The sequence below is a fragment of the Theropithecus gelada genome, chromosome 18 (assembly GCF_003255815.1).
Source record: "Theropithecus gelada isolate Dixy chromosome 18, Tgel_1.0, whole genome shotgun sequence".
In the NCBI taxonomy this organism is placed as follows: Eukaryota; Metazoa; Chordata; class Mammalia; order Primates; family Cercopithecidae; genus Theropithecus; species Theropithecus gelada.
This window is the reverse complement of record NC_037686.1, coordinates 44,480,828-44,550,954: the sequence shown is the minus strand read 5'-3', so window position 1 is coordinate 44,550,954 and position 70,127 is coordinate 44,480,828. Positions and strand designations below refer to the sequence as shown.

General features: G+C 44.9%; 3 protein-coding genes, 1 long non-coding RNA gene, 3 other non-coding genes and 2 pseudogenes across 15 annotated transcripts in view; 2 read left to right on the top strand and 7 right to left on the bottom strand.

The window, feature by feature from the left end:
• Window positions 1-779, bottom strand: part of DYM (dymeclin) — a 405,816-nt gene extending 405,037 nt beyond the window's left edge. The window contains exon 1 of one of the 2 annotated variants that reach the window (XM_025365065.1): window positions 223-779. The gene's annotated coding sequence lies outside the window, so the exon portion shown is untranslated. The remainder of the gene's footprint in view (window positions 1-222) is intronic. The other variant, XM_025365067.1, reaches the window with a different exon arrangement.
• A 16,195-nt stretch (window positions 780-16,974) lies between these two features.
• On the top strand, window positions 16,975-17,444 carry LOC112611324 (annotated as a pseudogene).
• An 11,362-nt stretch (window positions 17,445-28,806) lies between these two features.
• Window positions 28,807-37,368, bottom strand: C18H18orf32 (chromosome 18 C18orf32 homolog). 4 transcript variants are annotated; one of them, XM_025365553.1, is made up of 3 exons: window positions 37,137-37,368; window positions 31,216-31,403; window positions 28,807-30,047 (listed from the first exon to the last, which is right to left on the bottom strand). In XM_025365553.1, exons 2-3 carry the CDS (start codon window positions 31,378-31,380, stop codon window positions 29,982-29,984), a joined length of 231 nt encoding a protein of 76 aa, XP_025221338.1. In that variant the 5' UTR covers window positions 31,381-31,403; window positions 37,137-37,368; the 3' UTR covers window positions 28,807-29,981. The 4 variants fall into 4 exon arrangements, with proteins under 4 accessions (XP_025221338.1, XP_025221337.1, XP_025221340.1 ...); XM_025365552.1 differs by having other exon boundaries at window positions 37,301-37,362; XM_025365555.1 differs by having other exon boundaries at window positions 29,286-30,047; window positions 31,216-31,397; window positions 37,301-37,321.
• Window positions 37,369-38,577: 1,209 nt separating this feature from the next.
• Window positions 38,578-43,021, bottom strand: RPL17 (ribosomal protein L17). Of its 5 annotated transcripts, XM_025365550.1 has the most exons (8): window positions 42,795-42,819; window positions 42,095-42,181; window positions 41,881-41,933; window positions 41,752-41,792; window positions 40,853-40,987; window positions 40,510-40,608; window positions 39,439-39,630; window positions 38,581-38,661 (listed from the first exon to the last, which is right to left on the bottom strand). In XM_025365550.1, exons 3-8 carry the CDS (start codon window positions 41,918-41,920, stop codon window positions 38,614-38,616), a joined length of 555 nt encoding a protein of 184 aa, XP_025221335.1. In that variant the 5' UTR covers window positions 41,921-41,933; window positions 42,095-42,181; window positions 42,795-42,819; the 3' UTR covers window positions 38,581-38,613. The 5 variants fall into 5 exon arrangements, with proteins under 5 accessions (XP_025221336.1, XP_025221335.1, XP_025221334.1 ...); XM_025365549.1 differs by lacking the exon at window positions 42,095-42,181 and having other exon boundaries at window positions 42,595-43,021; XM_025365548.1 differs by lacking the exon at window positions 42,095-42,181 and having other exon boundaries at window positions 42,612-43,021.
• Window positions 39,325-39,388, bottom strand: LOC112611746. Its single transcript, XR_003116726.1, has one exon. It is a non-coding gene; the product is annotated as a small nucleolar RNA SNORD58 (small nucleolar RNA).
• LOC112611745 lies at window positions 41,630-41,694 on the bottom strand. The gene has a single exon (XR_003116725.1). It is a non-coding gene; the product is annotated as a small nucleolar RNA SNORD58 (small nucleolar RNA).
• On the bottom strand, window positions 42,013-42,078 carry LOC112611747. The gene has a single exon (XR_003116727.1). It is a non-coding gene; the product is annotated as a small nucleolar RNA SNORD58 (small nucleolar RNA).
• Window positions 43,022-45,200: 2,179 nt separating the features above from the next.
• Window positions 45,201-47,594, bottom strand: LOC112611323 (annotated as a pseudogene).
• A 2,139-nt stretch (window positions 47,595-49,733) lies between these two features.
• Window positions 49,734-52,176, top strand: LOC112611271. Its single transcript, XR_003116625.1, has 2 exons — window positions 49,734-49,768; window positions 50,050-52,176. It is a non-coding gene; the product is annotated as an uncharacterized LOC112611271 (long non-coding RNA).
• Window positions 52,177-70,127: the final 17,951 nt, after the last annotated feature.

Genomic DNA, 70,127 nt, shown 5'->3' with positions numbered 1-70,127 from the left:
GGACAGAGTTCCGTCCGCTGTCACCACAGCCCCCCCGGGGTGGCCCAGGCGCCCGCGGGCAGGGAAGGGAGGGTCCCTTCGCCGCCGCCCCGCTGCGCTGCCCCTCGCCTCCGGGCGCTGGCCGGGGAGGGGAGGGTGGCCCCTGACCCGCTGTGACAGGAGGCCGGGAGCAGCCGGGCTTTCAGGCCGGGCCGCGCTGAGGGGGGCGGCGCTACAGCCCACCTGTCTCAGCCGGCTGGGGGATACGCTCCAGCTCCACGGACCCACTGACTGACGGGCGGGTGGCAGAGGGGTCGGGAGAAGTCGCGGTCGCCGCCGCAGCCTCAGGTGGCGCACGCCGGCTCAGGCCTCCATGTCTCCACGTCCTGCGGGTAAGGATCCGGCTCCGGCTTGGCCTGCAGCTCGGCCCCGGCTCGGCTCCAGCCCGGGCCGCGTCGGTGCGGAGGCCGGGAGGCGGCGAGGGAAGAGGGAAGCGACCGAGAACGCGGCTAGGGACCGAACCCCCAGGCGCGCGCGCCAGCCAGGCGGTCACGTGGCACGCGGCGCGCGCGGACTTCTGGAAACTGTAGTCCTTTGGGTGTTACTCGTGCCTCCGCCCTCCTAGAGCCTCCTGGGCTACCAAGGCCACGTGGCGAAATCGAGAAGCACAAAAATGGCCGGGCGCGGTGGCTGACGCCTGTAATCCCTGCACTTTGGGAGGCCGAGGTGGACGGATCATGAGGTCAGGAGATCGAGACCATCCCGGCCAACATGGTGAAACCCCGTCTCTACTAAAAATACAAAAATTAGCTGGCTAGGCAGGAGAATCGTTTGAACCCTAGAGGCAGAGGTTGCAGTGAGTCGAGATCGCGCCACTGCACTCCAGCCTTGCGACAGAGCTCGACTCTTATCAAACAAAAAAAAAAAAAAAAAGAGAGAGAAGTGCAAAAACCTTACCTGCCAGGTGCTAGAGTCCTCTCTTATGCTACACCGCTTGTTTCGTCGGCTTAACTTTATTAAGGCCCCTGTTAATTGCAGCTGAATAACCATCCCAAAGTCAAGCAATTTCGTGTGGAATTCTGGAGAGTTGAGAAATAGGAAAATAATTTTTGATGGAGGCAGCTGGCAAGGCTAGCCCTGCCTGCAATGTTGTGGGAAAGGACAGGTCCCACAGAAAAGACTAGCAATATGAGGCAATGCCAAAACTATGGAATTTGAAGTCAAATGAGCTGAGGTTTCCACATTGATGTCTTAGATCAATTACTTCACCTCTCCCAGCCAGTTTCCTTATCTAAAATATATACATGATGATGATTCTGCCCTTACAGGAATGTTGACATTACTGTAGTAATAACAATTCACATTATGGATTGTTTTCTATTTGTCATTTCGCAAAATGACCCTATGGAACAGATAGCACCGTTATTCCCATTACATAGTCAATATGTGCCAGTATACTCTGTAAAGTACTATACAAATACTAGGTATTCTTTTCTAGCATAGACTGCCAGTAAATTCACTGAGCTTGCAGAATTATGACAGGAAAACATATTAAAACCCAAAGTAGACTGGGCTCTGTGGCTCATGCCTATAATGCAAACACTTTGGGAGGCGGAGGTGGGAGGATCACCTGAGTCCAGGAGTTCGGAAGGACCAGCCTAAGCAACATAGCGATACACTGTCTCTACAAAAAATACAAAAATTAGCTGGAAGTGGTGGGCACACCCTCGGTCCCAGCTACTCAGGAGGCTGACATGGGAAAATCGCTTGAGCCCGGAAGGTTGAGGCTGCAGTGAGCCATGATCTCCCCATTGCGCTCTAGCCTGGGCAACAGAAGAGACACTGTCTCAAAAAAAAAAAAAAAAAAAAAACCCAAACTACCTAACTAGAAAGCCATGACACTACTATGCAGCCATTGTAAAGAATGCTATGAATGCATATTTATTTGAAAACATTTTCATGATACATTGAGCGGAAACATATATAGTATCAAATTTTCATAAGTGAATTATATTAGGTTGGTGCAAAAATAATTGTGGTTTTTGCCACTTAAAATATAATATTTATAATATATAATATTTATATTAATATATTAAGTGATGTATTAACATAACCTGTAACATAATGTTTACTATAATATTTATAATACCTATGTATATGTGCTGGTAGAAAAAAGACAAATAATATTAACAATATTGCAACTTTGGGTAATAAGATCATGTGTGATTAAAATTAGTTTTTCCTTATGTTTTCTAATTTTTCTACAAGGAATATGAAGTACATGTACAATTTTATTTTAAAATTACTGCAAAAAGTGACTCGGGGCTGGGCATGGTGACTGATGCCTGTGATCCCAACACTTTGGGAGGCCGAAGCAGGCAGATCACCTGAGGTCAGGAGTTTCAGACGCGCCTGCCCATCATGGTAAAACCCAGTCTCTACTCAAAATACAAAAATTAGCCAGGTGTGGTGGCATGCGCCTGTAGCCCCAACTAGTCAGGAGGCTGATGCAGGAGAATCACTTGAACCCAGGTGGTGGAGTTTGCCATGAGCCGAGATCGTGCCCCTGCACTCCAGCCTGGGCAACAGCCAGACTCTTGTCTCAAAAAAATAAAAAATGAAAAAAGAGACTCAGGCATAGAAACCAAACTCAAAATAGTTTTTAATATTGCCTGGCACACAGTCTACTTTCCCCAGACTGACTCAGCAACAGTTATGAGCATCTCCTCAGAAATGGCTTTATAGACCAAGAAGCAAAATATTTTATTTTAAGGGGATCCTATTAGTGAAATTTTACATCCTCTCCCTTTGGTCATTTTTGGATGACTTGAAATAAACAGTCTTGCCTGTGTTCCTAGACAGATGTTATAATGTTGCTAGGCAAATGTCATAAATCAGAGGATAAGATTAGGAATATTTTTTACTACATAGGAAGCATGAGTTAGAGTAGCAATCCTTATGCAACTTTTTTGTACATGTAATGTGCAAATTATTATCCTTGGACACCAACTTTCAAAACTGCCTTCAGAAGAATGATGGCCAGGTGTGGTGGCTCACGCCTGTGATCCCAGCACTTTGGGAGGCCAAGGTGGGCAGATCACCTAAGTTCTGGAGTTCAAGACTAGCCTGGCCAACATGGTGAAACCCCATCTGTACTAAAAATACAAAAAAAAAAAAAAATTAGCCGGGCGTGGTGGTGCAGGCCTGCAGTCCCAACTACTCAGGAGGTTGAGGCAGGAGAATTGCTTGAACCTGGAAGGCAGAGGTTGCAGTGAGCCAAGATTGCCCCACTGCACTCCAGCCTGGGCAACAGAGTGAGGCTCCATCTCAAAAAAAAAAAAAAAAAAAAAAAAAGGTATCATGATAACTTTGATTGACTCGACAGCAACTTCAGTGTCTAGTTAGTGCAGGAACAGCAATAGAAAAGCTATGAAATCCTTCCACTAAATCCAATAGGATATCCTGGACTACATCCTGGAATTGGAAAAGGCAATAGTGGAAAGCCTGATGAGACTTGAATGAAGTTCAGAGTTTAGTTAAAAGTATTGTACCAATGCTGATTGCCTAGTTTTGACAAATGTGCTATGGTTATATAAAATATTAACATTAAGGAAAGCTGGGTGATGGATATACAGTAACTCTCTACACCTTGCAACTGTTCTTATTATTAAATATTACATTATTCCACCTGGTGGACAGAATAATTTTTTTTTTTTTCTTTGAGACAGAATGTCACTCTTTTTGCCCAGGCAATGACTGGATCTTGGCTCACCGCAACCTCCGCCTCCCGGGTTCAAGCGATTCTCCTGCCTCAGCCTCCCCGAGTAGTTGGGATTACAGGCATGCACCACCACACCCGGCTAAGTTTCTATTTTTAGTGGAGATGGGGTTTCTCACTGTTGGTCAGGCTAGTCTGGAACCTCCGACCTCAGGTGATCCGCCCGCCTTGGCCTCCCAAAGTGCTGGGATTACAGGCACGAACCACCATGCCCAGCGGAATAATTTTTTTTTTTAATTTCAGACGGAGTTTCACTCTTGTTGCCACGGCTGGAGTGCAGTGGCATAATCTCAGCTCACTACAACCTCCACCTTCCAGGTTCAAGCAGTTCTCCTGCCTCAGCCTCCCGAGTAGCTGGGACTAAAGGTGGAGGCCACCACACCCAGCTAATTTTTGTATTTTTAGTAGAGACAGAGTTTCACCATGTTGGCCAGGCTGGTCTTGAACTCCTGACCTCAGGTGATCCGCCCGCCTCAGCCTCCCAAAGTGCTGGGATTACAGGTGTGAGCCACTGCGCCCAGCCTGGACAGAATAATTTCATATCCCCCAAAAGATATCCACATCCTAATCCCCAGAACCTGTGAATACGTTAGGTTACTTGACAAAGAGAAATTAAGGCTGCAGATGGCATTAAGATTGTTAATCAACATAAGGAGAGTATCCAGGATTATCAGAGTACACCCCACATATTCACAATAATGAAAAGTACAAGAGAGAGGCAGAAGAAGAATCACAGGGAGAGGTGGCTATGGAAGAAGACCAGAGTGAGCAATGTGAGGACAAGGCATTACTGGCTTTGAAAATGGGAAGAGGCTAGGAATATGGACAGCGGCCTCTACCAACTGGGAAAGGTAGGGAAAGAGGTTGTCCTCCAAAGCTCCTAGGAGGGAACACAGCCTTGCCTATGCCATTATTTTAACCCAATGAGACTGTATCTGACTTTGGACCTACAGAACAGATAAGAAATGTATGTTATTTTAAGCCACTAAGTTTCTGGTAATATGTTATAGCAGCAAAAGAAAATAAATACACTCAAAAATTAAAAAATAAATAAATAAACAAGCAAAACTAGACTGGGCGTGGTGGCTCATGCCTGCAATCCCAGTGCTTTGGGAGGACGAGATAGGAGGATCTCTTGAGACTGGGATTTCGAGATCAGCCGGGGCAACATAGTGAGACTCCATCTCTATAAATAAGTAAATATTTAAAAAGTGTGATTAAAAAGAAAACTTCTGTTTGAGACCAGCCTGACCAACATGGAGAAACCCTGTCTCTACTAAAAATACAAAATTAGCAGGGCGTGGTGGCACAAGCCTGTAATCCCTGCTACTCAGGAGGCTGAGGCAGGAGAATCACTTGAACCCGGGAGGCGGATGTTTCGGTGAGCCGAGATCGCGCCACTGCACTCCAGCCTGGGCAACAAGAGCAAAACTCCATCTCAAACAAACAAAAAACTTCCAAATGGCTGCCTGTGTTTCCAACACATATTCAATATGGGACTGTACAATTATTCATGCTCCATAGAAAGTAACAACAAAACAGAAAATGTACCCCCCAAAAAATTTTTTGAGACAGGGTCTTGCTCTGTATTCAGGCTGGAGTGCAGTGGCTTACTCACAGCTCATGGCAGCCTCAACCACCCGGGCTCAAGCAATCCTCCCACCTCAACCTCCTGAGTAGCTAAGACCACAGGTATGTACCACCATGCCCAGCTAATTTCCTTATTATTTGTAGAGACTAGGTCTCACTGTGTTGCAAAGGTTGTTCTCAAACTCCTGGGCCCAAGCAATCCACTCACCTCAGCCTCCCAAAGTGCTGGGATTACAAGTGTGAGCCACCATGCCCGGCCCACAAAAAAATTATACTTCACTTTGAAAGGCATGCAATTCTATTTTTTTATTATTATTTTTTTTTTTTGCAGATGTCTAACCTTCCCAGTTCATTTTGGTTAGACTATTATAAAAATCAACTGTACTCCAGAAATAGGTTGAGTTACACAGAAAAGCCACTGAAGCAGTGAAATATCCAGTGACATACTGGAGACATTTGAGTGTCAGAAATGGTAGTCCTGTGTAACCTCCTCATCCTCCTCACTACTCAGAGGACTTTCAGCAAGATACTGCCAATCTACACAATGAGGACTGATGCTTCTGATTAAGAGTGTCCATTTGAATCATCATTAATTTGTTCAACATTTATTTAGGAACTCTGTGTGCACTGTGCTGCAGACCTGGTCCTGACCTCATGAAGCTTAAGGTCTGGTGGAGGAGGCAGGCATTACACAAGTGAAAAATCAGGTTAAATTGCCATGAAAGAAAATAACTTAGTAAACTTTTTTTTTTTTTTGAGATGGAGTCTAGCTCTGTCGCCCAGGCTGGAGTGCGTGGGGCAACCTCAGTTCACTGCAGCCTCCACCTCCCGGGTTCAAGTGATTCTCCTGTCTCAGCCTTCTGAGTAGCTGAGACTACAGGTGCGTGCTGCCACGCCTGGCTAATTTTTTTTATTTTTTATTTTTTATTTTTTTACAGTCCAGAGGTCTTTTATTATTTTTTTAACACCTATTATGCCATGAATCCGTAGGTAAGAGGTTCCAGCAGCTCAGGCTCCTTCCTTTTGGTTCTCACAAAGTGCGCCTCTCTGGGTGGAGCAGGCTGGTGCTTCAGTTGAACCCAGGTACCTTCTCTTTGGCTTCTTTCTTTTTCTGATCATTTTCCTTTACACGTTTCAGGAAGCTATGTCGGCTTTTGGAGTGCTTAATGCGCTCAATATGCACATTAATTCTCTTGGCAAGAAACTTGCACTTGTTTATTTACAACAATGCCAACAGCATGCTGGGGAACATTGTAGACTCTTCCAGTTTTGCCATGATAACACTTGTGGGGCATTCCTTTTTGAACAGTACCCGTTCCCTTAATGTCTACAATATCACCTTTCTTATAGATTCGCATATACGTGGCCAAAGGAACAATGCCATGTTTTCTAAAAGGCCTAGAGAACACATATTGGGTGCCTCTCCTCTTTCCCTTTGTGTTTGTCATTTCTGGAAGATGTGGTTCCAGCCAAAAGGAAGCTAACTTTTGTATTTCTAGTAGAGACTGGGTTTCACCATGTTGGCCAGGCTGGTCTCAAACTCCTGACCTCAGGTGATCCGCCTGCCTTGGCCTCCCAAAGTGCTGGGATTACAGACGTGAGCCACCGTGCCCGGCCAGTAAACATTTTTTAAATTAAATAACCAACCATTTCATCAGGTGTTATGGGTTGAATTGTGTTCCCCTCCCCCTTAAAAAAAAATCATATGTTGAAGTTCTAACTCCTAGTACCTCAGAATGTGACGTTATTTAGAGATAGGGTCTTCTCAGAGGTTGTCAAGTTAAAATGAGGTCACTTGGGTGGCCCCTAATTCAGTATGACTGGTGTTCTTATAAAAGAGGGAAATTGGCCTGGTGTGGTGGCTCACACCTGTAATCCCAGCACTTTGGAAGGCCAAGGCAGGAGGATCACTTGAGCCCAGAAGTTTGAGACCAGCCTGGGCAACATAGGGAGACCTCATCTCTACCAAAAAAAAAATTTTTTAATTGATCAGACATAGTGGCATGCATCTGTAGTCCCAGCCACTCAGGAGGCCGAAGCAGAAGGATCACTTGAGCCCAGGAGTTCGAGGCAACAGTGAGCTGTGATCGCACCACTACACTCCAGCCTGGGCAATAGAGCAAGACCATCTCAAAAAATTAAAATTAAAATTAAAAAATGAAAGGGGGAAATTTGGAGACCAAAACATACACACAGGGGGAATGCCATGTGCTGATGAAGGCAGAAATGGGGGGCATCCTCCTATAAGCCAAGGATCGCCAAAGAGTGCCGTAGGCAAGAGTCATGGAACAGATTCTCTCTTAAAGCCCTCAGAAGGGGCCAGGCGCGGTGGCTCAAGCCTGTAATCCCAGCACTTTGGGAGGCCAAGACGGGCGGATTACGAGGTCAGGAGATTGAGACCATCCTGGCTAACCCGGTGAAACCCCGTCTCTACTAAAAAATACAAAAAACTAGCCGGGCGAGGTGGCGGGCCCCTGTAGTCCCAGCTACTCGGGAGGCTGAGGCAAGAGAATGGCGTAAACTCGGGAGGCGGAGCTTGCAGTGAGCTGAGATCCGGCCACTGCACTCCAGCCTGAGCGACAGAGCGAGACTCCGTCTCAAAAACAAAAACAAAAACAAAAAACAGCCCTCTGAAGGAACCAACCCTGCTAACGCCTGGATTTTGTACTTTTAGCCTCCTGAACTATGAGACGATAAATGTCTGTTGTTGAAGGCACTGTTCGTAGTACTTTGTCACAGCAGCTCTATCAAACAGATACAGCAGGTAATCAATCTCCCCTATTGCCCATGTAGACAAAACTGTATACTTGGCTAAAACATATTACCAAAGTGCCTAAATGTTCAATAAGACGGGAATAATTAAATATGTTACAGCATACCCATCCAACAGAACACGGCAACCTTTAAAAAGAATGTTGGCGCTGGGCATGGTTGCTGACGCCTATAATCCCAGCACTTAGGAAGGCCGAGGTGGGCAGATCACTCGAGGTCAGGAGTTTGAGACCAGCCTGGCCAACATGACGAAACTCTGTCTCTACTAAAAATACAAAAATTAGCTGGGCATAGTGGCACGCGCTTGTAATCCCAGCTACTCAGGAAGCTGAGGCAGAAGAATCACCTAAACCCGGGAGGGAGAGGTTAGGGTGAGCAGAGATCATACCCCTGCAGCTTGGGCAACAGAGTAAGACTCCGTCTCAAAAAAAAAAAAAAAAAAAATTGCCGGGCGCGGTGGCTCACGCCTGTAATCCCAGCACTTTAGGAGGCCGAGGCAGGTAGATCACGAGGTCAGGAGATCGAGACTATCCTGGCTTACACGGTGAAACCCTGTCTCTACCAAAATATACAAAAAATTAGCCAGGCGGGGTGGCGGGTGCCTATAGTCCCAGCTACTCGGAAGGCTGAGGCAGGAGAATGGCGTGAACCCGGGAGGCGGAGCTTGCAGTGAGCTGAGATCGTGCCACTGCACTCCAGTCTGGGCAACAGAGCGAGACTCCATCTCAAACAATACACTTTGTTGAAAAAAAGAAAGTCAAACAGTGTATATTGTATGTTCTGTTTGTCTAAAAAAAAAAGATAAAAGGCCAGGCACAGTGGCTTATGTCTATAATCCCAGCATATTTGGGAGGCTAAGGTAGGAGAATCATGTAAGCCCAGGAGTTCAAGACCAGCCTGGACAACAATATCAGTAGCAATGTTGAGATCCCATCTCTATAAAAAAATTAAAAATTAGCCAGGCATGGTTGCATGTGCCTGTAGTCCAAGCTTCCTGGGAGGCTAAGGTGGGAGGATCACTTGAGCCCAGGATGTTGAAGGTGCAGTGAGCTATGTTCGCTCTACTGCACTCCAGCCTGGGCAACAGAGCAGGACCGGCTCAAAAATAATAAATATGAACAAATAAAGGTAAAGTTAAATCCATACAGATATATATATTTGCTTGTGCATAAGGGAAATATCTCTGGAAGATAAAGAAGAAAGAAACTTGTAATGTTGATTGGCTTCTAGGAGGGGGAACTGGGTGCCTGAGAACCAGAGTGGGAGGGAGAAGTCTGTGTGTGCACTACTGTGCCTTGTGAATTTTGTACCTAGTGACCATATCACCTATTCAAAAAGTAAGTATAATTTAAAAATTTAGGCTGGGCATGGTGGCTCACGCCTGTAATCCCAGCATTTTGGAAGGCCGAGGCAGGCAGATCACGAGGTCAGGAGTTTGAGACCACCCTGGCCAACATGGCGAATCCCCATCTCTACTAAAAATACAAAAATTAGCTGGGCATGGTGGCAGGCGCCTGTAATCCCAGCTAGTAGAGAGGCTGAGGCAAAAGAATTGTTTGAACCCGGGAGGCGGAGGTTGCAGTGAGCCGAGATCGTGCCATTACACTGCATCCTGGGTGACAAGAGTAAAACTCCATCTCAAAAAAAAAAAGAAAAAAATGTAAATGCTGAAGACTGAAAACTGAAAGAACAATGGATAGACTGTGGTTCAAAGTTAAACAATTCTAGAAAGTATTAGATGGCTTTGAACTCAGTAAGCATGTCAGGCAGCTAAAGAGTTTCCTTCTACACTGGAAACTTCAGCTTAGATGTAGTAAAAGAGAAAGAGCAGGGATTATTCATTTGATAGTTTGCTTATGTACTCAGGGTGACTTGCACATGAAAATGCATGAAATACACAAAACTGTGACATTAAAAACAGAAGGAAAAGAGGAATGTGGATGTAAAGTGGAGCCAAGTATCCTTCAAGCCCTGGTAGGCTGAGGTTTCTATAACTACAAGTTTGGAAGGTCTGGACTGCAAACAGACTTCATGTGTCTTTAGAGCTGGAGGGTGACTGACTTTTTTTGTAGAAGTTAAAGGGCCAGAAAAGACCCATACGTAACAGAAGGACCCTCTGCAAGCAGGACCAAGACAGTCCCCAGATTATTGTCTTGAGGCTGTTCCAAGAACAGCACTCAGGCTTCCACTTCCCCAAGAAAGAAGAGCAGACTTTGGAGTCAGACAGTTCTGGGTTGAATTCTAGCTCCCCAATTTCTGAGCTAAACAATTTGGGGAAAGCTACTTAACGTCTCTGAGCCTCAGGTTTCTCCTTATGAAGGTGCTGTGAGAATGAAATTAAGTAATGCATGTATGGCCGGGCGCGGTGGCTCACGCCTGTAATCCCAGCACTTTGGGAGGCCGAGGCGGGCGGGTCACAAGGTCCGGAGATCGAGACCACGGTGAAACCCCGTCTCTACTAAAAATACAAAAAATTAGCCGGGCGCGGTGGCGGGTGCCTGTAGTCCCAGCTACTCAGGAGGCTGAGACAGGAGAATGGCATGAACCTGGGAGGTGGAGCTTGCAGTGAGCTGAGATTGCGCCACTGCACTCCAGCCTGGGGGACAGAGCGAGACCCCGTCTCAAAAAAAAAAAAAAAAAGGTAATGCATGTAGCATGTCATTTTCAATGTTAGTTCATCTGTGTAATCCAGATGATGGACAGCTCACATGTCTTAGTTGTCAGCCCCTAGCCACTCCTCCAAGGAGAGATGAAGATCAACCAGAACCTGTCCTGGGAAGGGCAGTCAGGAGGGTGAGAGATCTGGAAATTACGGCCCATGTGGAAGGGCTGAAGGAACTGAGTATGAAGAACTAGACTAAAAGGAGACTTGTGATAAATGGAACCGTCCTCAGGGGGGCATGGTTAGACTTATTTTCTGTTATGCCAATGAGCCAAATTAAGACCAAGTTTTCAAAGTTACGGAATGCAGATTTCAGCTCCATAGAAAAGCTTTCTGAAAACAATATCAGCAACAATAATTATCAGTTCACATTATAGGTTGTTTTCTGTGAGCTAGGCACTGTTATCTTATTTAAGTCTCCAAACAACCCTATGAGAAAGGGTGCAGTAGAAAGTTATTTAATGACTTAGGAAACACTTCACCATAGGGGTTCTGCGAAATTAAGCTTACTGGTAGTGAAATGGTCTATCTGGAAGAGAAACGAGATCCCAATCACTGCATGTGTTCAAGCAGAGGCTGGCTGAACAGGTAGTAAAATAAAGTTACAACAGCGTAGGGAACGTTAGTGATTTGAATTCTAGTGACATGAGAGGATTCCAACAGAGATACGCAGCCAGCGAGCTGCGCAAACGGCTGAGCAAGCTTCTGAACTAGCGTCCTCTAAGGCCTCCTGTGGTGCTATGGTAATGAATTCCTTGCAAGGCCAGCTGTTAGCAGCAAGACTCAGATACTGCTGCAGAGAGTTCAAATGCTCCAAAGGCAGTGACTCCAGCGTTCCTGGGTATTGCCTGCCTGATAAGGTAAGAGGCTACACAATTCGTTCTCCAGCCCTCCTGCATGCAGGAGAGCTTAGATGCACTCTACAGAGCCCCCATTCATTCTTCCTTTTCCTGAGCCCTTAGCCTAGCCTGGGGAAAGAGGTTGAGACAGCCTGATCTCTATGGGTCCTGATGGCTTTCTGGTCATCAGAAAAGATGTCAGAGGAGCAGTACTGATGGCAGAACTTAGGGAGGGGGCACAGTGCGGCTGTCACTGTCTCCTTCCTGTCTGGGACAAATTAGGAAGAGTCACAAACTAAAAATAGTTAACATGGGGGCTAGGTGCAGTGGTTCATGCCTGCAATTCCAACACTTCCAGAGGCTGAGAAGGGAGGATCACTTGAGGTCAGGAGTTCCAGATCAGCCTGAGCAACATAGTGAGACCCCCATCTCTACCAAAAAAATAGCTAGGCGTAATGGTGCACACCTGTAGTTCTAGCTACTTGTGAGTCTGGAGCAGGAGGATTGCTTGAGCCCAGGAGATCACGGCTGCAGTGAGCCATGATCATGCCACTGCACTCCAACCTGGGCAACTGAGCAAGACCATGTCTCTAAAAAAAAAAAAAAAAAAAAAAAAACCCAGGCCTGGGTGCAGTGGCTTACACCTGTAATCCCAGCACTTTGGGAGGCCGAGGTGGGCAGATCACAAGGTCAAGAGATCAAGACCATCCTGGCCAACATGGTGAAACCCCATCTCTAATAAAAATACAAAAATTAGCTGGGCATGGTGGCATGCACCTGTAGTACCAGCTGCTTGGGAGGCTGAGGCAGGAGAATGGCTTGAACCCAGGAGGCAGAGGTTGCAGTGAGCCGAGATTGTGTCACTGCACTCCAGCCTGGCAACAGAGCGAGACTCTGTCTCAAAAAAAAAAAAAAAAAAAAAAAAAAAAAAAGCAAAAAACAAAAAAAGGTTAATGATGTATCAGAAATACTTACCTATGGCAGGCACTGCTCTAAAATTTTACAGCCAGGTGCATTGGCTCACATCTGTAATCCCAACACGTTGGGAGGCCAAGGTGGGTGGATTGTTTGAGCCCAGGAGTTTGAGACCAGCCTGGGCAACGTAGGGAGACCCCATCTGTATTTTAAAATAAATAAACACATAAAATAACAAATGAAAACAAAAAAAAAAAGTTTTAGATCTATTAAACTCACTTAATGGTCATTAGGGAAACTTCAGAATAAGTATTCTATGGTTTGAATATATGTGTCCCTTCAAAATTCATATGTTGGAACTTAACCCCCAGGGTGATGGTGTTAAGAGGTGAGACCTGGCCAGGTGCAGTGGCTCATGCCTGTAATCCCAGCACTTTGGGAGGCCAAGACGGGCAGATCACCTGAGGTCAGGAGTTTGAGACCAGCCTGACCAACATGGTGAAACCCCATCTCCACTAAAAATACAAAAAGTTAGCTGGGCGTGGTGGCTCATGCCTGTAATCCCAGCTACTTGGGAGGCCGAGGCAGAAGAATCGCTTGAACCTGGGAGACAGAGGTTATGGTGAGCCGAGATAGTGCCATTGCACTCCAGCCTGGGCAACAAGAGTGAAACTCTGTCTCAAAAAAAAAAAAAGGAGGCAAGGCCTTTGGGGAGGTGATTGAGTGGAGTGAGGGCTCCTCCCTTCTCACTAGTGGGATCAATAGCCTTATTAAGAGGGCTCAAGGCCAGCCTGACCAACATGGTGAAACCCCATCTCTACTAAATACAAAAAATTAGCCAGGCATAGTGGTGCATGCCAGTAATCCCAGCTACCTGGGAGGCTGAGGCAGGAGAATTGCTTGAATCTGGGCGGTGGAGGTTGCAGTAAATTGAGATTGCACCATTACACTCCAGACTGGACAATGAGAGCGAACTCCATCTCAAAAAAAAGGGATGGGGGGCAGGGCTTGAGAGAACTACCTAGGCCTTTTTTTCCCCTCTGCCCTTCCTCCACGTGAGGACACAGCAAGAACGCTCTCACCAGACACCAGATATGCTGGTGCCTTGATCTTGGACTTCCCAGCCTCCATAACTGTGAGAAATAGATTTCTGCTCTTTTTTTTTTTTTTTTTTTTGAGACAGAGTTTTTTGGCCAGGTTGGTCTCGAACTCCTGACCTCGTGATCTTCCTGCCTTAGCCTCCCAAAGTGCTGGGATTACAGGCATGAGCCACTGTGCCTGGCCAATTTTTGCTTTTTATAAATTACCCAATCTGTGGTATTTTGTTATAGCAGCTCAGAAGGACTAAGATGAGGTATTTATTTATTGTCCCCCATTGTACAGCCCCAACAAGTTAAATATACTTCCCAACATTGCAAAGCTAGCCATTGGAGGCTCACACACCAGCAGTCTGTCTGCACAGCCCACACTGTCACTCACTGGAAAAGGCTGTCTCAGAGCTCTTTTTGCCAACACTGCCAGTGTTGGAAGACTCACACTTGGCTTCCTCAGAGTTACCTTGTGTTTCCAGCTAACATGGACTGTAATATCAGACTGTAATACCTGGGTATATTGGTTTACTAGGGTGCCATACCAAAGTAGCACAAACAGCAGACATTTATTGTCTCATAGGCCTGGAGGCCAGAAGTCCAAAATCAAGGCATTGTCAGAGTTGGTTCCTTCTGAGGGCTGCGAGGAATAAACTGTTTCATGCCTCTCCCCTACCTTCTGCTGGTCTACTGACAATTGTTGGCATTCCTTGGCTTATAGAAGGATCACCCTTATCTCCTCCTTCATCTTCACATGGCCCTCTCCGTGTGTGTGTGTGTGTGTGTGTGTGTGTGTGTTTACATCAAAATGTCCTCTTTTTATAAGGATGCCAGTCATATTGGATTAGGGCCCATCCTCATGACTTCATTATAACCTAATTCTATCTACAGTGTACCTATTTCCAAATAAAGCCTGTTAAATAAAATTTATAGGAGGCCATTGGCTTGGACTGAGCTCCTGCACTAGGCCCAACCAAAATGGAGTCATTAATGCTAAGGTTCCATGTCACCAAATGGAAAATAAGTTGTTTATCTGACCCTCTGAGAAATGAAGAGAGTGAGGGATATAGCCAAATCCCCAAAGAAACCAGTTTTAGCCAGCATGATAAGGACGTCCCCTCTGCTTCAGCCTTAACAAGGAAGTAACTCTGAAACAACCAATCCACTTTTTGTTTTCTGTTCCCGCTTTCCTTAGCTTTTTTCTCTCCATTCAACCAAACTCCTCTGCTCAGCTCTTGGGAACACCCATTTTATTTTATAGGATGAGGTGTTGCTTGATTCTAGAATTATAAATAAAAGCAGTTAAGATATTTCAACTAAATTTGTTGTAATTTTGTCTTTTTGTTTGTTTGTTTGTTTTGAGATGGAGTCTCACTCTGTTGTCCAGGCTGGAGTGCAGTGGCGCAATCTGGGCTCACTGCAACCTCTGCCTCCCAGGTTCAATCGATTCTCACGCCTCAGCCTCCCAAGTAGATGGTATTACAGGAATGAGCTATCGCACCTGACCCTAATTTTGTCTTTTGACAGATCACATTCTGAGGCTAGTACCTCAGGGGTTAGGACTTGAATAAATGAATTTTGGAGGAACACAATTCAACCCATGACACGAGGCGCCAACACTACACTCTAGGCGAGATTTGAAGAACTAGAACTGACCTCAGTGGCCAAGAACAGATTTATTTACTGATGTCTTTGAACCCAAATAGGTAAAAATCATTTCCATTTACACTAGGTCATATCTTATAGTCTCATTAGGCAAGGTGAATCTCCCAGAAGCCAGTGGCACGAGCCTGGAAGATTTATGACCTAGGACAGGCATGTTGGCTCACACCTATAATCCCAGCACTTTGGGAGGCCAGGGTGGGAGGATCACTTGAGCCCAGGAGTTCAAGACCAGCCTGGGCAACACAGCAAGATCCTGTAGCTACAAAAAAAAAAAAAACAAAAACAAAAACAAAAAAAAAACAATACTTATGACCTACTCTGCACTGCCCATGGTTTTGCAGAGGATGGGGGTCGGATGTCGAGAGGAAAGTATTCTAAACAGCAATGACTCAAACTTCCAAGCCCTCTCCTAGGTCACCAGGTGACTTAGCTGTTTGACAAGATCACTGAAATTGCCCTTTCAAGAGCTACTAAAGTGTCAGAGGAAGAGATTCAAGTAATTTGTTGATTTAGCATTATGGTACTTTCTAATTATAGTGCGTTATTTTTTTCTGTTTAGTTCCAAAACGTTTAGCAAATGTACCCTCCAAGGCACTGTGGGAAGTGGCAAGATAAAGACAGCACTGTCTACAAGGAGCTCACCATCCTGTGAAAGACACAGCAGGTAGCCAGCTACCTGTAGTGCAAGATCACCTGGATAAGAAGTGTTGTACAGAGCTTGCAGAAACAAGGGCAAGAGAAGGGGAAGAAGGGAAAGCTTCCTAGAGGTGTGGTACTTCAATGGGGCCAACTCATCACAGGTTATTTTGCCTCCTACAGGTGGCAACGAACCCCCAATAGCACACAGCCCTCTTCTGTTAAAGACCACCAGAATATACAACTTCTTAAAAAGGAAGAGCTAAATGAGAGATTCACCAAGGATAGAGGCTTTTCCCTTCACATAATCATCAGAATGGAGAGGGGGAGGGTAAGGAAGATCTTTTACCTTTTGCAATATACAGATACTTCTGAATTATCGTTTTTTGAAAGAACATTTATTGTTCATTCCATAAATATTTAAGTATTGATTCTGAACCAGGCAGGCACTGCTATAGGTGCTGGGGATTCAACGTGTACTATTATTATAATAAAAATTACAATAGAAACACTGAGAATAGATGACAAATGATTAGGCTTTGAAACAGATTGCTTGAGTGTGTGACTGTCATTGATATTGATTTATTTTCCTTCAGATTGTTTAAAGTCTATCTTGAACATCAACAGTTAAAAAGGCACCATTAAAAAATATCCACTGAAGGTCAGGAGGGATTTTTTTTTTTTTTTTGAGACGGAGTCTCGCTCTGCCGCCCAGGCTGGAGTGCAGTGGCCAGATCTCTGCTCACTGCAAGCTCCGCCTCCCGGGTTCACGCCATTCTCCTGCCTCAGCCTCCCGAGTAGCTGGGACTACAGGCGCCCGCCACCTCGCCCGGCTAGTTTTTTGTATTTTTTAGTAGAGACGGGGTTTCACCATGTTAGCCAGGATGGTCTCGATCTCCTGACCTCGTGATCCGCCCGTCTCGGCCTCCCAAAGTGCTGGGATTACAGGCTTGAGCCACCGCGCCCGGCCAGGAGGGATTTTTATACTATCTGTATTTTTAAAAATCTTCTACAGAGAACACACAGGTAGAACCTGGGCTTCTACAAGCCCAGACAGTGGTGGAAAAGTGACGGGGCTGGAGGACACACCTAAACATGTGGAATCCCAATGCCGGGCAGCCAGGGCCAAATCCATATCCCCACAACATCGGGTACCCTGGAGGTTCCAATCCTGCCCACCCACCACCTATCCATCTACCCTTTCCCCCAGGCCCCTTTCCTCCTACCCCAGGAGCTCCCCAGGGCAATCCAGCTTGCCTCCCAGGTGGACCCCCCTCATCCTGTGCCACAGCCAGGGTATCCAACCCTCGGTTCCCTACCCTCCTCCACACCCACCGGCTGCCCCTGGAATGCCTCCTGCAAATCCCTTGGCTCCTGGCTTGGTTGGACCAGGCGTTGACAGTGGACAAAAAGATGCAGAAAAAAATGAAGCTCATAAAAAGATGCACAAGCACCACAAGCATGGCAAGCATTCCTCCTCCTCCTCTTCCTCCTCCTCTTCCAGCAGTGACTCTGGCTGAATACAGGCCCTGGACCCTTCCCTCAAGTCTCACCAGTTCTGCTCTCCCATCAAGCATCAGTCACCACGTTGTACTGGGGGAAAGTAGCCCTTATGCTCCCCCGCTTCACCCCCACCGGAGCCTCACCCTGCTGTTGAGCCCTGAGTGGCTAGGGAAAATGGGAAGAGGATTGCCATGACATGACCATCTTCTTGCTGCTTGGATAGATCACACAGCTAATGAGTTTAGCAGGGGAGCCATTTTTTGAAGATGATGAACTAAATGTTGAAGACAAGTTAAAAAAAACCTTCTACAGTACGAACATATTAATGTATTACTTGCAGAATAAAATTAAAATTTAGGAAAGATGTGTTAAGTTTTAGAGAGCTGATTATGCTGCTGTTGTTTCTTTTTATAATTGTGAAACATACCATAAATGAAAAGAAATATATAACAGATGCACAATTAATTTTTTTTTTAATTTCGATAGTTTTGGGGTTCAGGTGGTTTGGGGATACATGGATAAGTTCTTTAGTGATGATTTCTGAGATTTTAGTGCACCCATCACCTGAGTGTACCCTGCGCCCAATATATAGATTTTTATTCCTCACCCCCCTCCCAACCTTCCCCACCAAGTCCCCAAAGTCCATTATATCATTCTTAGGCCTTCACAGCCTCCTAGCTTAGCTCCCACTTAAAAGTGAGAATATACAATATTTGTTTTTCCATTCCTGAGTTACTTCACTTAGAATAACGGCCTCCACCTCCATCCACGTTGCTGCAAAAGACATTATTTCATTCCTTTTTATGGCTGAGTAGTATTCCATGGTATATATATACCACGTTTTCTTAATGTACTCATTGGTTGATGGGCACATAAGTTGGTTCCATATCTTTGCAATTGTGAAATGTGCTGCTATAAACGTGGTTGTGCATGTCAGACAAACAGTTTAAAGGATAATACCCTCTAACATTCTGAGGCTAAAAACAATTACCCAACTAAGAAATGAAATAGGAACAATATCCTAGAGGCCCCCTCTGTGTTGATCCTGTGATCTTCTCTCTCTCTTCCCAGAGATAACCACCATCTTGACTTCTCTAATAACTCTCTAGATTTTTAGAAATTATTTGGCTACCTTTCTATATATCTCTAAATAATGTATTATTTAGCTTTGTCTGTTTTTGAATTATGTAAAAACAGAATCATTCAGTATGTATTATTCTATGACTTCCTTTTTTCCTCTCAAAATTCTTTTTGAGATTCACCCATGTGGATGCATGCATGCATCTAAGAATTTACTTTTTTAATTAATTTACATTTTTATTGACTTGCTTTGGTAAGCTGATGAATGTTAAGGGTATATCTAACATATGTATGTATTTATTTGTGTAACCACCACTGACATCAAGATAGAGAACATTTTTAGCACCCTAGAAAGCTTGCTTGTTCTTTCCAATTACTATCCCACCATTCATACCTAAGCAACAAATAACCACCATTCATACCTAAAAAATAACTACCATTCATGCCTAAGCAACAATGGTTTTGAGTTCTTTCATTTTTCACTGCTGCATAGTATTCCAGTATATGCATATTTTATATATGCATACATATATATATTTTTTCCTAAGCCAGAGTCTTGCTCTGTCACCCAGGCTGGAGTGCAGTGGCACAATCATGGCTCACTGCAGCCTTGAACTCCGGGGCTCAAGTGATCTCCCACCTCAGCCTTCTGAGTAGCTAGGACTCCAGGCACATACTTCCATTCCTGGCTATATTTTGTAAATTTGGATATAAAGTGATTCCTGATTGGCTCTTGGATCTCTGAATGAGGTTAGCTAAGCAAGCTTGCCCCCATTATTTTATTAACCTAAAATGACATGAGTCTACAGTTTACACATGGTATTTTTTGAAACTCACTTAAAACATCCTAACAGAGATTTATTGCACCAGTTTATTTAATCCTTCCTACTTTAGAAGGACTTTTTGGGGGATTTTTTTTGGGGGGGGCTAACACAAACTGCTTCCAAGAATATTCTTCCACCTGTCTCCAGGTATACAGGTACACTATTTTCACTGGGATCTACACTCTAGGAAGGAGTAGCTGGATCACAGTGTGTGAGCATGTTTTTGTTTTTGTTTTTGTTTTTGAGACGAAGTCTTGCTCTGTCACCCAGACTGGAGTGCAGTGGCACTGTCTCGGCTCACTGCAATCTCTGCCTCCTTGGTTCAAGTGATTCTCCTGCCTCAGCGTCCTGAGTAGCTGGGATTACAGGCACCTGCCACCACGCCCGGCTAATTTTTGTATTTTTAGTAGAGATGTGGTTTCAACATGTGGGCCAGGCTGGTCTTGAACTCCTGACCTCAACTGATTCACCCACCTCAGCCTCCCAAAGTGCTGGGATTATAGGCATGAGCCACTGCGCCCAGCCGTGCATGTTTAACTTTACCAGATAATGCTGACAAAGCAGTTGTACCAATTTGCACTCCCACCAGCAGTACCCAATAACTGCCTCTGCTCTTCATCCTCCCAACCTTCGATGTTTAATTTTAACCATTCTGGTAGTTTCTCATTGGGATTCTAATTTGCATTTTTCTGATGAAACCTGTATCCTCATATTGATGCGCCTGTCTTGTTTCCTCTCCTATGTGAAATACACTATTTCTTTAACTGTCTTCCTCATGCCCCCTCCATCTGAAATGATTTCTAGTCATCTGATTTAGGGTCAGAAAAGACTATGCTGAGTGGCTCTCTAAATGACAAGATAACAAACTCTCCAGAGTTTAGAGTCAATAAAGCATAGGGGCATTAATAGATGGAACTATGACATTCCAATCCTCAGTGGGTTCCCAAGTAATTGAAGGACTGGAACAGTTTATCAGGAAAGGGGCCAAATTTGGTGGGCAGACTTCTATGATAGGCCCCTAGATTCCTGGACCGTGAAGCACAGGCACTTTCTCCCAAACATCAATCAAATACTCATCTAGGCCAGGCACAGTGGCTCATGCCTGTAATCCCAGCACTTTGGAAGGACAAGGCAGGTGGATCACCTGAGGTTGAGAGTTTGAGACCAGCCTAGCAAACGTGGTAAAGCCCCATCTTTACAAAAAATACAAAATTAGCAGGGCATGGTGGGGCATACCTGTAGTCCCAGCTACTCTGGAGGCTGAGGCAAGAGAATCACTTGAACCAGGAGGCAGAGGTTGCAGTGAGCCGAGATCTTACAACTGCACTCCAGCCTGGGTGACAGGGCAGGACTCTGTCTCATATAAATAATTAAATAAAATAAAAAATAAAAATACAAAAATCAGTCAGGCATGATGGTGCGTGCCTGTAGTCCCAGCTACTTGGGAGCCTGAGGCAGGAGAATCACTTGAACCTGGGAGGTGGAGGTTACAGTGAACTGAGATTGTGCCACTGCACTCAAGCCTGGGCGACAGGCTGGACAGACTCTGTCTCAGGGAAAAAAAAAAAAAAAAGAAGAAGAAGAAGAAGAATGAAAATACTCACGTGGTCGCTGCTGTGAAGCGATTCTGCAGATACTGTATAATTAAGGTCCCAAATTAGTAGACCTTGGGAGGTTATCCAGTCACGCCTAATTTAATCACTCTGCCCTTTAAAAGGAGAGAATTTTCTAGCTGGTCCCAGAAGATTAGAAGGCAGAGAGATGTACTCCAGATGAGTTGGAAGAAAGGGAACATCGATGTGGGGAGCTGACCTTGGGGGACACGTGCTAAGGAACTGCGAGCAGCTTCTGGGAGCTAAGAGCAGACCCTGGCTGACTAGGAGGAAAACAGGACTACAAGGAAATGAATTCTGCTGACATCCAGTGAGCTTGGAGGAGGACCCTGAGCCCAGATGAGAACTGTGGACCTGGACCGCATCCTGATTTTAGCCTGGTGAAACCCTGAGCAGAGAATCCAACTAGACCATACCAGGACATCTGACCCCCCAAACTGGGAGGTAATAGATTTGGGTTGCCTTAAGCCCTTACATTTGTGGCAATTTGTTATGCAGCTATAGAAAACCAATGCACCAAGGAATTCTGGAACTAGACCTGCTGAATTATCAAGTCAGGAACAGGACCCTTGTGTAAAGTATAGACCTAGAGGAATCTTTGACATTGTTGTCAATGTGTACGGCGCCTTCTGAAATTGGGCAGCGCATGCTTAGCCCAACGCTTAGCCCAACTGTACACAGCACCCTTGCAGGAAAGTTGACTCATGCCCTGTGAGAACATCTGGGCTACCGCTTTTAACCTTTTTAGCCCTTAGTAAAAATGAGAGGATTGGTTTGAACATACCCTAAGGTCCAGATCAACTCAACGTTTGGAGCATTTGGTATATTTTGTGAATCGTCTACCATATGCTGGCCCTTCACAGCTCATCTATGGTTGTTCCTTTCTCAATTTCACCCTCTCCCTTCACTTGAAAAATCTTAAATTTATTTACATCTTCAATTTAAACTTACCGATATTCAACTCTCTGCCCAAATGCCTTCTGTTGTTTTTCTTAAAACCTTTCACGTTGTCAGTTCATAAGAACAAGTTTGCCTATTGCCTTATTCTGTTTTCTGTTATTATAACAGTATCTGAAACTGGGTAGTTTATAAATCAAATTTATTTCTTAGAATTACAGAAGCTCAGAAGTCCCAGGTTGAGGGGCTACATCTGGTGAGGGCCCTCTTGTTGGTAAGGACCCTGCAGAGTCCCGAGGCAGTGCAGGACATCACATGGCCAAGTGTGCTAGCTCGGATTTTTTCCTATTTTGTCACTCAGGCTGGACTAGAGTGCCACGATCAGAGGTCATTGTAGCCTCAAACTCCTAGGCTCAAGCGATCCTCCTACTTCAGTCTCCTGAGTAGCTGGGATTACAGGAGGGTCCCACTATACCTAGATTATTTATTTATTTATTTGAGATGGAGTTTTGCTCTTGTTGGCCAGGCTGGAGTGCAATGGCGTGATCTTGGTTCACCACAACCTCCGCCTCCCTGGTTCAAGCAATTCTCCTGCCTCAGCCTCTCGAGTAGCTGGGATTACAGGCGCGTGCCACCACACCCAGCTAGTTTTGTATTTTTAGTAGAGACGGGTTTTTCCATGTTGGTCAGGCTAGTCTTGAACTCCCAACCGCAGGTGATCTGCTCGCCTTGGCCTCTCAAAGTGCTGGGATTACAGGCATGAGCCACCGTGCCTGGCGATAATTTATCCTTTATTTTTTGTAGAGACATGTTTTGTTTGTTTGTTTGTTTGTTGAGAAGGAGTCTCACTCTATCGCCAGGCTGGAATGCAATGGTGTGATCTCGACTCACTGCAACCTCCGCCTCCCCAGTTCAAGCGATTCTCCTGCCTCATCCTCCTGAGTAGCTGGGACTATAGGCGCATGCCACCACACCCAGCTAATTTTTTGTATTTTTAGTAGAGATGGGGTTTCACTGTGTTGGTCAGGATGGTCTCGATCTCCTGACCTCATGATCCGCCTGCCTCAGCCTCCCAAAGTGCTGGAATTACAGGCGTGAGCCACCGTGCCCGGCCAAGACAGGGTCTTTTAATTTTTATATATTTTATTATTATTCTTCTGAGACAGGGTTTCCCTCTGTTACCCAGGCTGAAGTGCAGTGGCATAATCATAGCTCACTGTAGCCTCAAACTCTCAGGTTCCAGTGATCCCCCTTCCTCAGCCTTTCAAGTAGCTAGGACCACAGGCATGCACCATTATGCCAGGTTAATTGTTTTATTTTTACTTTTTGTAGAGATGAGGGTCTCACTACGTTGCCCAGGCTGGTTTCAAATTCCTGGCCTCAAGCAATCCTCCTGCCTTGGCCTCCCAAAGGGCTTTAATTATAGGCGTGAGCCACGGTGCCCAGCCTTTTCTTTTCTTTTTTTTTTTTTTTTGAGACAGTGTTTCACTCTGTAGCCTAGGCTGGACTGCAATGGCACGATCTGGGCTCACTGCAACCTCCACCTCCCGGGTTCAAGCAATTCTCCCGCCTCAGCCTCTCAAGTAGCTGGGACTACAGGTGCATGCCACCACACTTGGCTAATTTTTTTTTGGTTGTTGTTGTTGTATTTTAGTAGAGATGGGGTTTCACCGTGTTGCCCAGGCTGGTCTCGAACTGCTGAGCTCAGGCAATCTTTCTGCCTCGGCCTCCCGAAGTGCTGGGATTACAGGTGTGAGCCACCATGCCTGGCACCTTTTCCTCTTCCTATAAAAGCTTCCAGTTCCACTCCTATGATAACCTGTTAATCTATTAACCCACTAATCCATGAATGAATGAATCTATTCATGAGGGCAGGGCTCTCATGACCCAATTATCTCTTGAGGGCTCTACCTCTCAATACTGCCACATTGGGGATTAAGTTTCAACATGAGTTTTGGAGGGGACATCCAAACCAAAGAACCTATAGTCTTTGCTTCTTTATTAAGGAACTGTTGCCATGTCAATAAATTTAGCTTTGAGGTTAGAACAAGCAAGTAGCTCCCTGTGGAGGAAACCATAAGAAAACTTTCCTCCATTTCCTCTTTGATTATGAGTGAACTAGGCTTAAGATCAGTCCCTGAAGCCGGGCGCGGTGGCTCAAGCCTGTAATCCCAGCACTTTGGGAGGCCGAGACGGGCGGATCACGAGGTCAGGAGATCGAGACCATCCTGGCTAACACGGTGAAACCCCGTCTCTATTAAGAAATACAAAAAACTAGCCGGGCGAGGTGGCGGGCACCTGTAGTCCCAGCTACTCGGGAGGCTGAGGCCGGAGAATGGCGTGAACCCGGGAGGCGGAGCTTGCAGTGAGCTGAGATCTGGCCACTGTACTCCAGCCTGGGCGACAGAGCGTGACTCCGTCTCAAAAAAAAAAAAAAAAAAAAAAAAAAAAAAAAGATCAGTCCCTGGGCAGGGCGCAGTGGTTCATGCCTGTAGTCCCAGCTACTTGGGAGGCTGAGACAAGAGGATCACTTCAGCCCAGGAGTTTGAGCCTGCAGTGAGCTATGATCGCGCCACTGCACTCCAGCCCCAGCAACACAGTGAGACTCTGTCTCTAAAAAATAATAATAAATGAAAAGATCAGCAGTTGGAGTTTCTTTTTAATCCAGTTATTCTGTCAACATGCCAGTTCTGAATGGTCACTTTGAGGAAGTGCTGAGTCACCTATGTTTCCTAAGAAGGCAGCCTAGTAATGAAAAAAAAAGTGACGAAACCCAAGAGTTTTAGCCTTAAATAATTACCTGAGAAAATGAGTCTAACTCATAAAAAGAGACAGGAAATGCAGTTAACATTCACAAAGCAAAAATAAGTTGTTGAAAAGTAGGTAAATTAAAAAGTCATAATACAAGGTTAGCAAAATTAACTTTATTATGTATTTTTGAGACAGGGTCTTCCTCTGTTGCCCTGGCTGGAGTACAGTGGCATGATCTTGGCTCACTGCAACTTCTGCCTCCTGGGCTTAAGCGATCCTCTCACTTCAGCCTCCAGAAACTTTAAAACAAGTTCACAAATACTGATTAGTCTAAACTCACCCTCTCCATTTCTGCCTAATTATTCCCAATAAGGTATTACTAACAATCAAGATATTAGTAGCTGTGGCGGCCGGGTCCAGTGGCTCACGCCTGTGATCCCAGCACTGCGGGAGGCCAAGGCAGGCGGATCACCGGAGGTTGGGAGTTTGAGACCAGCCTGACTAACATAGTGAAACCCCGTCTCTACTAAAAGTACAAAATTAGTTGGGCGTCGTGGTGCGCGCCTGTAATCCCAGCTACTTGGGAGGCTGAGGCAGGAGAAACGCTTGAACCTGGGAGGCAGAGGTTGCAGTGAGCCAAGATCGCACCATTGCACTCCAGCCTAGACAACAAGAGCGAAACTCCATCTCAAGAGAAAAAAAAAAAAAAAAGGCATTGGTAGTTGTGATGGCTCCTTAAATAGTGTAAAAGTATGACCTTGAAATCTTAGACTTGTCATTTACATATTTAAACTCCATTATTCTTTTTTTAAGACAGGGTCTTGCTCTGTGGTCTAGGCTAGAGTGCAGTGGCTTGATCACAGCTCACTGCAGCCTTTGACCTCCTGGGTTCAAGCAATCCTCCCACCTCAGCCTCCAGAGTAGCTGGGTCCACAGGTGCACACCACCATGCCTAGCTAAATTTTTTTATTTTTGGTGGTGAGGTCTCCCTATGTTGCCCAGGCTGGGATGCTGTTTTTCTTTTTCTTTCTTTTTTTTAAGACAGTCTTGCTCTGTTGCCTAGGCTGGAGTGCAGTGGTGCGATCTCAGCTCACTGCAACCTCTGCTTCCTGGTTTCAAACGATTCTCATGTCTCAGCCTCTGGAGTAGCTGGGATTACAGGTGTGCACCACTATGCCCAACTAATTTATATATTTTTGGTAGAGACAGGGTTTCACCATGTTGGCCAGGCTGGTCTTGAACTCCTGGCCTCAAGTGATCTGCCTGCCTTGGCCTCCCAAAGTGCTGGGATTACAGGTGTGAGTCACTGCATCTGGCGGATCCTGTTTTCTTGACTATATTTCATGTTTATATAGATCAGATAGGTTCATGTGTGTGAAACACCCCTGCACAGTGCAGGCACAATGTGTTTAACAAATGGTAACTCTTACTAAAAAGGCAGCCCTGACCTTCACACAGACAGATGTTGATATTTTAGGGCAAAGAAACAGTGGTATCAAACAGTGGCTACCAACTCCAGCCCATGGATAACGGATAAAAGCTTTTACCAATCAGCCTTTAAAATAAGAAAAAATATGAACAAAATAATGAATTTTTCATAAAATTAACACTTTTCATAAGCTTATTCAAACTAATGGCTATTTTTATCCACTATTCCCATGTTCTTTTGGTATCAAACTGTCTTCTATGAAATACTGGTAATAAATTGTAGCTTTTTGATATACTCCTGCTTGGAAAAATCAAAAGTTGGCAATTACATACTAGCCACCCCAATCCTGCTTTTAAAATGTTGCTAGTATGAAAACTACGACTGGGAACCAGTTTTCTAGAGAGCGAGACTTGTTAGAAATGAGAAAGGCCTTAGGAGACCCGTAGCTCTCTGGAAAACGGGCTTAAATAAATTGGAATCATCCTGGGGACACTCCAAAATTATCCATACTCAACCTCCTAAAAGTATTGAATTAGAAAACTGCTGTGCTACAGAAAAAAAACGAGGGATAAACCAAGAAGGAAGAGGATAGGGAATCTAGAAACAAGGCGTCCAACACAGGAGGGTGGCAACAGCAAGTCCCTAGGACTGCAGTGTGCACCAGGTCTAGGCAACAGCTAGGCAAGACAGGTGTATGGGGAGAAGGTAAACTGGTCACTCCAGGAAGACACCACCTGTATATGAAAAGGGATGCAATCACAGTGCATTAACCTGTGCAGTGAGCAATAGTGCATACTCATTCTCCCAGGCAGTGTCCCAGCAAGCCAGACAGCACTCTTGAGAGGGAGCAGTAGTCCAGAACCAGTAACAGAAATACCACCATCCCTGGGCCCAAAAGGGCAGGAGGAAGGACAGGTTAGGAAAAAGAAAGGAGTCAGGTGGAGTTGGCTGCCTCGAGTGTTCCTCGAGGTGCACTGTCTTCTGGCTGAGGAACAGCTGGCTTGAAGTGACCTTGCAGAGAGGGCCAAGGGAATCAACACTCTGCCTTCATTCTCCTCCCTCCCTCCATCTCCTGCTATGGATCCCTATTGACCAAACCCAGCAGAACCCAGAGGCATGGTAAGCCTGTTGATGTCTATACAGCTTCCTTGGGCTGAAAAGCAGGATGAGGGGAGCAGAGACTTGGAGGGGCAAATGAAAGACACCTGGCACACTCATGCTATGCACACTGATGACGTAAGCAAAATGTATAAAAGCACATTGGGAGGATGTGTGGGAGAAGCAGAGACAGTGTAAGATAGCTGTATCTCAACCATGACAGAAAACAATGTCTAAAGTTGATGGCTCAAAAAATAACAGTATAGCTAGGCAGTGGCTCATGCCTGTAATCCCAGCACTTTGGGAGGCTAAGGCAAGAGGATCACTTTGAGGCCAGGAGTTTGAGACTAGCTTGGGCAACAGGGCAAGACCCCATCTCTACAGAAAACACAAAAATTGGCCAGACATCGTGGCACACACCTTAGTTCTAGCAACTCAGGAGGCTGAGGTGGGAGGATTTTGAGCCCAGGAGTTGGAGGCTGTAGTGAGTTATGATCATGCCACTGCACTCCAGCCAGCCTGGGTGAGAGACCCCGTCTCAAAAAATGAAATGTTTATATGTATTATTTATAAACATGGAGATAAACTTTAAAAATCCACAGCTCAATAGGTAAAACCTCTGGGCAAAGAAGTAGGGACAATTAGAAATGTTGTAATACTAATTTTTTAAAAAATGGTGTGTGGGGCCGGGTGCGGTGGCTCACACCTGTAATCCCAGCACTCTGGGAGGCCAAGGTGGGCGGATCACAAGGTCAGGAGATCAAGACCATCCTGGCTAACACGCTGACACCCCATCTCTACTAAAAATACAAAAAATGATCTGGGCATGGTGGCGGGCGCCTGTAGTCCCAGCTGGTCAGGAGGCTGAGGCAGGAGAATGGTGTGACGTGAACCCGACAGGCGGGGCTTGCAGTGAGCCGAGATCGCGCCACTGTACTCCAGCCTGGACAACAGAGCGAGATTCCAGCTCAAAAAAAAAAAAAAAAAAAAAAAATGATGTGTGGGCCAGGTGCAGTAGCTCATGCCTGTAATCCTAGCACTTTGGGAGGCCCAAGTAGAGGATCACTTGAGCCCAGGAGTTCGAGATCAGTCCAGGCAATATGACAAAACCCTGTCTCTACAAAAGAATACAAAAAACATTAGCTGGGTGTGGTGGTGTGCCGCTGTAGTCCCAGCTACTTGAGAGGCTAAGGTGAGAGGATCACTTCAGGACCAGAGGTCGAGGCTGTAGGGAGCTGTGATCATGCTGTCGCAGTCCAGCTTGAGTGACAGAGTGAGATCCTGTCTCAAAAATAAATAAATAAATAAAAATGATGTGTGTATTTAGGAATAAATTAATTTTCAAAAAGTTGTTAGAAGGTTACACACAAAACAAACTGGGACAGACTCTGGACGCACTGCCTATGAGTTAGCCTTGCACCACAAGGAGAAACAGTGTCCAGGAAAAGGCTGCTGTCTAAAAACAAACCATACGATGAAAAAAAACAATTGATTACCTCTGTGGAGCTGGAATAAGGGAATGAGAGTTGAGAAAAAACATTCGCTTTTCATTTAGGATGCTCTTGCATTGTTTTACTATACATACCTGTTATTTTTATAATACCATTTATACCTTAAAAAAGTGTATTTGCTAATGAGAATTTATCTTATCCCTCAGGTGGCTTTGGACATAAAAGCTAAGACCTGCTGATTTATATGATTTATATCAAATAAAGTCCAAGGTAAGTCAGTGACTTGACCAGACACAGAACTTAACAGAGCCTGAGTTAGGACCCGGACTCCACTGGGGACCCAAGGGCAGGAGTCCCTTTTAATCTTTCCCAGCTTCAGAGGGAACAAAAAATATAGATAAAGATGCATCTCATCCTCTTTGAATATTTACAGGTCCCTACACTGAGTTTTCAAAGCCCAAGATAAAAATCACATAGTGCCCAGGTCCAGACCCAGGCCCAGCCAGCCATATGAGTGAGCCCAGAACAGCACAGAACTGCCCAGTCGAGTCACTGCTGCTGAAAACCACTGAATTTTGGAGTGTCTTCTTAGGCAACAGTGGTAACTGTTGTCCCACCACCACACAGATCCCATCACAACATCCAAATTCTGCCTTCCGACATAGTGAAAAATTTCCCTTTTGAATATTTAAGTAGACTTTAAAAGAAAAAGAACTACCAGTTAAACTGAATGTTTAATACATTTGTAGGAACAGAAGAAATGCAGTAAGGATTAACATTTTATAATTACATTAGACATTTATGTAAAAGATGTTTCATTTTTCAAAGAAGTTTCCCCTTTTTCCTTATCTTTTTTTATCTTCCTTAGAGCAATAAATAGTAATTACTACATTTGTGGACAAGCTGCTCCACTGTGTTGGACAGTAATTATCATATCTTTATGTTTCACATCATTATTACCTCCCAAGATTCTACCTGCATTTCCCTGCAGTTTCACTGGACTGTTTCACAATAAAATTGTACTCCACTCAAATTAGAAGAGCCCAAAGAAAGTAGAGCAAACAGCAGTCAAATTCCTATGAATTAGATAGAGAACCAAGTATTTTAAAGTGCTGATTTAGTAACATAATGTCTACTGGCACAAACCTTCTATTTAATCATATTATTCAAACAGCAATAACAAATGAAAGCTACATTAATGAAAAAGGAACTTAGGAATGAGGTCATTAAATATAACTAACTACATTTTAAATACAGATATCATGTATTTCCTGATTAGTATCAGGTAAATATCTAGACTCCTATCCTGAATTCCGGTCTCAAGATAAAAAGGTCAGAGACAGTTACAAGGAAGATGTTTCATATTATCAGGTCCATTTTTTAAATGATGAGGTCCTTTAGGAAAACTGCTTTAGTCTTTCTTTTTATCAGAGATTTCTGTTGGTCCTTTTGTTGGTAATCCATTCATGTCTGCACCCTAAAACGAAAAAGCATTTTAGAAATCATTATAACAAGCCGGGTGTGGTGGCTTATGCCGGTAATCCCAGCACTTTGGGAGGCTGAGGCAGACGGATCACCAAGTCAGGAGATCGAGACCATCCTGGCCAACATGGTGAAACCCCGTCTCTACTAAAAATACAAAAATTAGCTGAGTGTGGTGGCACGTGCCTGTAATCCCAGCTACTCAGGAGGCTGAGGCAGGATAATCACTTGAACCTGGGAGGTGGAGGTTGTGGTGAGCCGAGATTGTGCCACTGCACTCTAGCCTGGTGACAGAGCGAGACTCCATCTCAAAAACAAAACAAAACAAAACAAAAAAAGAAATTATTACAACAAAAAGAGACTAAGAGACATTCTCTCTCTCTTTTTTTTTTTTTTGAGATGGAGTTTCATTCCTGTCACCCAGCCTACAGTGCAGTGATGTGATCTCAGCTCACTGTAACCTCCGCTGCCCAGGTTCAAGCGATTCTCCCGCCTAGCCTCCTGAGTAGCTGAGATTACAGGCGCCCACCACTGCGCCTCACTAATTTTGGTATTTTTAGTACAAATGGGATTTCACCATGTTGGCCAGGCTGGTCTTGAACTCCTGACCTCAGGTGATCAACCCATCTTGACCTCCCAAAGTGCTGGGATTACAGGTGTGAGCTACTGCGCCAGGCTGAAGAAACATTGTCTTTAAAGACAGACAACAAGCTCCAGAGTGAAAATATTTTGTTTCCAGAAATGGGCAGGGTGGCTAAATTAGTGCAGCTGAGTACAAAGTTGAATCTAAAAAAGCACCAATTCTAAAGACAACAGAGTTGTCCACTCATTTAAAAAAAATTTTTTTTAAATCTCCATGATCCTTCTAATTAAATCTCTTACCAAAGTTATCAATCGGTGAAACTGGATTGTATTAGTATAATTTCTCCTCATCCATTAGCTATTTACTATCACACTTATCAGTCAGGAAATACTGGTTATCATTTTGGCCAAAGGACAAATGCATTAATCAGAGGCCTACTTTAAAACTTTAATTTAAGCCAAATGTTAGACAAACTATTGAAGCTTCTGGTTCTAAAACTTGTCTTTCCAAAATCTAAGTGTTTCACCCAAGTACCACCCCTGTTCACTGCTCATAATTCAAGACATGTGAATATTCTTACCTTACAGTCCACTTTGCCTTTGTTTGGATCGTTGGATTCTTGTATTGCTTTCTTAGGCCATATACGGCCAACGAAGGGGGAAATCAGAGGATATATGTATGGCTCCAGGAATTTTTTGTAGATCCAGAGCAGAACTGGAATGACGATACAAGGAATGCACACCATTTTCCCGAGCTTGAGCTCTTCAACTGTTGATATATATGAAGAAAAAAATCAGTTCATCACAGATTAGTAACTGAAGGAATTTACCAAAATTAAGATATCTGAAAGGGGACAGATGTGGTGGCTCACGCCTGTAATCCCAGCACTTTGGGAGGCAAGAGGATAGCTTGAGCCCAGGAGTTTGAAACCAACTTGCACAACGAGTGAGATCCTGCCTCTACAAGATCAAAAAATTAGCTGGGCATGGTGGCGTACTCCTATGGTCCCAGCTACATAAGTGCTAAATAAAAAGCTGCTATCTACAAGGTAAAGAAATAGGCCAGGTGCAGTGGCTCATGCCTGTAATCCCAGCACTTTGGGAGGCTGAGGCGGGCGGATCATGGGGTCAGGAGTTTGAGACCAGCCTGGCCAACATGGTGAAACCCTGTCTCTACTAACAATACAAAAATCAACCGGGCATAGTGGCATGCGCCTGTAATCCCAGCTACACAAGAGGCTGAGGCAGGAGAGTTGCTTGAACCTGGGAGGCAGAAGCTGCAGTGAGACGAGATCCCAACACTACACTCCAGCCTGGGTGACAGAGCAAGACTCCATCTCAAAATAAAGAAATAATAGGTGGTAGGCATGGAAATAATAATGAGGTGCCTGCCTCCAAACTTCCAGTCGCTGCTCCCTAATTATGAATTTGATGATACAGGAAAGACAACAACGTTTAGTAGGTGCTAGGCAGTTTACATATATCAACTCATTTAATCCTCAAAACAATCAGTGAGGTTGGGTGCCTTTGCTGCTATCTCTATTTAGAGTTTTAAAAATGGGTCGGGCATGGCAGCTCACGCCTGTAATCCCAGCACTTTTGGAGGCTGAGGTGGCCAGATCACCTGAGGTCGGGAGTTTGAAACCAGCCTAACTAACATGGTAAAACCCCGTCTCTACTAAAAACACAAAAGTAGCCAGGTGTGGCGGTGCATGCCTGTAATCCCAGCTACTCAGGAGGCTGAGGCAGGAGAATCACTTGAACCCGGGAGGCAGAGGTTGCAGTGAGCCGAGATTGTGCCATTGCACTCCAGCCTGGGCAACAAAAGTGAAACTCTATCTCAAAAAAAAAAAAAAAAAAAGAAACAAAAACATTAAATTCAGTATTATGACTTATATTCCATTTTAGTGTGGAGTGGACATTGCGTGAATTAACTCCCAAGTCTTAATCTTCGGGGACTGACAATATCAATTAGCCAAACCTACAACACTGATGGTAAATCCTGCAATACGAAACTTAACAAGACATTACTTTGCAAGACCTCTAGGCTGCAAATCAGCTGGCCTTCCCCAGGCAACAACTCTCCTTTGATATATTTTGCTTTTATTTTTAAGAACATAATTTAAGGTGTTATCAAGTAATAAAAAAAAATTTTATTGACTGAGTGCGGTGGCTCATGCCTGTAGTCCCAGCAGTTTGGGAGGCTGAGGTGAGCGGATCATGACGTCAGGAGTTCAAGACCAGCCTGACTAACATAGTGAAACCCTGTCTCTACTAAAAATACAAAATTTAGTGGGGTGTGGTGGCGGGCACCTGTAGTCCCAGCTACTTGGGGGGCTGAGGCAGGAGAATCACTTGAACCCAGGAGTTGGAGGATGCAATGAGCCGAGATCGCGCCACTGCACTCCAGCCTGGGCAACAAAGCGAGACTCCATCTCAAACAAAACAAAACAAAACAAATTTATTTAGTATTATCATATGTTCTAAGTAAATTATCTATTTCCAAAAAACACCCAAAAACACCCATGCTGACCTTGTTGGTACATGGCTGTAATCCTAGCTACTTGAAAGATGAAGGTGGGAAGATTGCTTCTTTGTTGTTGTTGTTTTTTAAGACCCTTCTCACTCTGTTGCCCAGGCTGGACTGCAGTGGCACCACTGTGGCTTACTGCAGCCTGGGCTCAAGTGATCCTCCCACCTCAGCCTCCGCTCAAGTGATCCTCCCACCTCAGCCTCCCGAGTTTGTTGATTTTAAGAAGTTCCAACATAATTTCTAATCATCAAGGAAATTAATGGTGTTAATTTGTTTTGAGACAAGGTCTTGCACTGTCACCCAGGCTGGAATGCAGTAGCACAATCATCACTGCAACCCTGAACTTCTGAGCCTAAGTAATTAGCCACAATGCCTGGCTAATTTTAGAAAATTCTTTTAGAGATGGGGTCTTACTGTGTCGCCAAGGCTGGTCTCAAACTCCTGGCCTCAAGTGATCCTCCTGCCTCAGTGTTCTGGGTTGCTCAGATTACAGGTGTAAGCCACCATGCCAGGCTCAGGAGGATCACTTGAACCCAGAAGTTCAAGGCTGCAGAGAGCTACAATCATGCCACTGCACTCCAGCCTGGGCAACAGTGCAAGACTTTGTCTCAAAACTAACTAACACCACGTATTTCCTAAATGATTAGAAATCGTGTGGGAGCTTCTCAAAATCAGCAATTTCTTGAAGAAGAACCAATACTTGTTCCATAATATATTATTACACCAAATGATCTCTTAAATTTACAAGACTTTTTAATCTTGTAAAAACCTTTTAAGAGGGTCTTAAAAAGAAAGAAAGAAGCTTTCGAACAGTGCATAAGGCTGATAATTTACCATGTTAAGATTTCTTATTTTCAGGCCGGGAGTGGTGGCTCACGTCTGTAATCCCAGCACTTTGGGAAGCCAAAGCAGGTGGATCACTTGAGGTCAGGAGTTCAAGACCAGACTGGCCAACAATGGTGAAATCCTGTCTTTACTAAAAATACAAAAATTAGCCGGGCGAGGTGGTGGGTGCCTGTAATCCCAGATACTCGGGAGGCCTAGTCACCTAGGATTGCTTGAAACCAGGAGATGGGCCGGGCGCGGTGACTCAAGCCTGTAATCCCAGCACTTTGGGAGGCCGAGACGGGCGGATCACGAGGTCAGGAGATCGAGACCATCCTGTCTAACACGGTGAAACCCCGTCTCTACTAAAAAAAAATACAAAAAAAAAAACGAGCCGGGCGAGGTGGTGGGCGCCTGTAGTCCCAGCTACTCGGGAGGCTGAGCCAGGAGAATGGCGTGAACCGGAGAGGCGGAGCTTGCAGTGAGCTGAGATCTGGCCACTGCATTCCAGCCTGGGCGACAAAGCAAGACTCTGTCTCAAAAAAAAAAAAAAAAAAAAAAGGCCGGGCGCGGTGGCTCAAGCCTGTAATCCCAGCACTTTGGGAGGCCGAGACGGGCGGATCACGAGGTCAGGAGATCGAGACCATCCTGTCTAACACGGTGAAACCCCGTCTCTACTAAAAAAAAATACAAAAAAAAAAACGAGCCGGGCGAGGTGGCGGGCGCCTGTAGTCCCAGCTACTCGGGAGGCTGAGCCAGGAGAATGGCGTGAACCCGAGAGGCGGAGCTTGCAGTGAGCTGAGATCTGGCCACTGCATTCCAGCCTGGGCGACAAAGCAAGACTCTGTCTCAAAAAAAAAAAAAAAAAAAAAAGGCCGGGCGCGGTGGCTCAAGCCTGTAATCCCAGCACTTTGGGAGGCCGAGACGGGCGGATCACGAGGTCGGGAGATCGAGACCATCCTGGCTAACCCGGTGAAACCCCGTCTCTACTAAAAAATACAAAAAACTAGCCGGGCAAGGTGGAGGACGCCTGTAGTCCCAGCTACTCGGGAGGCTGAGGCAGGAGAATGGCGTAAATTCAGGAGGCGGAGCTTGCAGTGAGCTGAGATCCGGCCACTGCACTCCAGCCTGGGTGATAGAGCAAGACTCCGTCTCAAAAAAAAAAAAAAAAAAAAGAAACCAGGAGATGGAGGTTGCAGTGAGCCAAGATCGCGCCACTGCACTCCAGCCTGGGTGACAGAGCAAAACTCCGTCTCAAAAAAAAAAAAAGATTTTCAAAATATTGCAAATTACATAGCATCTGCTGGCAAATGAGTCAGCACCATCACTATGCTAAGGCATTTTAAAATTATTCACAACACAGGTAAACAGTGGTATAGATAATCCAATCTGAATGTGTCTTTGAAATGAATTACAAGCAAGAGCTATAAACAAGAATGTAAATTGAGGTTGGGTGCCGTGGCTCACGCCTGTAATCCCAGCACCTCGGGAGGCTGAGGCGGGCAGATCACCTGAGGTCAGGAGTTTGAAACCAGCCTGGCCAACATGACAAAACCCCGTCTCTACTAAAAATACAAAAATTAGCCAGGTGTGATGGTGGGCGCCTGCAATCCCAGCTACTGGGGAGGCTGAGGCAGGAGAATTGCTTAAACCTGGGAGGCGGAGGTTGCAGTCAGCTGAGATCGTGCCATTGCACTTCAGCCTGTGTGAGAAGAGCAAAACTCTGTCTCAGAAAAAAAAAAGGCAATTGATTTTTATTTTTTTGAGACAGGGTCTTGCTCTGTTGCTCAAGCTAAAGCGCAGTGGCTCAAACATACCACTTGTGTTCAGAGTTCACTGCAGCCTTGACTTTTCGGACTCAAGCCATCCCCCTTCCTCGGCCTCCTGAGTAGGCAGGCCTACAGGCCCCCGCCACTATGCCCGACTAATTTTTTTAATTTTTAGTAGAGATGAGGTCTCACTGTGTTGCATATGCTGATCTTCAAGTCCTGAGCTCAAGTGATCCTCCCACTTAGGCCTCCCAAAGTGCTGAGATTACCGGATCCCGGCCTAATTTTTTTTTTTTTTTTAATAATTAGCCAGGAGTGGTGGCACGCGCCTGCAGTCCCAGCTACTTGTGGAGCTGAGGAAGGAGAACCGCTTGTGCCCGGGAAAGCAGCAGCTGCCGTGAGCTATGATGGACCACTGCACTCCAGCCTGGGCCACAGAGGCAGACCCTGTCTCAAGATTGAAAAAAAAAGTTGTAACGTGTCCAAAGTTCTCACAGAGGGTAACTGGTAACTAGAGCTGGCTAAGATCATTATTTCCAGTTCTGGTTTTCCTCAATGCTCTTGCCTTTTCCTCTTCCAAAAACACAATGGTCTTGTTTTTACCAAACTTTCCAAACCAACTAAACCCCTTCAAAACAACTGGTAATGTTACCAGTAATGGTTTAGTGACCGACAGGCCCTCCATCAAAAAGATTCATTTTTACTTCTGCAATTGTGTTTTAAGTAAGTTCGCACACAGTATGGTGTACATAAACTCTCGAGAACAAATACTACTAATCACTTATTCCACAATTATGGCTTTTAAGAGACTTTTTAGCTCTCTTCAGAATGAAGCCTACTTGTATCTTATCTTTTAATCTTCATAATTCTTCGGTAAGATATTTTACTTCACACATGTGGAAACTGGGTCAGAAAAGTCTAGAAGGTGGCTAGGAGATATTATTATTTTAATTATTCGCTCCAAGCCAACGAAGCGAGCAAAATGGATTAAAGCTGTTGCACAGGAATCTTCTTTCACTCGACTTCAAGTTCAGACAATAGAGCAGACAGTTAAAAGTCTGAGGCTCCATCCGAAATAGGTCAGGCAACACAGGGAAAGCCACCTTCCTCCAAATCATCCAGTAGAGCATGTAATCTTAGTGGAGACAGAGGGAGCGGGGACAGGTTGAGTCAATGACAATGACTGAAAAGAGGGAATAGAGGCCTAATGGTGAAGGTAACAGAAGGGATGTGAAACCGATACTTGGCCACGGAAAAGAACAAAATCAGTATAAACTATCGGAGAGGCAAATCCAAGCCCCGAGGGCGCCGGTGGTGGACAAGGAACACACAGGGGAGGGGAGGACGGAGGAGCGCGCGTGCGGAAGGAAGGTACCCTGAGAGAGAAGGCGGGCACCGCGGAGGCCGGCGGGCCGCGACCGCCGAGGAGGGAGGAGGCAGGAGGCCGCGCACCGGCTAGGACTCTGCGAGCGCGGCCCGGGCTGGGCCTGCAGAGCAGCTACAAAGCCCAACCCAGGCCGCTAGCCGGGACACACTCACCCGCGACCGCGGAAACGCAGCTGACAATGTCCGCACTTCCGGAGGGAGGGACGAGCCGCAGCCGAGCCAATGGGCGCCCTCAAGGGGGACGACAAAGGCGCGCCTGCGTCAGCTCCGGGGCGCACGGCACGCAGCAGTGTTGCCCATGGGGATGCGGCCGGACTTCCGGCTCTGCGTCCTGCAGGTAACGCGCAAGTCCTGCATCTACCAGGTGCCCAACTGAAAGCTCCGCTCCGGGAAGAAAGCCTGACCTGACTACTCCGTGACCCAGAACGCAGGATTGAAATTCAGAACGCTACCTCGGTAAAGGATGACGCCCGTGCAAATGGCGCGGCACCCACAGGGAAGGTGGCAGCTAGGCCGTTCAGAGGCAACTGAATAAGCTATTAGTTTTGCTCGCTTTTTAAATTCAAGGGCAGAGCAAACGAACATTAACTAAGGCCAACTTTACAAACATCAGTTGCTTAAAAGCAGTTATATCACTTTATAAACGGAAGTACTGACACTCACTAGGACGTCAGTACGTGTTGGCGATGATGCGTGGAAACTGGGACCCTCATAAACCGCTGGTGGAACTGTAACGTGCAGCCTTTTTGTAAATATTTGCAAGTTCCTCAGATGTTTAGTCAGGTAACCTTATTGTCAATTCCACTCTAGTATATACTCGAGAAATGAAAACACAAAAATCTGAACACAAAGGTTCACAGTAGCATTGTTTAACAGCGAAAACAAAACCCTGAGTATCAACCTAAAAAACTTAAAAACCTGAGCCTGAGGGCTGTCATGACACTCAAAGGCAATGCTCAATGGAGCCATTTCCAACTGGGGATGACCAACTGGTATATTCACACACTGGATTATTCTGTAAAGAAAACCATTGCAAATTCCTTTTGGGATAATGAAACATTTTGAGACAGGGTCTTGTTCTGTCTTACCCACGTTGGATTGCAGCAGTACTCACTGCAGCCTCCCACCTCAGCCCCCCAATTAGCTGGGACTACATGGAAGCGACACCACACTTAATTTTTGTATTATTTTTAAAGACAGGGTTCTTGTCATGTTGCCCTGGCTGGGCTTGAACTCCTGGGCTCAAGCAGCCAGCCTCCACCTCCCAAAGTGCTGGGATTATAGAAATGAGCCACTGTGCCCAACCATGAAAATGGTTTTTAATGGTGCAGGGTAAGCAATCTGTGTTTGTAATTCCAATCCTAAAAATTCTCATTTGATTCATCTTCTAAGGACACCTGAAATACGTTCACTAATAAAGACAACCAACATTCTTTTCCTTTTAATTATTTATTTTAATGCTGAATTTACTCCCGTGCCATAAGTTTTTGTTTCTTCAGTTTCTTCTGGGATATCTGGGGAAAGAAAAATAGAGTGTTAAGTTTCTTAGAGAAACCCACAGTACATCTTGGAGGACTTCAGCTTATTCTGGAGGCAGGAAATGCAGTTGTTAAGGACTAAGGGGGAAAATACTTAAATGGTAGAAATCAACAGAACAGAAGTTCATTAGGTATAAAGAGAAGTGTACAGAATCAATCAGGTTCTTGACTTGAAAGAACTGAATGTGATCAATTACTGAAAACAAGCTTCTTGGCCGGGCACAGTGGCTCACACCTGTAATCCCAATACTTTGGGAGGCTGAGGCAGGCGGATCACGTGGTCAGGAGATAGAGCCCACCCTGGCTAACACGGTGAAACCTCATCTCTACTAAAAATACAAAAAATTAGCCAGGCGTGGCACCTGTAGTCCCAGCTACTTGGGAGGCTGAGGCAGGAGAATGGCCCGAACCCGGGAGGCGGAGCTTGCAGTGAGCTGAGATCGCACCACTGCACTCCAGCCTGGGGGACAGAGCAAGACTCCATCCAAAAAAAAAAAAAGAGGTTTTGAAATGGCTATGTACATGTAAGTGAGGCCATCAGCAGATAATCATACAGGCCTAATGTACTGAATATAAAACTACCCTTTATTATTAGTCAAGAAACAAACTCACAAAAGCCAAAATAAGATAGGTGAAAGGGTTGCTCAGAATAGTTTTCTTTCATAGTTATTCCAAAGGTGTCCTAAGATAGTCATCACAGCAACCACAAATCTTTCCACTATCACAAACAAAACTGAGCAACTACTAATTTACCTTTTTCTTCTGGGCAACTTCCTCTTCTGGTTTAGGAACAATCTGTTCCTTTTCAGTAAGGATCATCTCAATGTGGCAGGGAGAGCTCATGTATGGGTTAATGCGACCATGAGCTCTGTAGGTTCGTCGGCGCATCTTAGGTGCTTTGTTCACTTGGATATGCTCGATGACCAGAGAATCTACATCTAAACCCTTGGGAAGAAAGGAAGGAGAATGAAACCAGGAACATCCTTAATAGTAAACCACCACAAACTATCTTTGGTAAATATGAATTCCCAGCCTTGTTCCAAAGTCCTGCCTCAATGAAATCATTTCTGAAAGGCAATCCTTTTATTCTTCAAACAGCATGTTTTTAAGCAACTGTCTGCCTTCACCTTTGTGTCTAAATCGTCACCAGACTCAGTGTGCTAAATGCATTGTCTATGAGTAGCCTTCCCAAAGATCGTTAGACAGTGGAGAGCTGAGGGGTAAGGTAGAACCCAATTCAAAGTCTTGATGATAAACAGAATTTCTCAGCATGGCTTACAAGGTTTGGAGCAATACAGACCTAAACTAATTTCAGTTCTGGCCCAGACCTTCAAATGCAAAAGGCTAATGGGTAATATACAAAATGGAGAAATTTGTGTTTTGTCAACACAAGTTTATCATTGTTTAAACTTGTTGAAATTTTAAACAATTTCTTTCCGAAATGTAACATGGCTCCTCTTTATGAAGGCAGGTCACAAACCACATTAATCACTGCCAAGGCAATAACTTTGATAATTAACCATACTACCAAAAAGGTGTATGGCACAAAAAGGGTTAAAAGCCCTTGGTAAAGTACCTCCAGTGTAAAAAGACAGCAGAAAAATAGAAATACTAAATGTTAGGCTTAAAGAGACCACAGAGGCACGCTTCTGGATCTTCACAGAATTCTGCCATAAAGGGACTCAAAAAAAAAAAAAAAAAAAGAGGAAATAATTTAGTTCCCTGGAAACTGGAGGTAGAAATTTTAAAATCAAGGACATAGATCTGAACAGCCAACATTAATTAAACCACCCAAGTTGCACAGGATATTAATGGTTTGGGTACCTTAAGTTCAGCATTACTCTCTGCATTTTTAAGCATGTGCAGCAAAAATTCAGCACTCTTCTTGGGCCACCGACCTTGTGTCCAGCCCCACTGCTTGGCCTGAAAGAAAATGGAGATTAGTCATTTTCCTTGATTTAAATTAACATTACAGCCAAGATGAATCTATTTGATCCGACATCATGGCTTCTTAGAACATGGTTTATTTCACCATCAATCCAAGCTGTCCTCTGTCATTACAGCAACCAGAAATAGGTTTATCGGCACAGATCTTAGCCATTCTTATCCTATCCCATCACTTTTCCATTAAATTTTGTCTCTTCAAATGGCAACTAAGAATTCTCACCTGGGCACACCTGCCAACTCCACCATTGTAACGTCGGAATGGTACGCACTGTTTCTGTAAAGTGACATCTTTCAGATACTTCGTGGCTTTTCGAATATGCATACCCTTGATGGCCTGGGCAGTTTCACGAGTGTTCTAAGAGTGAAGAATAAAGTGTTGGTTAACTAGATCAAAACATTGTTTACTTTTTAAAGTAAATGTGAAATTTTTGGCTTTTCAAAATGTCAAGTTATTTCTATTCTTTGGGGGCAAGGCAATTAAAAAAAACTTGTGACTAGGCCAGGCGTGGTGGCTCACACCTGTAATCCCAGCACTTTGGGAGGCTGAGGTGGGTGAAGTCAGGAGTTCAAGACCAGCCTGACCAATATGGTGAAACCCTGTCTCTACTAAAAATACAAAAATTAGCCAGGCGTGGTGGTGCATGCTTGTAATCCTAGCTACTCAGGAGGCTAAGGAAGAATTGCATGAACCCAGGAGATGGAAGATGCAGTGAGCTGAGATCGTACCACTGTACTCCAACCTGGGTAACAAAGCAAGACTCCATCTCAGAAACAAAAAACAAACTAACAAAAAAAGCCCTTGTGACTAAAACCCAGGGAAACTTCGTTGAAGCTAGACAAAACCCCCAAACTCCATTTATTCCATCATCATGTAGTACCATTAACATTTCCCATGTGGTCTGCACACTAGGTTTTCAAATGACTTTCTGGTACTTCTACTCAATTTCACAAACCCTACATCCTTACACCCCGATGATCAATGCCTAAATATAAGGTGGCCGCTCAGAATTTATTAATTTTCACGGTAAATCCAAAGGTGTCCTAAGAAAGTCATCACCGCAGCTACCTTTTTTGAGTGGAACATGAGGAACTGTTGGATCACAACTATGAATCGCATACCTTAAAGTGAACACGAAGATTGGAACCTCTTGATTTGCATGCTAGAAAATAAAAAACGTTTTGGTTAATTTTTGGCATCTTATGCCAACCCCCAAGTAGGAAATAGGTATCTATCTCCTGTCCACTTACATTTCGTGGGGTTCTCCGGGTCAAGTGAATAGCGAACCATTTTCACAGATTACCTGGAGGAAAGTACAGTGTAACTGTGTCAATCCGTACTTACAGTAACTCGGTATACGTAAGTATTAGACGATTCGAACAGCTGCTCAGAGAGTAGTTGTTTTCATGATTAATCCAAAGGTGTCCTAAGAAATGCCATCATCGCAGCCATCCTTTCCTCCACCCTGGGCTTTCTTCCCTTTTATCTGCCAGTAACTACAACACTGCTTCCACAAAAGTAGCCACACGGACCTCACCAATCCAGTCTACCCTTTGGAAGAAAATACAGCCTGTTTCAATCCAATGCTGGATCTTGCAGGCGTAAAATGACTCGACGCATCCGCATGGCACAACTCAACTACAACCCTCTACCTCCTCCCTCCCGCTCTACAGAAACTCCTTTGCTCTCAGGGCTGCAGGTAGTGCCGTCTCTCCCAACACCTTCAGGCTATGACCCACGTTAAGAACCCTCCGGTACGCAGCACTCTTGTAGAAATGTGTAAAGCCTCCACCTGACTTTATTTCCCCCAAAACTTTTCCTCGTTGCGGCCACAAATGTGACGCGTATTCGGCCATCACTCACCACTGGACACTGGATCTCCGGAGTCCGCACGCACCACAGGCGGCCCCACCAGTGAAGGAGCCCGGTCGTCCCATTCCCGCCCATCACGTCCCTCTGCGGACCTCAAAGACCGACCGGCCCCGGATCCCAAAGTTGGGCCCTCCGCCACGTCCCCCCGCATAAGAAACCACCGCCTCCAGCGAGGATTTAGTAGCTCTGGGAGTTCTCCTCCCGGGGACCTGGAGGCCGACGCCCCCGAGGCCAGGATGGCGGCGATGGCAGGAGGATTGAGCCCCGGGAACAACACAAGAGAAACACTCACCTCAGGCCGCTTAGGGAAAGAGGAAGAGCGGTGGCTTCTGGGAGAACTCATGAGAACTTGACTTCTCGCGAGATTCGTAGCTGATAAAACGCGATCCGAGGAGGGAGGAGAGCGGAGGCGGAAGGGAGTGTGAATATGTTTTTAAAACCTGTGAAAACGAATTGCCTCCTTAGGGACTGTCTCAAAGTTCTCTTTTTTTATACAGAAATAAAAATTTCAGGCTTTAAATGTCAGTCAATCAAAAACAAGGTTGTAGTTCTAGGACATCTACGTATTATTAGATATGAAAGAAACATTTTATTTATTCGTCGGCATTAGTTAGGTTTGATTATGTGGCCCTGTACCCCTGAAAGTGGTTTGTAAATGGTAAATTAAAAAGATGAAAGGATGAGACGTAATTATGGTAATCAGGAAATTCTCAGGATGGGAATGTCATCCAATCAATTTTGTTATAACCTGTGTGAAAAATGCACTAACTGAAGGGTTTGGTTCAATGTCCTCGTTGTTTCCCACTGCTTCTAGATCTTCATCTGGAGGAGAAAACCTGTTGGCATTTTCTTCCCTTTTTTCCTTCCCCAGGTCACCTCTCTGATTATTCCCTCATAGTCAGTGAAGCACTTAGCTTTTGTTAGGTCTTCTATTTCATGGCACCACCACTCTAGGCAGTTCAAACTCCAGGAGAGTAGATTCCAGGCTAGGCTCACCTGCTTCCTTGACCTCAATGTCAGAGACCTCAGCCCCAAGTCTCTCCCCTCCACTCCACTTCCATTGCTGATGCTGGATTCCCTGATGTTTCCTAGGTAATTCCCTCCCCTCACATGAGCTTTCAACTGCATGCTAACTCCCGGATAATACCCCCGCCCCACATCTTTCTCCTGAGCTAGACCCTGACAGCGAACTACTCCCTGGACATCCTTTCTGGGAGGTCCCTAAAGACCTGAGGTTATTTGAAACCTAACATGCCCTTAAACAGAACTCTTTATCTTCCCCCCATCCCCCAGCCGGGTTCCTTTTTTATGTCGCATGGTGACAAGAGTAACAACAGACAATGATTCTATAAGCTTACTAGATTCCAGGCAGTATTTTCAGTGTTTCTACATGCATTTCCTCAAGTAATCCTTAGGACAACCCTTTGTAAATGATGAAGTTGATCTGGCTGCTACAATGTGTTAAAAAGAAAAAAAAAAAATGTGTTTAAAAAAAAAAAAAAAAAAAGGAACTCTCCCACAAACCCAAGGTGCTACAGCTGGGAGTGGCAGCCCTGGGATCCAAGGCAGGCTTCTGCAACCAAACTCTGCATCCCTAGGTGACCCTGCGTTTCTCCCTTCCTTGGTTGGTGACTTCCCCATACACCTAGGATCTTAAAGCAGAAAGATGAGAGACTCCCCTCTTCTTGTCTTTGCACATACAAATATTTAACAAAATCTCGATTATTCTCTTAAGTGGTCTTCTTGCCCTATTTTTTTCTGCACTTTAATGTATCCTCCATATTCCTGACAGTCATTTTTCTTTCTTTTTTTTTTTTTTTTGAGACAAGGTCTCACTCTGTGGCCCCAGGCTGGAGGGCAGTGGTGTGATTTAAGCTCACTGCAACCTCCGCCTCCAGGTTCAAGCAATTTTCATGCCTCAGCCTCCCAAGCAGCTGGGATTACAGGCACCCACCATGATGCCAGCTAATTTTTGTATTTTTAGCAGAGATGGGATTTTGTCATGTTGGCCAGGCTGGTCTTGAACTCCTGACCTCATGTGATCCGCCCACCTGAGCCTCCCAAAGTGCTGGGATTACAGATGTGAGCCACCACGCCTGGCCCTGACAGAGTCATTTTTCTAAAATGACTGTCAGAATGATCATGTCATTTTTTGGGGTTCCTTTTTTTTTTTTCCTGTGGCCCCTGTTCCAAATATTTGGGGATGATATAAGAGCCTTCCGTGATCTGGCCTTTGCCTTCCTCATCTTTTATCCCTTCTTTCTCCTTCCCATATGGACTCCAACCCTATTTTCTCTGATTTTAGGGAGAAATCAAGCCTATAATTAAAAATAGTCACACCACATTTGATTCTGTCAGCCAGCATTGGATTAGATTAGAAGACATTTAAGCCTTGTGAGATCATTTCCTTTTGACTGAATAGTTTGTCTTTTGAACCTTCAGTGATTTTCCTATAAAACTTAAATGAACTTTTTGTTTTAGATGGAATCTCTCTCTGTTGCCCAGGCTGGAGTGTGGTGGTTCATTCATAGCGCACTGCAGCCTCTTTTTTTTTTCTTCTTCTTCTTGGTGTGTTACCTTTATTACATTCCTAGACTAGTTTAAAATTATATTCCTGAGACTAGTTTAAAAAACAGCCTGCAACAAGAATATTCTCATCACCAGCTACCTTTTCTACCTTTCTTCTTTTTCTGTTGCTGTTTCTTTTTTGTTGCTGGAGCCCCTGCAGGTTTCTGTGTCTTGGGAGTATGATGTTACTTGTAGAGGCAGATAGTGTCGCTACACTGCCAGGTCTTGGGGAGGTGGGTGGGCTGCTCACAGTTTTTCTGGCATCCAGTTCTGATGAAGTTCCTGCAGTTGCTCCCTGGGTCCCTTTTCCAATCTGATCCTTATTTTTACCCTTCTTTCTTCCCTCGTAATAAGAATGTTCTTGCATTGGTAGCCATCTTTCTGGATCTGGGGTAACTTTTGCATCATAATTCTTAGGCAATTTTCCCGTCTTTTTCTCTTTTTCAAATTTCCCCACCCTTGCCCCTTTCGTTGACCATCTCCAGTAACTTTTCCACCCTTCTTCCAAATGTATGTAGCACCAGGAGAATTTTCAAGAGCCTTGACATCTACTTTTAGAGACATGCTTTCTGATAATGACAAGTGTTCACAAAGAGCTCTGTCTTTCTCTGGATCTACAAGTGAGTAAGCAGAAATAAGCTGTGCCAGGGTGTAAAAATCTTTTGGATTTTGTTTCTATTGCTATTCTAGGTCACTAATTGCCTCCTTCTTCTGTTTATATTTGAGTTTGAAGTTTGCAGCTTCTTTTATCAAGGACAAATGAGCAGGAGATTTGGGCCAATGGTTTTGACACCACTGAATAGTTTGTGTGAAGACCTCAATGGCAATATCAATCTCTTCTTCATGGCGATACATGATCACGAATACAGACACCACGCCTGGTTTCTGCTCTAACTCCTCTATGCTTCTCAATATTACACAAGCTTAGAAATATTACCTTGAGAAATTTTCAGCTGTGCCATGATCAGCTTCATTTCAGCTGCATTTCTGGATGTTGATCTGAAAATTCCTGAAGCAGCTCTATTGTTTTTGTGTGCTGCTTTCCAGGCAAACCTGGGCAGCTTGGATTAACACAGGTGGGAGATGCTCGGGACTTTGGGACTATAAACTGGTGGATATTTTGTGACATTAATTGGCCTGGTTTGTGTACATAGCAAGTAAAGCATTGTTAAATTCTATAGCTTGTAGTTGTTTCTTGGAAAGCTCAAACTCCACTCTTTCTGCATTGATTAATTTCACCTTCTTCTTGGAGTCAAAGATGTTTTGGTCCGTGTTAATGGTAATAATGTTATTTGCAATTACAGCTAGTAATCCCACATCTGTTGGTTTCAGTTTTTTTGTTTTTTTTGTTTTTTTTTTTTTTGAGACGGAGTCTTGCTCTGTCGCCCAGGCTGGAGTGCAGTGGCCGGATCTCAGCTCACTGCAAGCTCTGCCTCCCGGGTTTACGCCATTCTCCTGCCTCAGCCTCCCGAGTAGTGGGACTACAGGCACCCGCCACTTCGCCCGGCTATTTTTTTTGTATTTTTTAGTAGAGACGGGGTTTCACCATGTTAGCCAGGATGGTCTCGATCTCCTGACCTTGTGATCCGCCCGTCTCGGCCTCCCAAAGTGCTGGGATTACAGGCTTGAGCCACTGTGCCCGGCCTGGTTTCAGTTTTATTATTTGACTGTAAAGTTGCAAAGCCTCTGTTCGACCCCGAAGCTGCAGAATATAGGCCATCTGACAATGAATGATGGCCAGTCCTGCCTGTGGGTCTTCCTCAGTCCCATCAGAGTCTTCTGATAATGAACAGTGGCAAAGATCTTCAGCTTTTTGTAGGATTTTCATGGCCTGGTTCAGCTGGCCTTGTCCAATCAGCACACGTGCAGTGTTGTAGCACAGCTCATGTGTGCCTTCTTGGAGGCCCAAGTTCTCTGGAACTTTTCCCCATCTGCTTTGGGGAGTAACAACTGCTGAAAGGTTTGTTTTCCTTTCCTCATCATAATCATCTTGGGAGTTTCAGGTGAGATCTCTGTATACTGCTAAGCATTCATCATCGCATTCCAAACGGCAAAACGCTTGTCCATAAAACTCCTTCAGTTTGTCTGTCTGCTTGTTGGCACTTTCTGTAGTCTTCAAGGCTTTCTTAATTCTGTTCAGCTTGTAGTTGCAGTATGTCTTTTCTTTTTTTTTTGAGATGGAGTCTCACTGTGTTGCCCAGCTGGAGTGCAATGGCACGATCTCAGCTCACTGCAACCTCCGCCTCCTGGGTTCAAGTGAAATTCTACTGCCTCAGCCTCCGGAGTAGCTGGGATTACAGGTGCTCACCACTATGCCCAGCTATTTTTTGTATTTTTAGTACAGATGGGGTTTTGCCATGTTGGCCAGGCTGGTCTCGAACTCCTGACCTTGTAATCCGCCTGCCTCGGCCTCCCAAAGTACTGGGATTACAAATCACCTGTAATCCCAGCACGGCCCATTGTTTAATGACATTTTGTTCTTTCTTTTCTTTCCTGTAGTTTCCTGACTAGCTGCCTTACCCATTATTCTCATGTTCCTGGAATTTGTGATACAAAAACAACATATTGCCAATCAATAGCTTATGTTTTGTTTGTTTTGAGGTGGATTCTCACTCTGTCACCCAGGCCGGACACACACACACACACACACACACAAAGTGGCGCGATCTCTGCTCACTGCAACCTCCACCTCCCGGGTTCAAGCCATTCTCCTGCCTCAGCCTCCCAAGTTCCTGAAACTACAGGCATATGCCACCACGCCCAGCTAATTTTTTGCATTTTTAGTAGAGATGGGGTTTCACTGTGTTAGCCAGGATGGTCTCGATATCCTGGCCTCGTGATCTGCATGCTTCGGCCTCCCGAAGTGCTGGGATTACAGGCATGAGCCACCGTACCCAGCTAGCTTGTGTTATTTTACTGTAAATTCTTGGTAAACAATTTAGAAACTGCCTCTTCTTTTTTCCTTTAAAAATCCACTTGTAATTGCTGCTAACCAGAACATATATTCAAGGCAATTTGAATTTATGCTTCCAGGTTGCAATCCTCAAACTTGGCCCAAATAAACTACTTATATTATTTTTGACTCTCCTTTTGCCTTGTGTGTACATAATGTCATCTGATTGTCTCAGTTTTACTGATATTAACATTGGGCAGTTGGCCTGGCACAGTGGCTCATGCCTGTAATCACAGCTCTTTGGGAGGCCAAGGTGAGAGGATTGCTTGAGCCTTGGAGTCTGAAGCTGCAGTGAGCCATGATCGTGCCATTTCACTGTAGCCTGGGTAACACAGACACCATTTACAGAACCAAAAATTAAAAACAAAGACAAAAAAACAAAAAGATGGGCAAATGAGTTCAGGAATTGTTGCTGTGACCCCTTCCTTATGAAGTTCCTCATCAGCTTTTCATCTGATTGCTTCAGGAGATATTAAAGTTCAGTGCCTACATTCATTATGTCATCAGGTGCTGAAAAATGATGATTTCGTAATTCTGTTATTCCATTAGCATTTTTTATATTGTACTTGTGTAAAAAAGAACTTTCCCTCTTTCAATAATTTGATTATCTTTCAATATTTTTATACCATAGAGCAGAGAATAAGTAAAAAAATTGCAATAAATAATGCACATAGGTCTTGGATCCACGTGGGACATCATTGAGGGGAACCTGCCCTTGGTGCGTCCAGCCTGCACCTAGTGCAGCTGAAGGGCACTAGGAGGGTCTTTGTTCCTTGGGTATGTTAAACAAACTGGGTTGTGCACCTGCATTTTCACTGTGACCTGTCATGTGAAGTCAGGTATGGAATTTTCCACTTGCGGTGTTATGTTGGCTCTCAAAAAGTTTTGGATTTTGGAACATTTCGGATTTCGGATTTTCGGGTTAGGGATACTCAGCCTATACCACGTGTTGTGGCTGGATGCTTTACATTTACTATTAATAGTTCACGGACCAGGCTTGGTGGCTCATGCCTGTAATCCCAGCACTTTGGAAGGCTGAGGCCGGCAGATCATCTGAGGTCAGGAGTTCCAGACCAGCATGGCCAACATGGTGAAACCCTATCTCTACCAAAAAATACAAAAATTAGCCTGGAGTGGTGGCACATGCCTGTAATTCCAGCTTCTCTGGAGGTTGAGCCATGAGAATCTCTTGAACCCAGGAGGTGGAGATTGCAGTGAGCCGAGATCGTGCCACTGCACTCCAGCCTAAGTAACAGAGTGAGACCTTGCCTCAAAACAAATGAAGAATAAACAATAAACAAAAAAACAAAAAACAAAACAAAACAAAACTAGGTTAACGGAACCTCATGATTGGATGAGAGGGCTGTGGCAAGCTGGGCTGCCCAGGAAGCGGACTCAGAGAGCAAACCGTGCGCCTGCGTTCCACACTGGAAGAGAGCGTCAGGAAGCCGAACTGAAGAGGGGACTGAGGTAACCCCAACACTACTCCCCCACCCCGGGAGGATTCAGTAGCTGAAGATTCCCGCAGTTGCCTCACGTTGGGGGTAGGGCTGGGCATTTGTTCCTCCCCTATTGTTCGGTCACTGGCTGTGGGCGGCCCCAGGAAGAAGGTGTGACCTTGGGTGGGGCAGTCTTCTTCAGCCAATCCTCAGAGAGGACTAACCCAGCACTCTCAGCAGAGGGAGACTGAGTCCTTCATTCCTGGGAGGTGTCTGGGAAGCACATCGCAGTGTGCACTGCAGCAGGTATTAATGTGTCATTTTACAGATAAGAAAACTGAGGTTCAGAAGGGATAGAGCCAGGATGTGAGCCTAGTTCTATTAATACCTTTGAATCCTGTGCTCTTTGCCACCGTCCTTGCTGCCAGTTCTGCATATTTTCATGCCTTCCCGGCTTCTTACCCAGGCCGCCATGTTTCCGGGTGATCTTGTACTCTCTGTTCTAGTCTTGCCCTCCTGTCCTGCCCCGGGCAGTCTGTCTCTTGGTCAGCTGTCTCTCTTCACCCCAGCTTTGGCTCTGTTCTCAGGGATTGATCCACCACATCACATTCCGCGTTCGCTGCTGCCTGAACGCATCAAGGCGGACCCAATGAAAGCTGTGTTGAGGAGGACTATTCTGGTGCTGAGGCTGGGTACACTGGTGAGGCCAGGAACACGGGAATGAATTCTAAGCAGAGCACCAGGATAGCTGTAGCAGAAATCCAGGCAAAGGCCAAGAAAGTGGGAATGGAATAGCAAGCGCTGAATTAATTAATTAATTCGTTAATTTTTTGAGATGGAGTCTTGCTTTGCTGCCCAGGCTGGAGTGCGGTGGTGTAATCTTGGCTTACTGCAACCTCCCCTTCCAGGGTTCAAGCATTCTCCTGCCTCAGCCTCCCAAGTAGCTAGAATTACAGGTGCCTGCCACCATGCTCGGCTAATTTTTTGTATTTTTAGTAGAGACGAGGTTTTGCCATGTTGGCCGGGCTGGTCTGGAACTCCTGACCTCCAGCGATTAGCCAGCCTTGGGCAAGTGCTGAATTTAAACACGGCTCTCCCGAGGACTTCTACTGGGTTCTGCCTAATGGTAACCACCGAGGCTTTGAGACTTCGCTTACTCTGCAGATCTCCTGGGAGCAGCAGGAAACAAGAAACCCTTAGCCTTTTCAAAGTAATAGCCATTCTCCTCACTGACCTGACAAAGACAGATGTCAAGTGGGCCCTGCAGGAGTTTGACAGTTTGTCCAAACAACTGTTTTTAGTTGAGGCTATAAATTCTTAGGAAAGGGTTTGTCAGTGTGGCACATTAAATCAGTTGGCCAGTATGGATTACTCTGACCATCTTCTTAGAAAGGAATGTCTTTGGGGATTTTCAGATGAGTGAATATTCAATGCTCTGTCTTTCAGCATTATCATCCACTTCTTCCTGCCCCTCGTAGAATTCTCTTTAGAGGATTGGCTCCTGGGCCTCCAGGAGAGCAGGCAGTAGGGTAGGGTGGTGGGGGGAGAGGAAACTCTTAATCCCTTGCCAGGGATTTACTTTGTTCTTCTCATTCTGAGCCTCCCATACAATTCTGTTTTGAGCTTCACTTAGAAATTGGCCTTATTAGCTAGGAAAGGGGAATTCTTTTCGCAACAATCAGAGAATGTAATCCCTTCTCAGGCGGCTGGAGTCCTTTTATTCGCCTCTCCAAACGTTGGGCTGCTGGCTGCTCCTCTCTGCGGCCTGGCTATCTCTCCCTTACCTCCCAGAGTTAGGGTAATAGCTGACATTTTTCTTCACTAGGTTTTCCTAAGGGATTTCATTCCGTTTGTGAGACACTTTAATTCCTCAAGCTGCAAAGTTTGCTTATTATTATTATATATATATTTTTTCTTTTTTTAGACAGAGTCTCACTCTGTTGCCCAGGCTGGAGTGCAGTGGCACCATCTCGGCTCACTGCAACCTCTGCCTCCCAGGTTCAAGCAATTCTCCTGCCTCAACTTCCTGAGCAGCTGGGACTACAGGCACGTGCCACCACGCCTGGCTAATTTTTGTATTTTTGGTAGAGACGAGGTTTCATCATATTGGCCAGGTTGGTCTCGAACTCCTGACCTTGTAATCCACCTACCTCTGCCTCCCAAAGTGCTGGGATTACAGGCATAAGCCACCACACCCAGCTTATTCCGCATAATTTTTAAGAGGTGTGAATTGTTTTAAGATCAAATTTAAAAGTACATTTTCTTTCTCATCTTGTCATTAACTGATGTTGGGTATGTGTGTGTGCTTGTGATTTTCCTGGCTGGGCCCTTGTATAACTTCAAAGAGGGCTGGTGCCTTGCCTTTAGGCTGCTGGATAGCACTCCTCCAGATCTTCCCCCTGCTGAGCAGCTCTGCGGACCTGTGCAAATCTCTAACTAGCTTTGTTAGACAACAAAATACCCTGGAGAATATCAAGCCCTTTAACATACCCAGTTTGTGCTCCCAGCCATAAGATCTCTTTGGCCATGTATGTGGGATTCCCATGAAGGAGAAGCCTCATTTCCAGCAAGAATCTGGCTTCCACCTAGACTTGGGAAACAGACACTGAAAAGCATATTGCTGATCAACTAGACAACCGGCTTCCACTCTTGATTGCCTGTGTAATCCATCTAGAGCAGCCAGAGCAATTTATTTATTTAAAAATTTAAAATTGGCCAGGCACAGTGGCTCACGCTTGTATTCCCAGCACTTTGGGAGGCCAGGGTGGGCAGATCACTTGAGGCCAGGAGTTCAAGATCAGACCGGCCAACATGGTGAAACCCTGTCTTTACTAAAAATAGAAAAAGTTGCTGGGCAAGGTGGCTCATGCCTGTAATCGCAGCACCTTGAGAGGCCTGGGCGGGTGGATCACGAGGTCAGGAGCTCAAGACCGTCCTAGCTAACACGATGAAACCCCGTCTCTCTCTACTAAAAATACAAAAAATTAGCCGGGCGTGGTGGCACATGCCTGTAGTCCCAGCTACTTGGGAGGCTGAGGCAGGAGAATGGCTTGAACCTGGGAGGCAGAGGTTGCAGTGAGCCAAGATCGCACCACTGCACTCCAGTCTGGGCGACAGAGCAAGACTCTGTCTCAAAAAGAAAAAGAAAAAGAAAAAAAATTAGCCGGGCATGGTGGTACGTGCCTGTAATTCCAGGTGCTTGGGAGGCTGAGGCAGGAGAATCGCTTGAACCCGGAAGGCAGAGGTTGCAGTGAGCCAAGTTCGTACCATTGCACTCCAGCCTGGGTGACAGAGTGACTCTATCTCAATAAATAAATAACAAGTAAAAATTCAAAATTATTCAAAAATTTATAATTATTTATATGTGTTTTGTAGAAAGTCAGATATAGCAGATAAGCAGATTAAGAAAATAAAATCCTTATATTTCCAAAAGATTAACCTTCAATGTATATCCTTCTAGTATAGTGTGATATATATACTTCATGTATGTATATACATATATACTTACCAGGTGAAATTATACTGTACATACTATTTCATAATCTGATTTTTTTCCAGTTAATCTCAATTTTACCATGTTGATACATTTTCATTTCTTCTAATACCTAACCTCAATTTCAGTTATCCCAGTTGTTCCCCAAATGTCCTTTCTAGTTGGTTTGTTCAAAGCAAGACCCGCCAGGCACGATGACTCACATCTGTAATCCCAACACTTTGGGAAGCTGAGGCAGGCAGATCACTTGAGGCCAGGAGTTCGAAACCAGCTTGGCCAACATGGTGAAACCCTGTCTGTAGTAAAAATAGAAAAAATTAGCAGGGCGTGGTGGGACACACCTGTAGTCCCAGCTACTCTGGAGGCTGAGGCATGTGAATTGCTTGAAGCTGGAAGACAGAGGTTGCAGTGAGCTGAGATCATGTCACTACACTCCAGCCTGGGCAACAGAGCAAGGCTCTGTCTCAACAAACAGATAAACAAAAGCAGTCACATCAAAAAAACAGAAACAAAGCAAGACCCAATCTAGGTCCCACATGACATCAGGTTGTTGTTTCTTTTTATTTCATTTTTGAGACGGGCTTGCCGTTGCCCAGGCTGGAGTGTAGTGATGCGATCTCAGCTCACCGCAACCTCTGCCTCCAGGGTTCAAGTGATTCTCCTGCCTCAGCCTCCTGAGTACCTGGGATAACAGGTACCTGCCACATGCCCGGCTAATTTTTGTGTTTTTAGTAGAGATGGGGTTTCTCCATGTTGGCCAGGCTGGTCTTGAACTCCCAACCTCAAGTGATCCACCCCCTTCAGCTTTCCAAAGTACTGGGATTACAGGTATGAGACACCACGCCAGGCCTGGTTGTTGTTTCTTGAGCCTCTTTTTTTTTTTTTTTTTTCAGATGGAGTTTCACTCTGTCACCCAGGCTGGAGGTGCAGTGGTGCAATCACTGTTCACTGCAGCCTCAATTTCCTGGGCTCAAGCGACTCTTTCACTTCAACCTCCTGAGTAGCTGGAACTACAGGCACGTGCCACAATGCCCAGCTAATTTTTAAATTATTTGTAGAGAAGAGGTATCACTATGTTGCCCAGACTGGTCTTGAAGCCCTGAGTTCAAGTGATCTTCTTGCCTCGGCCTCCCATAGTGCTGAGATCTCATGAGCCGCCATGCCCGGCTCTCTTGAATCTCTTTTAATCTTCCATAGTTTCTGTTTTCATGATAGTCTTGTTGAAGATGACAAGCCAGTGAATCTACATAATTTACCATCTTCTGGATTTGTCTAGTTGCTTCTTTGTGGTATCATAGCTTTTAACTGGGTGGATTCAAATTAGGTATTTTTGGCTGGAGTACATTATAGATGCTGTTGTCTACTCCACATTGTATCCTCCAGCAGACATACCTGGGTAACCATCCTGAGGAATGCTGAGGTTGACAACTGGGATGTGGTGATGACTGTCTGCTCTTCTTGAGACTAGACAGGGGTTAGCAAATCTTTTCTTTTTTCTTTTTTTTGAGACAGAGTCTTGCTCTTTCACCCACACTGGAGTGCAGTGGCGTGATTTGGGCTCACTACAAGCTCTGCCTCTTGGATTCAAGCAATTTTCCTACCTCAGCCTCCTGAGTAGCTGGGATTACAGGCTCCCACCACCACGTCCGGCTAATTTTTGTATTTTTAGTAGAGATGGGGTTTCTTTTTTTTTTTTTTTGAGACTAAGTCTCGCTCTGTCACCAAGGCTGGAGTGCAGTGGCGGGATCTCAGCTCACTTCAACCTCTGCCTCCCAGGTTCAAGCAATTCTCCTGCCTCAGCCTCCTGAGTAGCTGGGACTACAGGTGTGAGCCACCATGCCCGGCTAATTTTTGTATTTTTAGTAGAGATGGGGTTTCACCATATTGGCCAGGCTGGTCTCGAACTCCTGACCTTGTGATCCGCGCACCTCAGCCTCCCAAAGTGCTGGGATTACAGGCGTGAGCCACAGCGCCTGTCAAAGATGTGATTTCATCACATTGACCAGCCTGGTCTTGAACTCCTGACCTCAAGTGATCAGCCCACTTTGGCCTCCCAAAGTGCTAGGATTACAGGCTTAAGCCACCACACCTGGCCAGCAAATCTTTTCTTAAAAGGCCAGGTTGTAAGTATTTTAGACTTTGTAGGCTAAACAGTCCCTGTTGCAACCATGCATCTCAACTATGTTGTGTGAGAACAACTATAGACAATGAGTTCACAAATGGGCATGTCCGTGTTGTGATAAAACTTTATTTACAAAAACAGGTAGTAGGCCTGATTTGCCAAGTGGGCTATAGTTTGTAAACCTCTAGCCTAGAAAATAATCTGTGTGATGTTACTACTTTGGCTGGGTAAATGTCAGTACCCCACCAAACATTTACCTAATATATTAGCCAGAATCAAACATTCTGTTAGGGCTTATAAAATGCTAATTTTCTTATTTCTGTTATTTTTATACTTCCTTAGCTAATTTTTTTAAATTAAAAAAATTAAATTGTAGGCCGGTTGCGGTGGCTCATGTCTGTAATCCCAGCACTTTGGGAAGCTGAGGCGGGTGGATCATGAGGTTAGGAGTTCAAGACCAGCCTGGCCAAGATGGTGAAACCCTGTCTCTACTAAAAATTAAAAAAAAAAAATTAGCCGGGCATGGTGGCAGCTGCCTGTCATCCCAGTTACTCTAGAGGCTGGGACAGGAGAATCACTTGAACCCGGGAGGCCACTGAGATTGTGCCACTGCACTCTAGCCTGGGTGACAGAGCAAGATGCCATCTAAAAAAAACAAAAAAAGTTAAACTGTAAATACTTTCTATTTTGAAATAACTTCAAACTCAGTGAAAAGTTGCAAGAATAATACAATGAATTCTCTTTACTTAGATTCACCGATTGGTAATATTTTGGCACATTTCTCATTCTCTATATGTATATACATTTATATATATATACACACACACACATCTTATATATACCTAAATGTACATATTATTTTTATCTGAATCATTTGAGAGTAAGTTGCAGACATTATCCCCTTGTGTCTAAACAGTTTAGTGTGCATTTCTTAAGAATAAGGTTGTTCTCCTTTTTTTTTTTTTCCAGACGGAATCTTGCTCTGTCACCCAGGCTAAAGTGCAGTGGTGCAATCTCACTGCAACCTCCACCGCGCCCGGCCGACATGATTTTATATATAGAAAAATCAGGCTGGATGAGGTGGCTCATGCCTGTAATCCCAGCACTTTGGGAGGTTGAGGACAGTGGATCACTTGAGGTCAGGAGTTTGAGACTAGACTGGCCAACATGGCGAAACCCTGTCTCTACTAAAAATACAAAAAATTAGCTGGGCGTGCTGACTTATGCCTATAATCCCAGTTACTCAGGAGGCTGAGGTAGGAAAATCACTTGAACCTGGGAGGCGGGGGTTGCAGAGAGCTGAGATCACACGGCTGCACTCCAGCCTGGGCAACAGTGCAAGACTCTGTCTCAAAAAAAGAGAAAACTATAAAGACTCTACTCAATAATTCTCAGAACTAATAAGTGAATTTAATAAAGTTGCAGGATATGAAATCAATATTCAAAAACAAGTAGCATTTCTAGACACAAACAAGAAAAGAACTCAAGATGGCACAATGGTGTACGTCTGTAATCCCAGCTACTCAGGAGGCTGAGGCAGGCAGATGGCTTGCGCCCAGGGGTTCAGACCAGCTTAGGCAACATAGCAAGACTCCCATCTCAAAAAAAAAAAAGGTTTAGAAGATAATCCCATTTACCATAGTTACACCCCAACCCCTGCGCCCAAAAAAACCCCAAACCCTAAGAATAATTTTTTCTTTTTTTGAGATGGAGTTTTGCTCTTGTTGCCCAGGCTGGAGTGCAGTGCTGCAATCTCTGTTCACCGCAACCTCTGCCTCCTGGGTTCAAGTGATTCTCCTGCCTCAGTCTCCTGAGTAGCTGGGATTACAGGCACCTGCCACCATGCCTGGCTAATTTTTGTATTTTTAGTAGAGACGGGGTTTCACCATGTTGGCCAGGATGGTCTTGATCTCTTGACCTTGTGATTCACCTGCCTCAGCCTCCCAAAGTGCTGAGATTACAGGTGTGAGTCACTGCGCTCGACCTAATTTTTGTATTTTTTAGTAGAGATGGAGTTTCACCGTATTGGCCAGGCTGGTCTCAAACTCCTGACCTCAGGTGGTCCACCCAACTTGGCCTCTCAAAGTGCTGGGATTACAGGTGTGAACCACCAAGCCCAGCCCCTAAGAATAAATTTAACCAAGGAAGTAAGAAAGTATCTGCTAGGCAAACTAGAGAACACCAGTGAAAGAAATTGAAGAGAACACGAATTGGAAGACACCTGGCGCGGTGGCTCACGCCTATAATCCCAGCACTTTGGGAGGCTGAGGGGGGTGGATCACCTGAGGTCAGGAGTTTGAGACCAGCCAGGCCAACGTGGTGAAACCATCTCTACTAAAAATACAAAAAAATTAGCCGGGCATGGTGGCGCATGCCTGTTAATCCTAGCTACTTGGGAGGCTGAGGCAGGAGAATTGCTTGAACCTGGGAGGCGGAGGTTGCAGTGAGCCAAGATCGTGCCCCTACACTCCAGCCTGGGCAATGGAGCAAGACTCTACCTCAAAAAAGAAAAATAAATAAATAAATAAATTAAATAAAATATATAAATAAATAAATTGGAAGCCATCCCATGCTCACAGGTCAGAATAACTGATGTTGTTAAAATAACCATACTACCCAAAGCAATCTACAGATTCAACTAAACCTCTATCAAAATACCGATGACAGTCTTCACAGAAATAGAAAAACAATCCTAAAATTTGTACCAAACCACTAATGACTGTATAGCCAAAGGAATCCTGAGCAAAAAGTACAAAGCTGGAGGCATGATGCTACAAGACTTTATAGTACAAAGCTATAGTAACAGCATGGCACTGACATAAAAACAGACACATAAACCAATGGAACAGAATAGAGAACCCAGAAGTAAATTCATGTGACTATAGCCAACTGATTTTTGACACAGATACCAAGAATACTCATTGAGCAAAGGGTGATCTCTTCAATAAATGATTCTGGTTATTTTTATGCAGAAGAATTAAACTAGACCTCCACCTCTCATGCTATACAAAAACCAACTGAAAATGCATGAAAGACCTAAATGTAAGATTTAAAACTATAAAACTACTAGGAGAAGGTCAGGTGCAGTGGCTCACGCTTGTAATCCTATCACTTTGGGAGGCTGAGGCGGGTGGATCACACTTGAGTTCAGGAGTTTGAGACCAGCCTGGCCAACATGGTGAAACCTCATTTCTACAAAAAAATACAAAAAATTAGCCGGGTGTCGGGAGGCGGAGCTTGCAGTGAGCTGAGATCTGGCCACTGCACTCCAGCCTGGGCGACAGAGTGAGACTCCGTCTCAAAAAAAAAAAAAAAAAAAAAATTAGCCGGGTGTGTTGGTGGGTGCCTGTAATCCCAGCTACTCGGGAGGCTGAGGCAGGTGAATCACTTGAACCTGGGGGGCGGAGGTTGCAGTGAGCTGCCACTTCACTCCAGCCTGGGCAAAAGAGCACAACTCCATCTCAAAACAAACAAACAAACAAAAACAAGTGAACAAAAAACTACTAGGAGAAAACATAGGACAAACACTTTGGGACATTGGCTTGGGAAAATATTTTTTGAATAAGAGCTCAAAAGCAACGAAAGCAAAAAAAGCAAAAATAAACAAATAGGATGATATCAAACTAAAAAGCTTCTGCACAGCAAAGAAAACATTCAACACAGTGAAAAGACAACCTAAAGAATGGAAGAAAGTATTTTCAAACTATCTAACAGGGAATTAATATCCAGAACATTCAAGGAACTCAAACATCTCAACAGCAAAAAACCAAACAATCCAATTTAAAAAATGGGCAAATGATCTGAACAGACATTTCTCAAAAGAAGATGTACATATGGCAAATACATATATGAAAAATTGCTCAACATCACTAATCATCAGGGAAATGCAAATTAAAACCACAATGAGGTATCATCCCTTTTCAGTTAGAACTGCTATTATCAAAAAGACAAAAGCTAACAAATGCTAGCAAGTATGTAGAGAAAAGAGAATTCTTATGCACTGCTGCTGGGAATGTAAACTAGTATGACCACGGTGGAGAACTGTATGGAGGGTCCTTAAAAAACTACAAATAGAACTACCATATGATCCAGCAATTCCACTACTGGGCATTTACCCAAAGGAAAGGAAATCAGTATATTGAAGAAACCTCTGCATCCTCATGTTTATTGCAGCAATATTCACACTAGCCAAGGTATGGAAACAACCTAGGTATTTAACAACAGATGAATGCATAAAGAAATTATGATATAAATACACAATGGAATACTATTCAGCCATAAAAATGAATGAAATTCTGTCATTTGAGGCAACATGGATGGAACTGGAGGACATTATGTTAAGTGAAATAAGCCAGATGCTGGGTGCGGTGGCTCACGCCTGTAATCCCAGCACTTTGGGAGACCAAGGCGGGCAGATCACCTGAGGTCAGGAGTTCAAGACCAGCCTGGCCAACATGTTGAAACCCCATCTCTACTAAAAATACAAAAAGTAACTGGTTGTGGTGGTGGACATCTGTAGTCCCAGCTATTCAGGAGGCTGAGGCAGGAGAATTGCTTGAACCCAGGAGGGGGATGTTGGGCTGAGATTGCACCATTGTACTCCAGCCTGGGTGACAAGAGCAAAACTCCATCTAAAAAAAAAAAAAAAAAAAAAAAAAAAGCCAGAACAGCAGGTTAAACCCTGCACATTATGTGTGGAAGCTAAAAAAAGTTTATCTCATAGAAGTAAAAAGTAGAACAGAGGATACTAGAAGCTGGAAGGGTAGGGAAAGGGAAGGATAGGGAGAGATTTGCTAAAGAATACAAAATTACAGCTAGATAAGAGGAATAAGGTTTAATGTTCTCTACCACTGTAGGATGACTATAGTTAACAATAATATATAGTTTCAAATAGCTAGAAGGAGGATATTGAATGTTCCCAACACAAGGAAATGATAAATGCTTGAGATGATGGGTATATGAATCACCTTGATCTGTCTGATCACTATACATGGTGTGTATCAAAACATCATTATGTACCCCATAAATATGTACGATTATTATGTGTTAATTAAAAATTTATTTTAATAGTTAAATTAATCATACACACAAGGGAAAATTCTACAGACAAAAATCCCCAAAGTCCAGGGCTGTCTCTTGCTTGCTATGGAGAATCTGACGCTAGTTGTTTCCCCTCTGATCCCCGCTCCCAATGGTGGTCCTCCTCCATGACTTCAGGTCTCACCGGGCTCTAGTAGTTCCATCTTCTCCTTTCCTCCTCTATCCAAGGGGAAGTGACCAGTCTTTGTTTTCTCCCTTATCTCTATCTATGCCTCTACTGGGAGTCCCTTCATTAGGGTTTTTTCACTTGAGCTACCCTTGGCGAATTCTGTTTCCAGCTGGGACCCTGGATGATGGACAGAGTAAGGAGCAACCACTATGCCCTGGCAATAAATGATGGTTCAGCTGTGTGAGCATTGTCTATATGTGCAGTCAGCTGCTCCCTCGTCCTCCTCTTCACCATGTTAGTCCCATTTCTTTTCAACGTGCTAACTCCTTTATACTAACAATTATTAAAGAGTTGATTTGTTCTACATACCCAGTGACAAATACTCTTCTAAAAACTTGAAGTGGCTGGGCGCAGTGGCTCATGCCTGTAATCCCAGCACTTTGGGAGGCCGAGGTGGGTGGATCACCTGAGGTCGGGAGTTCGAGACCAGCCTGACCAACATGGAGAAACCCCGTCTCTACTAAAAATACAAAATTAGCTGGGCGTGGTGGCACATGCCTATAATCCCAGCTACTGGGGAGGCCAAGGCACGAGAATTGCTTGAGCCTGGGAGGCGGAGGTTGTGGTGAGCCGAGATCGTGCCATTGCACTCCAGCCTGGGCAACAAGAGTGAAACTCCGCCTCAAAAAAAAAAATAAATAAATAAATAAATAAATAACTTGACGTGGACAATGAGACTGGGATTAACATGCCTATGTAGAGTCGGCAATGCAATTAGATACAATTTGTGCCTGGATATCTGACTTCATGTCTAAAATTCCACCAGTGACTAATTGTTAGAGTTGCCTCCTTCCATCTTTCCTCTTGTAAAATTCATCTATTTCTGGAATGAATATTAATATTTATTGAATGCTTTTCTTTTTTTTTTGAGACAGAGTCTCACTCTGTCTCCCAGGCTGGAGTGCAGTGGCAAGATATTGGCTTGCTGCAACCTCCACCTCCCAGGTTCAAGTGATTCTAGTGCCTCAGCTTCCCAAGTAGCTGGAATTACAAGAGCACGCCAGCATGCCCGGCTAATTTTGTGTGTGTGTGTGTGTACGTGTGTCTGTATATATATATATACACATATATATATATTTTTTAGTAGAAACAGGGTTTTGCCATGTTGGCCAGACTGGTTTCGAACTCCTGACTTCAAGTGATTCGCCCTCCTTGTGCTGGAATCCCAAAGTGCTGGGATTACAGGTGTGAGCCACAGCTCCCGGCCTGAATGCTTATTTTATGTGAGTTACTTTCGCATTCATTAAATCAAATAATCTTTACAATGCATTTTTTTTTTTTTTTGGTTACAAGAAAGGTAAGCTAACCTGATAAATGGCAGAGCTGGAGCAGGACGGAACCCCAGGCCTCCTGGCGTGAATCCTTTGTGTTCCTGGGGAGAGTTATACATTCAGTCTCACACTTCTTAGTGTCAATGAATATTTTAGGTAATGGAAAGTAATTCTGGAGCCCAGAGAGAAGATAGGATGGAACTATGATAAAGGGGAAGACACGAAAATACAGCTAATTATTTAGCGAGCATCTACTTGTATGCTGAGCACTGGGTATGGTTCCTTCCACATATTCCCCAGAAGAGCTTTGTAAGGAGGATTGTGCTACCCACATTTTACGGAGGATGAACTTGGGGCTCAGGGAAGTTTGGTAGTTTGCCCAAGGTTCTACAGCCAGTAAGTGGTTGGGGATGCATTATGCGTAGAGCTAGGTGAGCCTGACACCGTTTGCTTTCTTTCCATTACACCTGCCTGTCATGGGAGAGAATTTCAGAAAAGGGATACCAAAATTATGGGGAAACCTGTCTTGGATATTGCCAAGGGTCAGTCCAGAAAGAAGCCCTGAATACTACTATTCACAAAAACTTCATTTGAAGGACACATTTGTGTGGTGGAGTGGCTGAGGGACACCATGGGCCACTAGATGGCACCAGTTCAGCGTCAGAAGAGGCTTTTCCCCATTATTTTTGTGGGCAAAGGATGCATGTAGCACCCTGTCCTTGCTCCCCAGGGTGGCACAAGAGAATGAGTACCAGCAGGTGAATGCTGCAGGGGCCATCCTGGAGTCTGTCTGACATAGTGTCTCTGGAGTGGGCAATTTTTTTTCTTTTAAGACAGAGTTTCACTCTGTCACCCAGGCTGAAGTGCAGCAGTGCCATCTCAGCTCTCTGCAACTGCTGCCTCCCAGGTGCAAGTGATTCTTTTGCCTTGGCCACAATTTTTTGTGTATATATACTTTTTTTTTTCTTTTTTTGGAGGGGGAATGGAGTCTCACTCTGTCGCACTGGCTGGAGTGCAGTGGCATGATCTCAGCTCACTAGAACCTCTGCCTCCCTGGGTTCAAGCGATTCTCCTGCCTCAATGTCCCAAGTAGCTGGGATTAAAGGTGCCCGCCACCATGCTGGCTTATTTATTTATTTATTTATGAGACGAAGTCTCGCTCAGTCACCAGGCTGGAGTACAGCAGCACAATCTGGGCTCACTGCAACCTCTGCCTCCTGGGTTCAAGTGATTTTCCTGCCTCAGCCTCCCAAGAAGCTGGGACTACAGGTATGTGCCACCACACCCAGCTAATGTTTGTATTTTTAGTAGAGACGAGGTTTCACCACGTTGGCCAGTATGGTCTTGATCTCTTGACCTCGTGATTCACCCGCCTCAGTCTGCCAAAGTGCTGGGAATCCAGGCATGAGCCACTGTGCCCGATCTAATTTTTGTATTTTTTAGTAGAGATGGGGTTTCACCATGTTGGCCAGGCTGGTCTCAAATTCCTGACTTCAAATGATCTTCCCACCTTGGTCTCCCCAAGTGCTGGGATTACAGGCATGAGCCACCGCGCCCAGCCCAGTTTTTGTATTTTTTGGTAGAGAGGGGGTTTCTCCATGTTAGCCAGGTTGGTCTTGAACTCCTGACCTCAAGTGATCTGCCTGCCTCAGCCACCTGAAGTGCTGGGATTACAGGCATGAGCCACCACGCCCAGCCTGGAATGGGCATTTCTATTCCCTTTACACAGGTGAGGGAAGTGGAGATAAGCAATACCGAGTAACTTGCCAAGGGTACTTAGGTATAAAGTTGTAGACAAGGGATTCCAAACCAGGCCTGTCTGATTTGCAGCTTGTAATTAGTGTATTGCTAGGTAGATTGGGAACGTTTGGCCTGGAACAGAAAAGACCCTGGGGTGGGATCCACGTTGACAGTCTTCTGGGACTTGAATCCACCGCATGGATGAGGGTGCAGAACTAAATCCAATAGGTGGAAATTATCAGGAGTAGACTTTTTTTTTTTTTTTTTTTTTTGAGATGGAATCTCACTCTGTCTCCCAGGCTGAAGTGCAGTGGCATGATCTCGGCTCACTGCAACTTCTGCCTCCTGGGTTCAAGAGATTCTCTTGCTTCAGCCCCCTGAGTAGCTGGGATTATAGGCGCCTGCCACCACGCCCGGCTAGTTTTTGTATTTTTAGTAGAGATGGGGTTTCACCATGTTGGCCAAGCTGGTCTTGAACTCCTGACTGATCCACCTGCCTCGGCCTCCCAAAGCGCTGGGATTACAGATGTTAGCCACCGCGCCCAGCCGGGAGTAGATTTTTTTTGAAAAGTTAATACATGATAAGATTTTGCTGGGCATGGTGGTTTATGCCTGTAACCCCAGCACTTTGGGAGGCCAAGGCAGGAGGCTCGCTTAAGCCCAGGAGTTGGAGACTAGCCTGGGCAACGTAGTGAGATCCCATCATTACAAAAAATAATAATAATAATAAAATAGCCAGGTTTGGTGGCTTACGCTTGTGGTTCCAACTACTCTGGAGGCCAAGGTGAGAGAATTGCTGAGCCTGGAAATCAAGGCTGCAGTGAGCCATGATCACACCACTGCACTCCAGCCTGGGCACCAGAGTGAGACCCTGTCTCAAAAAAAAAAAAAAAAAAAAAAAAAAAGATTATATTTAACTAATTAAAGAGAAAACTGGCAAGGTGTTAAAACCAATTCAAAGGACAATCCAGGCTAGGTGTGGTGGCTCATGCCTATAATACTAGCACTTTGGGAGGCCAAGGTGGGTGGATCACTTGAGGTCAGGGGTTCAAGACCAGCCTGGCCAACATGGTGAACTCCTGTCTCTACTAAAAATACAAAGTTAGCCAGGCATGGTGGCATGCACTTGTAATCGCAGTTACTCTGGAGGCTGAAGCAGGAGAATCACTTGAACCTGGGAGGCAGAGGTTGCAGTGAGCCGAGATCGTGCCACCGCAGAGTGAGACTGTGTCTCAAAAAACAATGAAAAAGAAAAAACAAAACAAAAACAAAGGACAATCCAGGCCAGGTGCGGTGACTCATGCCTGTAATTCCAGCACTTTGGGAGGCCGAGGCAGGTGGATCACCTGAGGTCAAGAGTTAGAGAGCAGCCTGGCCAACGTGGTGAAGCCCCGTCTCTACTAAAAATACACAAATTAGCCAGGTGTGGTGGCACGTGCCTGTAGTCCCAGCTACTCAGGAGGCTGAGGCACAAGAATTGCTTGAACCCAGGAGGAGGAGGAGGTTGCAGTGAGCAGAGTTTGTGCCACTGCACTCCAGCCTGAGTGACAGAGGGACACGCTGTCTCAAAAAAAAAAAAAAAAAAAAGGACAATCCAAAAAACAGATTGGGAATATTAAAATAAAGGTGTAAGTGAAGGTTAAACTTTTTTTTTTTTTTTTTTTTTTTTTGAGACGGAGTCTGGCTCTGTTGCCCAGGCTGGAGTGCAGTGGTGCAATCTTGGCTCACGGCAACCTTCACCTCCCAGGTTCAAGCGATTCTCCTGCCTCAGCCTCCCTAGTAACTGAGATTACAGGCACATGGTCATAATCCGCTATGCCTGGATAATTTTTGTATTTTTAGTAGAGATGGGGTTTCACCACGTTGGCCAGGCTGGTGTTGAACTCCTGACCTCAGGTGATCCACCTGTCTCGACTTCCCAAAGTGCTGGGGCGTGAGCCACCACGCCCAACCTGAAACAGGCTTTTCCTTGGTGGTGGTGGTGGTGGTGATGAAATGGAAGAATTGTCACTCCACTGGATGGAGTTCGTTTGCATGTGTTTAAATGATAATTATTTTCCTTTTTTTTTCTTGTGATATGGACTCTTGCTCTGTCACTCAAGCTGGAGTGAAATGGTGTGATGTCAGCTCACTGTAACCTCTGCTTCCCGGCTTCAATCAAGTCTTGTGTCTCAGCCTCCTGAGTAGTAGATATTACAGGTGCCTGCCACCACACCCGGCTAATTTTTGTATTTTTAGTAGAGATGGGGTTTCACTGTGTTGGCCAGGCTGGTCTTGAACTCCTGACCTCAACTGATCCATCTGCCTTGGCCTCCCAAAATGCTGGGATTACAGGTGTGAGCTACTGCACCCAGCCTATTTTCCATTGTTATAATTTATCTGTAACTTATAAAATTGTATAATAGGCTGGATGCAGTGGCTCACGCCTGTAATCTTAGCACTTTGGGAGGCTGAGGTGGGCAGATCACCTGAGGTCAGGAGTTCAAGACCAGCCTGGCCAACATGACAAAAAAATCCAATTTCTACTAAAAATAAAAAAATTAGCCGGGTGTGGTGGCGGGCACCTGTAATCCCAGCTACTCGGGAGGCTGAGACAGGGAGAATTGCTTGAACCCGGGAGGCAGAGGTTGCAGTGAGCCGAGATCATGCCACTACACTCCAGCCTGGGCAAGAGTGAGAGTTCATTTCAAAACTCAGAAAAAAAAAGAGGATAGGGTCTGGATTTCTAGATAATATGAAGGGAGGACATTGTAAAACCCAGCATCCTGGAGGAAGTTGAACTTTACCCTGCTGGGAAATCTATCCAGGTCTGAAGCCCCTCTACAGAGGTCCCCAGAATGTTCCCCCCTTTCCCCACTGAGTCTACTGGGGGGTAAAGTCCAAGATGACAGCTGCAGTTGTTTCCACGTGGCAGTGTCCTCTGCGGGATCCAAATAAACCTGGAGTTTTATTATCCTGACTATGCCGATAAGGAGACTGGCCGACCCGGGTAGACAAAGTGGAGGCCAGTGTCCGGTATCCCTTGGTAGGTCCATTCATTCCTTTTCTGTTCACATCAGCTGGGCTTGTAACAGCTCCCAGTGATACAGTATCTAGGCTGGTCACCTGATGGTGGAGTCTTGTCCATTTCGAAGGCCCAGACCAATGAGCTGTAGTGAATAACTCACCCCACAGTTTACTGCTCCTAGAACAAATTCCTTGTCCTGGTGATAATTCTCTTGTGTATGGCTAAAACTCTCAGCTCTGGGACTATGCACATAACTTTGCATGGATGATAAAGCTCCACTTATTTATTTGGCTGAATAGAGTTATTATACTATTACTTCCTCTATAAGTTTCTGACATAAAGTCAGACAAACTCAAATGCAAGCTTATTTATTTATTTATGAGACTGAGTCTCACTCTGTTGTCCAGGCTGGAGTGCAGCGGCATAATCTCGGCTACTGCAACCTCCGCCTCCCAAGTTCAAGTGATTCTCCTGCCTCAGCCTACCACATAGCTGGGATTACAGACGGGCACCACCATGCTCGGTTAATTTTTGTATTTCTTAGTAGAGATGGGGCTTTGCCGTGTTGGCCAGGCTGGTCTCGAACTCCTGACCTCAAGTGATTTGCCCACCTTGGTCTCCCAAAGTGCTGGAATTATGGGCATGAGCCACCATGCCCGGCCTCAAATGCAAGCTTTTCTCTCATCATATTAATCCTGCTGAATGAATTTGGAGCTTGATTCCTATGGGGGGCAAGGACCTAGAGGTCAAAGCTGTCCTCTTGAATCCTGGTGTAGTTGATGTGTGCATAAGGCTTTGCTTGTTCATACTCTCTCAGGCAGAAGTGTAATTTGAGGAAACGGAGTGTGCATGTGTGTGTGTGCACATGCATGTGTGTGCATACGTGTCCTATGAGAATGAGAATGGGTGCCCACTTTTCTTGGCTCCTCTCCCTTGTGCCTCTGGGCCTTTCTGCCTGAATGCCCTCGCCTGGAAATCCTTGTCCATTTTTCTCATTCAGTGGCCAGAGCACCAACTATGGAGTTGGTTGGAAACCTGGCTCCAGCCCTGATTCTGGCATTGACATGCTCTACAACATCGGTGAAAGCAACTGGCCTCTTTGAACATCCCTTCCTGGTGTGTGGCAAGAAACATTTGGTTTCCTTGAACTGAACCCGCCTGACAATGGGAAGATTTTTCTGAACCACCTCCCCTGCTGGGTAGCTGTAGGGATTAAATGATGTAACAGAAGGTAAAGCAGGATTATTTTTTTAACTTTTGTCTATTTTCAATGCCCTCCTATGTATCTTCAAGGCCAGAGCCTTCTGAGATACTTCAGCCCACAGTGACTGCTCTCCTCTGATCTGTCACTTCTTTAGCCTTATACTGCTTTGCTTATTATGATCTATTTATGTGTTGCACTGTATCCACTTGTCTTGTCCATAAGCTCTTTTTCTGCCCTTTTGAATCTTTTCAGTGGCTAGTGTGCTGCCTTCATCATCACTGAGTTCCGCATGTCTTTCTGGATTGACTGCTTAATTGAATCTGGAATACGGGGAAGGAGACTTAGTGTAAAGGGACCACCCAATACATGGTCTGAGATTATTTTATGCCGTATTTCCTGGTGGAATAAGGAATGAATAACACAGTCTGAATGAATAATGCAGTGTATCATGAGTTGGGAAGGGAGGAAAAAACAGGGTATCTGTACAAGTCATTTTCTTTTTTTTTTTTCTTTTCTTTTTTTTTTGAGATGGAGTCTTGCTCTGTTACCCAGGCTGGAGTGCAGTGGTGTGATCTCGGTTCACTGCAACCTCTGCCTCCTGGGTTCAAGCGATTCTCTTGCCTCAGTCACCCAAATAGCTGGGATTATAGGAACACGGCACTGCACCCAGCTAATTTTTGTATTTTTAGTAGAGATGGGGTTTCACCGTGGTGGCCAGGCTGGTTTCAAACTCCTGGCCTCAAATGATCCGCCTGTCTCAGCCTCCCAAAGTGCTGGGATTACAGGCATGAGCCACCACGCCCAGCATATACATGTCATTTTCAATCATTTGGACTTGAATCACCTGGTTTTATTTGGTCAATGAAAGCAGAGGACAATGGTCAAACTTACTATTTGGGTCTTTGAGACAAAGTAACCAGCTGATTGACTGTCTTTTCTGCTCAGCAGAACTTGCTGGTGCTGGAAGCCGTGAGGAATAACTGAACTGAGGCGAACAGCAGGCTCATAGCCAGGGAGGAAACAGCAACATAGCAACATCTTTATTTTTGCCTTATTGGTGTAACCTTGTTCACAAAGAAGACATGGAAGGGAAAGGACTTGGAGAGCGAGAGAGGAAACAGAAAAGAAAGATTGTGAGGAAGGGCCACAAGGAAGCAAACAGAGCTTCCATTTCATGCTCGGGGAGTATTCAGAGTGTTCATGGGAGAACTATGGGTAGGCTTGCTTCACATGCAGGGAGAGGCCTGGCCAGACCCACCTTCCTCCCAGTTCTGACCCCAGAGTGAGGTCAATATCCAGTCTCCACGTGAACGATTCTCAGTCCCCACCCTTTCCCCAGCAGGTAGCAGAGGCCGCCTCACCTGTGCCTATGCATAAGCCTGGGCTCAGAGATTCTCTCAAGCCCCAGTGTCAGTTCTCTCCAGATCAAGGGAACCAACAGAGTATATATATTCTTGCCCCTGAGCAAGAAGGAATTCTTTTCTATGCAGGCTTTCAACTGATTGGATGAGGCCCAGCCATTCAATGGGTCATCTAATTTACTCAAAGCCTATTGATTTAAATTTAATCTCATTTAAAAAACACCTTCGGCCAGGTGGAGTGGCTCATGCCTGTAATTGCAGCACTTTGGGAGGTAGAGGTGGGTGGATCACTTGAGGTCAGGAATTCAAGACCAGCCTGGGCAACATGGTGAAACCCTGTCTTTACTAAAAATACTTTAAAAAAAAAAAAAAAAAAAAAAATTAGCTGGGCGTGGTGGCACATGCCTGTTATCCCAGCTACTTGGGAGGCTGAGGCAGGAGAATTGCTCGAACATGGGAGGTGGAGGTTGCAGTAAGCCGAGATTGCACCATTGCACTCCAGCCTGAGCAACAATAGTGAAATTGCATTTAAAAACAAACAAAAACAAAAACAAAAAAAAACCCAAAAAAATACCTTCAAAGAAACATCTGGAATAATGATCAACTATCTGGGTACTGTGGCTCACCAAGTTGGCACATGAAGTTAACCATCCCATCTGGAAAGGGAAGATGGCTCCATGGCAGGGCTGACTTTGGAGGGAGGGCAGCAACTACCGCTCTCCACCCCCCTTCTCCTTTTTTAACATTATTCGCTTATTTACACTTTCAAACAGGAATACAGGCACATAGTAAATAATTCAAGAGGTCTAGAAAGGTAGAAGGTGAAAAGTAAGTCTCTCTTCTACTCCTGATCTGTTTCTTGGGAATTCTTTCAGAGAGATAATACAAATCTATAAGCATTTTCCCTTTAAAAGCATAAACAGTAACATAGTCCACATACGTCACATGCTTTTCTATGATTTGCTTTTTTCTTAGCAAAGAAAAAGTGGAGTTTTTTTCTATATCGGTCCACGTTGATCTACCACATTCTTTTTTTTCTTTTTCTTTTTTTATTTTTTTGAGATGGAGTCTCACTCTGTCACCCTGATCTCGGCTCACTGCAACCTCCACTTCCCAGGTTCAAGCAATTCTCCCTGCCTCAGCCTCCTGAGTAGCTGGGACTACAGGAGCCTGCCACCACACCCAGCTAATTTTTGTA

Coding starts and splice junctions, on each gene's coding strand:
- RPL17 (XM_025365549.1), bottom strand. CDS start 41,920: ATGGTTCGCTATTCACTTGACCCGGAGAACCCCACGAAAT. Junction 41,793..41,880: donor CCCGGAGAACCCCACGAAAT/GTAAGTGGACAG, acceptor TTTATTTTCTAG/CATGCAAATCAAGAGGTTCC. Junction 40,609..40,852: donor GAGTTGGCAGGTGTGCCCAG/GTGAGAATTCTT, acceptor ATTTTCTTTCAG/GCCAAGCAGTGGGGCTGGAC.
- C18H18orf32 (XM_025365553.1), bottom strand. CDS start 31,380: ATGGTGTGCATTCCTTGTATCGTCATTCCAGTTCTGCTCTGGATCTAC. Junction 30,048..31,215: donor AAGGCAAAGTGGACTGTAAG/GTAAGAATATTC, acceptor TTTTCGTTTTAG/GGTGCAGACATGAATGGATT.